The following is a 72089-nucleotide window of genomic DNA, read 5'->3' on the forward strand; positions in this document are numbered from 1 at the left end:
TGCATCTAAAAGATTAGATATGCACATCCATTTACAGCTCGATTTATGTTTCATACTTGATCGGTTTGTAAATTTTGTTTTGTTTATTTTTAAGGAATAATATTTGATGTATCAAGTCTCATGCACCATCATTGACTAATAATATGACGCACCATCATTAAATAAAATAAAAAATTATGGAGGACTTATAAATAAACACTAACAATTTTATTTAAACATAATTAAATACCAATTAATTATGTCTATTACAAATAAATATCAACAATTCTCCAGTTTAGGATTTGGGGTCTTGTGTTTATGATTTTAGTATTCATTTATAATTAATTACTATATTATATTTAAATAAATTTATTAATATTTATTTGTAAGTCCTCCACTCAATTTTGTTTTATTCAATGATGATACATCATGTTATTGTTTATTGATGATGCATGAAACTAATGCACTGATAATGCATCAAATATTATTTCTATTTTAACTGACATGTCGAAGATTTTGATCTATTTACTCAAAAAAAATTGTTCTTTATTTTAATGTTTAAATAATTCCTATTCACTTGCTTTATGAACCTATTTAAGATTTATACTTAAATCTACACAATTATTATGAATTTAATTTTATAGTTAAAAATTTAATTTAATAAAATTTAATTTAAAATTAACTTTAAATATTAAACAATTATAAAAAATATATATATCGAAAATTCCCTGGGTAAGCGGGGTGAAAATGGTAATATAATAAAAAATCATATTATAATACTAGTTTTTTTACCGGTGCGAATAGATATATTTTTAAATTATTATGATAGAAAATACAACATATATTGTATGTCCAAAATATAAAAAGATCAAATTTATGATCAGATTTATGCGTTATATATTTAATATATTATTTACCTAATGTCATATTTTTATATTCTCGAGAAAGGGTGATATAATATATAAAATATTTAATAACTAAAAATTGGTTCAGAAAGTAATAATCGAAAATATTAAAATATATGCAAATAATTTGATTAGATTATATATAATTTGAAGATATTATTTGCGAGGGATTTACCAAAAAAAGCCAAATTTTTTATAAAATTACCGAAATAGGCCGGTTTTTTAATTATTTACCGGACTGGGCCGTTTCCCCCAAAATCGCGCCACGTCGGAGCGATGTCAGGGGACGGGGCAGAAGATCGCGTCCACGTCAGCGCGACCTGCTGACGTGGACGCGACCTCCTGTCACTTAGCGCGGTATCGGGAACGCGATTTTGACCCTGATTTTTACACCTGGGTTTTATGGCTTTTAGGGTTTAGGGTGCAGGCTTTTTAGGAGTTAGGGGTCCAGGAAAATTTTTTTTCGAGTTGACGTTTCTGGTTAAATAGTGGGAAATCGCTTCTACTAGGATGCTATTTAAGAAGAAATTGTGAAATAGTGGCCTCGTGGACAAGATTTCGCTACAGTGGTCATGTGAGAAATAATTTTTTTTTTTATGTTTTCTGAGGAAATAGTATAAAATCGCTGATACCAGGATGCTATATGAGAAGAAATTGTGAAATCGCGCCCTCGTGGACGCGATTTCGCTACAATTGGTCATGTAGGAAATAATTTTTTTTTGACGTTTCTGAGCAAATAGTGTCAAATCGCGCCCTCGTGGATGCGATTTCGCTACAGTAGCAAGTTTGGGCTGAGGCTATAAATTAGGCAGAGAATTTTGTTAGAATGCATAACTCAAAGCAGAAACATTTTAGGTTAGGGTTAGGGAATTTAGAGTTTCAAAATGAGTGAACGTATTAGTGCTGTTATTTACTACGATGGTGAGGTTTGCCACACCGAGAATGGTGTTATTTTTTGTCGGAGAATACGGTGCGACTGTCATTTAGCCAAAACATAGATTTGACAGAACTCCGTAAAAGAATTAGGCGTAAAATCTTCGGAACCACGCCAATGAAAGTTCAGTCAATGACGTATCGATTTTGTTCTTCTGTTGATCCGGTGACATATGACTCGTTCGACATAAAAGGTGCTCGTAGCTTGGAGGCAATGGTGCAGACTTATCTTGCTAGCGGAGCAACTTATATTGAGTTATATGTACAATTTACGTCACCAAATGATGTACTTCCGTTTGGTGTTCGAGATGTATACACGACCCCTGGCCGACACTCGGTTAGCGTGTTACAAAATACGGAACAGCCCATGTTCGGTAGCGGTGTCGAATGCACATCCCCCCAAGACACTCTGTCGGTGGATGGGACATGTACGTCGGTGGCTTGACGGTTGATGCTGGAAATACGAGCTGGAGAACCGCATCAAGTTCTACTGGATGGCAATCTACATCCAATTGGGGGCGTTATCAAATGCCCAGAAGAAGGGATGACGTACTACCTACGACATCAACCGGTGAGGGGACGTCGTACGCTGCAGATGATTGTGGGTTAGAAGGTGAGTCCGATGTGGATCCACCTCGAGAGCCCGGGCCAGATGGTGCAGAGGTGAGATTATTTTCTGAACCGGAGCCTATTCCAATAGAAGGTGAAGATGGTGATATGAGTGCAGATGATGAAGAAAATCCACGATTCAGAGCATATTCACCTCCAGCCCACATGCATAATTTCGATCTATCAGCAGATGATGCGTTAGAGTTTCCAGATCTACCACACCGGGTGCGCGATTGTACAAGTTCGAGAGTAGATGTTGGTGAACTTGAAGTTGGTAATCAGTTTACCAATAAGGATAGTTTTATTGGTGCTTTGAAACAGCATAGCATCAAAAACGGCGTTAATTACCACGTCATTAAATCAAAATCTGATAAGTTTGAGGCGAAGTGTGCGGTGCAAGACGGCACATGTTCATGGAAAATCGTCGCCTCGTTAAGGAAGAGGACAGGGTTGTGGGAGATCAAAAAGTACAAAGGTCCACATACATGTACTGCAGGTACAGTATTGAATGTGTATGAATAATTTTTGGATTTTTCAATGTTGCATTACTTAATGTACTCCCTCCCTATGCAGGTGTTTCAGAAGATCATCCGAAAATGGATTCAGCTATGTTGGCTAGCTTGATACTGCCCACGATAAAAGCAGATCCTCGGACTTCAGTACCGGTGATAATTGCCAATATCCGTAGCCAAATGGGGTACACGCCCTCTTACCGCAAGGCTTGGATAGCTAAGCAAAAGGCATTGGAGAAGATGCATAGTGGGTGGGACGCATCTTATAATGAAATATGGCAATGGTGTCAGGTGCTAGAGAGATACGTCCCAGGTGCCATCACAGACCTTCAAACGGAACATGCGTACTACAACGGCCGATTGCTACGTGGATGCCAAGTGTTCAAACGCCTATTTTGGACCTTTAAGCAATGTCGAGACGCATTTCCGTACTGCAAGCCGTTGGTACAAATTGACGATCCCTTCATGTTTGGTAGGTACACTCATCGGTTACTGGTTGCAGTGGCACAGGACAGTGGTGGGAGAATTCTTCCAATTGCATATGCAATAACACCGGGGGAGTCGTCTGATGACTGGGATTTCTTTTTCTCTAGGTTAAGGAGGCATGTGTGCCCCCAACCTGATATCTGTGTTATTTCAGATCGGGGCGCCGGTATACTAGCTGCATTTGATCGAGAGGGAAGCTTGTGGCAGCGTACGGACCATAGATATTGCCTGAGACACATTGCTTCGAACTATTACAGGCAATATCCATATAAGACGGAACGACGACAAGTGACCAACATGGGTATTTACTGTATAACTGTATTATTTCGTTTGTCAAATTGAATTAGTTTTATTCGTAGAAGGGGTATAAAATATTCGCTATGTTCTTATATTGGTAGGGTATGAAATGAATAAAGATCGTTTCTACGAGATGTTGGCAATCTTGCAATCCCAAAACAGAGAAGGGGCGGACTACCTTTGCAACATACGTTTCGAACAGTGGGCACAAGCATACGACGGAGGCCTATGATATGGCCATATGACGTCGAACCTGGCAGAATGCATAAATTCTGTTCTTAAAGGAACGCGCCATCTACCGATAACAACGGTTGTGCGAGAGACATATTTCCATTTGGCGGTGCTATTTCCAAAGCGAGCAGCTTCTTATGCAGGCCAGATGCAGGGTGGGCATGTATGGTGCAGTAAGGTAGTTCAAGAAATGAACAAGGTGAAGGCGAGGGCAAATATCATGCACGCTGTGTGTCACGATCGAGACAATTTATGGTTTCGCGTGACGGAGTTCAACAGACCGCACCAAGGCGTTGTTGGCGGCCAATATCGTGTACACTTGTGAAACAGGACCTGTGACTATGGGAAGTTCGATGCACTTCGTTATCCATGCGCTCATGTTATTGCAACCTGTCAGAATCTCCGTCTGGATCCACTGAGTTATGTGGACGAAGTGTACAAATTAGAAAACATGTACAACGTATGGAGACACGTTTTCTCACCGGTCCCAGATGAACGTAAGTGGCCGCCCGTATCTCTTGCTCCTTTTAAGCTGTTACCGGATAGAGAATTGCGTCGCAAGCCGAAGGGTCGACCTTTCTCCACTAGAATACGGAACAATATGGATATACGAGAAACAACCAGTCAATAGAAATTGTGCGGATGGTGTAGGAACCCAGGCCATACAAGTCGATCATGCCCTAATCGCAATAGTTGAATGTAATTATAGAAGAAATTACCTTTTATTCAATTATGTATTGATAATTGTATTAAATTTTGGTTAAATCATCAAATTACTACAATTTCTTAAATGTTAGTACCAGTCAAAACATTTTACAAAATCCAACATTATGTAAAACTACAATTTAACTAGGGTTTTTAATTAAGTAGGGTTTAGGGTTTTTAATTTAATTAAATTAGGGTTTTTAATTAAGTAGGGTTAGGGTTTTTAATTTAATTAAAATAATGTTAGGGTTTTTAATTTAATTAAAATAAGGTTAGGGTTTTTAATTTAATTAAATTAGGTTAGGGTTAGAGTTTTTAATTAAGTAGGGTTTAGGGTTTTTAATTTAATTAAATTAGGGTTTTTAATTAAGTAGGGTTAGGGTTTTTAATTTAATTAAAATAAGGTTAGGGTTTTTAATTTAATTAAATTAGGGTTTTTAATTAAGTAGGGTTAGGGTTTTTAATTTAATTAAAATAAGGTTAGGGTTTTTAATTTAAGTAGGTTAGGTTAGCGTTTTTAATTTAATAAAATAAGGTTAGGGTTTTAAATTAAATTAGGTTAGGTTAGGGTTTTTAATTTAATTAAATTAGGTTAGGGTTAGGGTTTTTAATTAAGTAGGGTTTAGGGTTTTTAATTTAATTAAATTAGGGTTTTTAATTAAGTAGGGTTAGGGTTTTTAATCAAATAATGTCAAAATAACTCGGAAAAGATTCTATTTGTATTACATCGTCATAAACTTCTAATTCATTACATCAAATGATTAATTTTAATACGGTAATCAATATCTATGACCAGGGATTCAGTTCCACATGGCGGCCGTCGACGGTTACGCGCTGGATTCCTCATTTCTTTAGCTTCCAGCGGCGGTTGTTGTTCCTCCGGTGGGGATTCTGGTTCTTCCGGTTCGGCATCTGGTTGTCGGACTTGGGACGATGATCCACCTTCAAAGAATAGTGTATGTGGAGGTGTTTGCATCATGAACGGCGACGGAGTTTGAAAGTCATGCGTTGCTGGCGATTGGTAAAAAGGAGAGCTCCCCGACGGCCCCCCTTGCGACCCCTCCTGCGCCGATGGCCTAGTTATCGGTGGTCCGCTCGGCATTACAGGAAATGGAGCCGATCCGGGCATTTGGCTCCAACCTGCCATAGGATTCGGAAAAGGATACATGTACGGGTTAGGGTATATATAAGGGCTAAGAAATATACCTGGCATCATAGGGAAAGGTGAATGCGTGGGTATCATCTGTTGAATTGCTGCGCCAGGTGACTGCGTTGGTGCTCTCGTTGGGGACGGTGATTGCATGGTCGCTGATGATGAACCGGGTGAATGTCTGGGCCTCGTTGAGGGGCTGCCCTCGTAGTTTTGTCCCCTTGGATTTTGAGGCCCGCGCCTTTCCCTTCCGACACGTATTTACCGCCGCCTCTCCTCCGGCGTAAGTAAATACGGCTTCCCATGGGCCCTAAACCATGGCATGTATTCTGGAACGCACGCTAACTCGGGAACGATGATTGGTTCCCGAGTAGGTAGATATTCATTCTGATTTTCCCACATTTCTGTGTACACTGACCAGTACAACGGCCAATCCGTACCTAATAGCCGAAGGTCGATTTTGTGGTGCTCGTCAAACTCCTCAGGGTCTGCAGGGATCGGTTGTCTACATCCAAACTATCGTAGGACTCTGTCTGTCTGGTGGGGCTCTACGGTTGCATAGTTGATCAACACCACTTTCACGTGCCAAGCGTTCGGATTTTGTAAAAACTCTTCTGGGATTACTGCCTGGACTGCCGGATCCTCGTATGGTGTCCATTGAAACTACATGAACATGATAGAAATATTACATATATACATAATACTAAATACTAAATATCAATCCACTAGCGAATGTATGGAAATATCTATTTGCAATAATACTTACTTCTGCTTCCGAGCGTTGCTCCAATAGAAGCCGTATATCTTCAAGTTCAGTCAGTATTCCACGATAACTTGCCGGATGGTTCCACCTAATTAAATAAAATTTTAACATTCTTTTATTCTTACAAAATCTACATATCAATTTCAAAATGTAATATAAAATTTACCTCGTTACGAGTGAGAATGTATATGGGTGGTTCACTCGAGGACGTAGAAATGGAAAGCGAAACCGTGCCCATGATTGCAGTAGTGACAGGTAACCTCCGATTTTTGCTCTCCTCGGTTTGGTCGCCCCGCACATCTCCCGATATAATGTTGCCAAGACGGCAGACCCCCAACTAAATTCACCGGCTGCTCTAAAATCAACGAGTTTTAGCAGCCACCTTAGATGTACACGGCTCCGTGATGTGTCGGCCATTAGATAGCCTCCAATTATTTGAAGAATGTATGATCGAGCATATCGGATTCTTTCAATCTCGGTTGAATTTTCATTCAGACCGGGGAAGGTGGCACGTAACCAGCGCATCTCCACCTTACCTCCATCCATTTTATCCGGAACGGCACCCAAAAGCTCGTAGCACACCGCCTCCCAATTGCTAGATTGGGCAGACCCGGTCGCTGGGTGCCCATCCACCGGCAATCCCAAATGCAGATGGACATCTTCTAGAGTGATAGTGCACTCTCCACATGGAAGATGAAATGTGTGCGTCTCAGGTCTCCACCTCTCGATCAACGCACTGATCAGTTTCGACTCCAACTTGCATCCCCGGCCTACCGTCGCCACGTGCCAAAATCCCGCTTCCCGCAGGTAGTTCTCTACTAACGGTGATGAAGCATGCATATTCCGAATATTGCATTCCAATACCCGATCTTCAGCCTTTTATAACAAAAAATATATTAATAAATATCTAAAAATACATAAATAAAAATATCTTAAAAAAATTTAAAATTTAAATTTAATACTTACCATGTTCATTTGCTCCATCGATATGTGATTCCTATCAAGACGAATCAATGATCCGGCCATTATTGAAAATATTAAAAATTTTAAAATTATTTTAAAAAAATAAAAAATTTTAAAATTTTCTTAAAAAAATGAAATTTAATGGAAAAAGAAATTTAATATGGATTTGGAGATTTTTTGAAGGAAATTGAGAGGATTTTGGAAGGAATTTGAGAGTTTGAGAGAATTTTGGAAGGAAATTGATAGAAATTTTGAAGGGAATTGAGAGAAATTTTGAAAGGAATTGAGATAATTTTTGAAAGAAATTGATATTGAATTTGTTTGTGAAAATAAAAGGGGTGGGGGGTTTATATAGTAAAAAAAATTGACCGTTTGGGGGGGACAACGGTCAATTTTTTGACCGTTGGGCACTGTTCACGCGCGCGTCCACATCGCGCTGACGTGGACGCGATCTTCTGCCCCGTCCCCTGACATCGCTCCGATGTGGCGCGATTTTGGGGGAAACGGCCCAGTCCAGTAAATAATTAAAAAATCGGCCTATTTCGGTAATTTTATAAAAAATTTGGCTTTTTTTAGTAAATCCCTCATTATTTGCTGTATAACACAATTATATAAAGATATTAGTTTAAATACTGTTTTAAGATAAACAAAATGACATTTATACTACTATATATGAAGGGCCTTCCTTTTTTGACACCTGGCTTGTTTTTTATTATTATTATTTTTTACATTCTTAACAATGGTTAATTTTCAATTTCGTTCCCTCTATTTTTTAATTATATAAAAATATTGAAATTTCAATTTTAGTCCCTATATTGGAATTTGTTTTATATAATTTAGTATTTCAACGTTTATAATGTCATTAGTTAGTCTAAATATTTTAGTCTAATTAAAATGCTTCCTAAATTTAAAGAATTGTTAACATCATTAAATTTTTTTGTTAAACTCTAGTCCATTGTAATGTCATTTTTTGTGACATGATTATCGAGTGAGTACATTTAAAAAAGATTAGAATGTCACACCAACAAATTTAACAGAAGAATTTTAATGGTGTTAACAATTGAATTTTAATGGTGTTAACAACTGAACCTAAATTTTTATATTCAAAAAATAGAGGAACCAGATTCTTAAAAAAAAAATCAAGGATTAAATTTCAAATATACGGAGAGTACAAAAACTTGGAACATATATGTAACATCTAAAATTTAACTATTTAGTCCAAAAATAATTAACCCAATATGAAGCGTGAGTCGAAAACCATACTAAATATACATTAAAAGTATATTTATTTAAAACTATTAAATATATTTATATTTAAAAGTAATTTATAAATATAGAAGCATTTTAGTTAATTTTGTTATGAGGTTTACATTATGAGAGTGAAAGTATAATTTTTAAAGAATATTTATTTGTTAAGTGGAAAGATATGATTTTGTTGTTAAAGAAATATTAAATAAAAATAATGTAGATATGTTCAATATGTAAATTAAAATATTGAACTAAACTTGTTTATATATGAAATATGTTTGTTAATTTAATATAAATATATTTCATATTTAATTAAATTAATACTTATAATTGATACATGTTGTTTTATCTTTTATATTATAATTTAGTTATAACTTTCTATATTACTTTCAATTTTTTTATTTATAAAATATAATTAATTTTAATTATTACTTACATCAAATCTGTTATATATATTATTTATTTTTATTTTATAAAAAAAATAAATGCATTTATTCACCTACAACGTAGGGGAGAAAGAAATCTAAAACCAAACATCAGATGAGGAATAAAAGCATTTTAAAATAGGAGATTTGATATTTATGGAAAATTGACCCACTGCTGACATGATCTAACAAAACAATCATGGCAGTAGTGGACAAAGGTTAGACACATTTGATGCAAAATTCCCATACAATCTCACCTTATATTCCTTGTTTATAGACTGTACTTCAATCCTAACGTGCCTTGCCTGCCAATGTTGCTTGCTTCCTGTTTTAGGTTTCCAGGTTTCCCTAAACAGCCTTTGGGTATCTACAGTACCTAAACGCCAAGTTATATAACCCCTTTCTTTTTGTTATTCATGAGTTGACAAGTAAAAAAGGACGTGTTCAATTATTCATTTTGTAATTAAATAACTGCAAATTTATAATGAAAAGGAATTACTTTGTGACCCCATGCTTTCATTCAAATTTTATTTTATGTAATTCGTTTTTACTTAATTCCTCAATAATTTATTTGATATAAGTTATACAAAGATATAAACAATATTGTTGACTAGTATGATAAAACATAGAATTGGTTTAAATCTAATTATTTAATTGAAGTTTAGATGAAATTAAAGTGATGGCTATGTATGAAAAAACTTTCAACTCCTACAATGTCATCAACAACAGAAAGCCGACAATGATTGAAATCCAATTCATAAAGATAACCAAAAGAAACCCCAGCAAGGTAGCATTGCAGCAGATAATAATAATAATAATAATAATAAATAATAATATATGATTCCATCCTACGGAACTTCATAAAAACCATATACTGTAAGGTATTGCCATCATTTTCAACTTCTCTTCATGTCCTTATCTTCCTATCCCCTACCCCCAATTCCCATTATATATATGTGCATGCATAAATGCCAAATTAACTAATCAAATTCTATGCTATGGGTTGCAATTGCAAAAAGATTGATGTAGTAGACGGGACGAGAAGTAGAAGCTTTCGCTACGAAGATTACAATAATCGAAGAGCGTTTTTGAGGAGCTATCCTCTTCAATGGGGTGAAGACGAAGATGAACAAGAAAGAGTGACGGCAACCAAAGAAAGCAGTACCGAGAAAAAGCCTATAAAGAAGTTCATGCAATCTGTATATCATTGGAGTGGGGAAAAGGTTGTGGTTTTGAGGAGATTCAAGGATAAGCTAGCTGTTTATGTTGTTGCCTGTCTTCCAATCCGCTTTAAGTCACCTCTATTGCCCTAATTTCTGTTTGATTCTTCTAAATTTCTCTTCTTATCTTTATTCTAAATTCCAGGTTTTGATATCATGCACATCATAGGCATATGTATGGTATAGGTATCCTCTAAACCCTGGGTTTAACTCAATTAGTTCGTATACCCATTCTGAAAGTTCAAATCTCACCATTTGCAATCATTAAATGAACTGAAATCGCAAAATCAGCAACACAAGGAGTTTCAGTAAACAACTGGGAGATGATGAAAAGGAAGACAAGAAGGTTTAACTATATAAACGAAAAGAATCAAATTAGGCAATTGGAGTAGTCCATTCACCATAAATTGTAGGCACACCGCAGGTAATGTTAGATGACAATGCAAAATGCTAACTGAAAAATCATCAATAAAGAACAATCAGCCAAAGAATGCTAGGGTGCTTTTGAAATAAGTTTTTTACATAGTTCTTCCAACATTGGTAAAACTCTTTTCATCATCCAAACACTTTTAAACATGTTAAATTTCAACAAGAACATTAGCTCACACGGCAAAGATTGGATCCCTCCTCCGAACAGTAGAGGGTGTGCTCCTTGTTCAGAAAAATATTATTGAGACACCCATTGTGAAGCATCCTACAGCCACCCAGGGACTTAACCGTTCACCTGATTCAAGAAATATACTAGTTAGTCCCACAAATTGTAATGCATTGCTAATGAAAGGGTAACATCGAATGAGTTTTGGATTTTTTTTTCACAACCTACATTCCAAAATGGTTCAACTAAAGTTCCACATCATTGGGATCCACTCTAATTCAATCCCAAATACATGCCTAATTTTCTACAAGAAATAACCTTTCAAATGAAAAGGAGTCCAGGACACAAACAACTAAAAGAACCTTTTAATGAAGCAATAATACCAGTTTGCAAATGTAGAGTATATATTTATTTATGGCAAGAATTATGAGCTACAAATGAAATATTTGGCGCACATAAATATTTAAATTAACATGCCCATCTGCATATATATGGTCTTGAACTTAAACGGCAGGTTGCAAATGCAACTCCACTACACAAATAGCTCAAGAGACAACTTATCTCATTATGGATTTCCGACAAACAAAAACTGATATTGTATAACAATCATAGTTCATTCACAACCAATTAAAGCAGTAAACTCACAAGTCAAAGGCATTTAAGTTGGTATAAACAACAAACGGAACAATTCAGGTGCTTCTTCATGCCAATTATTGCAAAACTGGATAGAGCATCAATACAAATAATTGTTCTTATGTGAAAATAACTGCCGAAACCCCATGACTGCTGTTCAACTTTATCGTTATTGTCATCCCTTTCCCTCCCAGTCAAAATATCATTACCATCCTATTCTAATTCACGACTTTATGAGATTTTAATTCTAAAACAAAGCACAAGTTCTCTATACAATATGATTATTTAAAAATGATATAGCTAAATTTTTGTCTTTCACTTTTAGTCTCATTTCCAGAATCATTTTGGAATCATAGATAATTATCATCCTGCATTTTTGAGCCAATCACTATCATATTTATTATCAACTAATTTAAAGGCTTCATACACGATAAACATTATATGTCCAAATAAGATTCAGAACAGGGGGACACTACATGACTATTCCAAATTCTCAATGCAACCAGAAAGAAGTAAACCAAGCAGAAAAGAAGACCCACCTATTCTGGCTGCCTTCCAAAAGAAACCACGGAACCTGTCAAACAAGCATATTACACCAAATTAGCTCCAATTCTCAACACTTCCTACCAATGACTTCTGATTCCAAAGTAGAAGCTATAAATACTAGAAACAAAAATGTTAATATAACCAATTTAGATACCAAAGAGAAGAGACAAAGAGGGCCAAGATTAACTGGAGTTATGCTACTTTAATTAATCTAAGCTCTTCATAGAGAAAGAAATCAAGAAGTTGAAGTTATCTAAGAAGATGCACATGATCAGAAAAAAGAGAAAAAAGCCAAAAAAATTTCTTGTTACGATTGAGAACTCTACTTCAAACTTCACCAATGCTAAACTTACAACTATATCATTGTGACTATATTTGTTGCCTTGCTAGTTGCCACCCAAAACAGTCCATTTAATTTGCAAAATTGCATCAAACAAAATCAAGACATAAGACAATAAATTTGATTGCTCAAAGATGAAAGAAGGCAAAAATCAAAACCAGCCTAGTTAGAAATCATCTGTTTTCCTTCTCTTTCTCTTTTAATTTCTTTTTTGCAATGGATGGAATATACAATAGAGGAAATCTAGCTCCACAAACATTTGGTTACAACATCAACTGCCCCAACATCCCCCATCTCAATACTTTTCAGTTCAACGTAGCTATTCCAAATTACAAATCTAACTCATCTATACGAACACCGCAAAACTAACTGCATGACTTAATCACATACAACTTGATTATAGTAGCAATCGCCCCAACATCCCCCATCTCAAAAGTTTCCAGCTCAAAGGCAGTTATTCCAAATTACAAAGCTAAAACAACTACAAAAGCACTACAAAACTAACTGCATGACTTGCAGACATTTAACAATTATGCCAAGGCACACAATCTAGCATTCAATTGCCAAAATCAGTTCTGATTGAAATGAAAATACAAGCTTAAATCAACTACAAATATAGTAATGAGAACTGTTCAACACTAAACCAATAAAACAAATAGAAGAAAGTTAGAAAGAGAGCGAGAGGATATACCCAGTTCTCTGTTCAAGGATAGCTGGAAATTGCATCTTCAAGTAAGTGCAGGTGCAGATTCCCAATAGCACTACCGTTAAGAATGAACGGAAATTGAAGAGTGCCGACTGAAAGCGCACATCAGAAAATTAATTTTAACTTTTTACAGATTTCGGAAAATTAAAAGAAGAAAGCGATTTCAGCAAATTCGGAAAAATAGAAAGTTAGGGTTTTTCTTACCATGGTTTTGGGATATTTCTTTGATTGATTGATTATCCACTTCAAATGCCCAGTAGCAAAAAGAAGGTAAAATTAAAAAAAGAAAAAAAAGGGCTTTGGATCAAAAATCAAAATGCAATTTTTATTGAAAGGCAATGAGGTACCAATTTTCCAGCTAGTGAGGATTCGGGAGTTTTTTTGGAATTATAAATTGGGGCAGCGAGTAAAAAGAAAAAAAAGGTCATTAACGAATCACGCTGCGCCACGTCAAAATTCCACATCATGTCCACATAAGTAATCCTTGTTGGAAAATAGTTTCTATGTAATTATATAATAATTTTAATCCATTTTATACCTATTTTTACCCTCAAGTAAGAATCCTAAGTTTCTTCATCATCTTCTGCTCCTTGGTTTTAGTTGAAGGGGGTCGCAATGCTTTAACTGTGTCAGCTCGAGCATGGCTGCTTTGCTTTGAATCGTTTTTGCTCAGTGATTTTAGCAGTCTTCCTTCAACTGAGAGAACTAAATGACATGCAATTAGTGTTGGACAATGGCAGTCTTCCCTCAATTTTAGGGCTCTTACTTGAGGGTAAAAATAGGTAAAATAAAATGGATTAAAAATATTATATAATTACATGGAAACTATTTTCCAACAAGGATTACTTATGTGGGCATGATGTGGAGTGCTGCTACATCAGATCTCATTAGTGAATTAATGGTTGGGTAATTAAAATATTTAATCATGATAAAAATAATAACTTTTATTTGGGTGACCGAAATGAAAATACCTAAATAATTCAGTAACCAATTAAAAAATTTACCCAAAAAAATAAACTATAGGCCAACATATTATAAAACTAGAGGGAGAAAAGGTTACACTTTTTTCTTTTTACTAAACAAGCTTTATACATACCTATATTTAAAGGCCTGGCAACATCATAATATACCATAAGTTGTTGTAATTGCACATTAAAATTTTAAATAATTTATTTCTCATAAATTCTTGAGAGTTTGGGTAGACTTTTATGTACACTTGATTTGGATTAAAATTTTATTAGAAAAAACATGTGAGATGAAAACTTAAAGAATGAAAAAAGGTACACAATCTTCTATTATAAGTTGTCTCGTTAAAAACTTTTATTAAAAAAGTTTAATAAGACAAAACCTTAGTTAAATGAAAAGAATACAACTCTCCCTAATGACAACATCACTTAATATCTTTGAGCCGACTCATTCCAATTTTATATGTTTCAACCTTTCAAATGTTGCAATTGGTAATGATTTGATAAATAGATTTGTTAAAGTATCATTAAAACAATTTTGTTGAACTTTCGTATCACATTTCTTCTCAAGGTCATTAGTTAAATTTGTTTCATTCCCTTTAACTGAGTTGTACATGTTACATTATCTTCGTATAAGATAACAGACATCTTTTCCTATAGAGGTGAATTGCATATTTTCTGAATATGTTGGGTCAATAGTTTTAACCAAACACACTCTCAACTTGCATCATGCTTAGTAATTTGTTTCCGCATGATTTGAAAAGGTGGCAACAAGTAATGTTTATTTTGTTAAATGTCATGATATGGTTGCACCTCCAAGTGTAAGTAAATATCTTGTTTGTGATTGACCTCCATGTGGATCTAATAACTATCCAACATCTACATAGCCAATTAATTGAGATTTTGAATCATTCAAGTAAAATAACCTCATACCAATTGTTCCTCTGAGATATCTAAATACAAGTTTAATTACATTCCAATGTTTGTGTGTTGGAGAAGAGTTAAATATTGCTAACAAACTTACATTAAATATTATATCAAGTCGTGTGTTGTTTGCAAGATACGTTAATACCTCAATGACACTAAGATGTGATATTTCATAGAGTTAGAAGACAAAACCAAATTGAGGACAATATTGACCTATTGAGGGGTCCACTAGCTCCCAACAAACGACATTTCGAAGACTTCTCCTGAAAGAATTAGCCTCCCTCAACAAAAATTCACTAGCTCAAGAGGTAACATAGCTGCTCACAAGTGTCTTATATGTTGTAGGGTATGAGCTCAAATCTTACCAAGTGCAATTATTCTCATTTCCTCAGTTGGTGGTTGTGTGTCACACATTGTTCATCCTGACAAGGCACTACCACTTTGTTGAACTTGCTGCCTCTTCAAACAGTCTTAGGCACTTGAGATCTCGTCAGAGTCAGGAGATAAAACATCAATCAAGAACAATATCGGATGTGTAGAGGGGTTCGCCAACTTCGAACGGACGATACTTCAAAAACTTATCCCAAAAGAGATATAAATCCTTCAACTAAAGAAAATATATTATTTAAATTATTTCAGTATTATATTGCAAATTTGTGCTTCTCAATTTTTTTTCCTTCAAGGAAATGAATTTTGCAAAATAAAATGGGTAAAATACACATATATAAATTTATGCTTTAGAAAAATTCATTTCTCCTTAAAAAAATCATTTTAATCCAAAATTGGTTCATAGTTCTTATTATAAAAATTTCTCATAAATTTGCTCAAAATTGATGACGTGGACTCGTTTAGTGTGTGCTTGATTAGGTGGAAAATGGAGAGATAAAAAGGATGGTGTAAAAAAGTGGAAAGAAAATAAATTTTGAATATGTTTGATAGTGAAAAATAGTAAAAGAAAATAAAAGAAACGAATATTTTTCATCATAATGCATAAAAATCAATTCTTACAAGTTAGAAATATGAGGGTAGAGAAAATGAGAAAGGGGTGTTATTTTCTTTCCCTTCTATTTTTCAACTCTACCAAGCAATGGACAAAAAAAAATAATAGACACTTGGCATCTCGAGAGAACACCAGAAAGATACCTATAAATAGTTTCCCACCTCTTGTCCACCATATCGTCATTAGCTGCTCAACTTCCCATATAAGTCACCTCCCATTGGACCATCCACCACCAGCAGGAACGTCCCTTACATTAGGCCACCCGCTTTTTAGTGTGAATGAGTGTTCTTGGTTGGGTGGAAAAGTGAAAAGAAAATAGAATTTGGGTGTGCTTGGTTGGGAAGGAAAGTAAAAGGAAAGAAAATATGAGAAATGATCATTTTTCATCCTAATGCATAAAAATCAATCCATCCAAATTGGGATGACAAGAGAAGAGAAAATGAGAAAGATATGTGTGTTAGTTCAAAATTATGCATTTTCAAATGCTTTATTTTATTTCCTTACATTTTTCAACTATACCAAACAATTGATGGAAATAAAAAGTAAGATTGCTTTTGGTTTTAAGAAATAGAAGTCATTTTCATTTCTATTTTCTTGAAAAATAGAAAATATTGAAGAAAACATGTTTGGTTGAATTTTTAAAAAAATGACTTTTCAAAAATAAAAAAGAAAATATGTGAAAATTAGAAAACAATAAAAAGTTGTTTTCATTGTTTTCACTAAAAATGTTTTGTAAGAGTGAAAATGATGAAAATAAGGGTTTTTAAATTGAGATGAATTGAATATGGTTAAAAATATTTTCTTTATTTACCAAACACTTTTTTCAATTTTTAAATGAAAACTATTTTTTGAAAATGAAAATGTATTAGAAAATATTTCTAGAAACCAAATGGAGCCTAATATTCTTCTAGTTTTTCTATCTCTCCCCCCAAGAACACTTATAGAAAAGAAAAATTTTGTTTTTCATCCTTCTAGTTTTCTACCCTTTCAATTTTTCATCCTTCCAAATTTGTTTCCACTCTATCAAGAAAAACCCTAGTGTGAACACTCCTTTTAGAGGCCATTGGGGTCTACTTGAGCATAATAACCTTGTAGTGCCTCAAAAGGAATAACAGAATAAGCCCTACCACGTGTGTTACCCACACACTCCATAATGACAACCCAATTGGTAATAACCTACAACGTCATCATTATTAGACAAAAAGACTCTTCTTCACACTCACTCACGACACTCAGCCTTTTCAACCTCCTTATTCTCTTCCCTACTTACATCGTTTCTTCTACTATTTGCCTGTTTAGGTGAATCGGCCTCTTTTGCTTCACTATCTCCTCTCTTGTTAATACCCTTCACCAATACTTAATACTCCTATTTTCTTTCCTTTCATTTTTCTCCCTTACCACATACAGGGCAATTTACCAAAAAAAGCCGTTTTTTTTCAAAATTTACCGAAATGGGCCGATTTTTTGATTATTTATCGGAATGGGCCATTTTTCGTGAAATCGCGTCCACGTCAGCGCGATGTCAGGGTACGTGTCAGAACATCGCGTCCACGTCAACGCGATTTGCTTACGTGGACACAAATCGCGCCTACGAGGACGCGATTTGCTGACGTGGATGAACAGTTTATGTTTTTAAGCTTGGAAAACTTTGAAAGGCCATAACTTTTCGCTCGGTTATCCGATTGAGACGATTTTTTTTGATTTCGAATAACTTTTCGAGATCCATGCGCTGAAAAACAGCCGAAGGTGGTTTGCCACAGTTTTTGTCGAAAAAGATCCTTTTTTGCCCCTAAATTTTGATTTTTTTCAGTTTAAAATTGAATTTTGAAACATTCAAATCATTATTTTCCTTATTTATTTGAAGTAAACACCGGATCTCTTTTTACAGAATTGTCTTATATCATCTTGTTATAGGTATAAGTCAGCTCATTCCACTTTTGAGAAGTTCCCTAAAATTTTCCATTTTATTCAATTTAGTCCCTAAAACCTAAATAGTCATATTTTCAAATCTAAGCTTCGTTTTTCAATTCAAATTCAATTTCATCCTTCCATAACATTCAAATATTCTTAAATACAAAATTTCATGCTAATTTTGGAATAATTACACTTTAGTCCCTATACTCGTAACTAACAAATTATACTTTACAAATTAGTCCCTATTCATCTCTAAGCAGTTTGTCAGCGCGTAGATCTCGAAAAGTTATTCGAAATAAAAAAAATCGTCTCAATCGGATAACCGAGCCAAAAGTTATGGCCTTTCAAATTTTTTCAAGCTAAAAAACATAAACTATTCATGCCACGTCAGCAAATCGCATCCTCTAGGGCGCGATTTCCGTCCACGTCAGCAAGTCGCGCTGATGTGGACGCGATTTCGCGGAAAATGGACCATTCCGGTAAATAATTAAATAATTAGCCCATTTCGATAAATTTTGAAAAAAAAAGACTTTTATTTGTAAAATACCCCCACATACACTCAATTTCTTTTTTCTTTCTTCCACTTTTTCACACAACCAAATACACTTTTAGTGCGATATTGAATCAATTAACAAACTACAAAGCAAGTAAAGCATATATAAATAATTTTTTTGCAGCGATATGTATATTTGATACAATATTATGTTAAGTCAGTTTACTTTAACTTGTTCATGTAAATTTTAACATCAACAACCTTTCTCTCTCTTCATGACTTATATATTAGGAATAGATTTCATAATGAAAAAAGAATAGTTTGATTACAGTCATATGAATATAATGAGAGACATTTAAATTAAAACATATGGTCTCCAGAAAGCTTCAAGAAACCGATGAATATTGAGGAAAATTTGGGCCAAATTCTGAAGACTTTTAAAGGGAACGGATAGTGAATTTTTGACAACAATGCAAAACTTTACCATGGCAAAAAGAAACAGGGAGAGCCCTTTTGCAAAAAACCAGTAAATCTTTGAACTTCCTAAACCATCGACCATGTTGTTTGTCTTCTCGGACAATAATCATCTATGTTGTTAATCATGATCCAATTCTCTCAAGATTATCTGAAACAGTTTTCATCCTTGGTCGAATCTCAGGGTCCGCTTCAGTGCATGCAAGAGCAACCTGAAAAACAGCCAACACTTCTTTCTTGGCATGCACTTCTTGTAATAACATCGGATCAACCATGTCTGACAATGGCTTTTCTTCTTCAAAACCTTTCCTCACCCACCTTACAAGGTCCAGAATTTCCATGGAAGTTGATGTGGTCGGTGATAGCTCCGGAGACTTGCCCGTTAACAGCTCCAGTAATACGACTCCAAATGAATAGACATCCCATTTTTGTGTTGCTCGGTTGCCAGGGACTCGAGCCTCCGGTGCTCGATAACTGTTGGTTCGTTCCGTTTGGATTGATTTGTAAGGGAGTCCACCGATGAAGCCGCCGGATGAAGAATCGGGGTTGTTTCCAGTGATGTTAATGAGCCTGTTGAGGCCGAAATCAGAGATGTAAGATTGGAATTCGTTGTCAAGGAGAATGTTAGATGGCTTGACGTCTCCATGAACAAATTTTCTTGGACTGCATTCATGAAGATAGGCCAAGCCACGGGCTGCTCCCTTTACAATTTTCCGCCTTACTGACCATGAGAGGCTTGTTGATGGCTGACCATTTCTGCCTGTAAAAAACCCAATCTCATTAACCTACTAATGTTACGGAAAATATCCACTCAAATTGAGACTCTAAACAAGTTGATATCAACAATAATGCAATATCTACCACTTTTAATCCATTTACATTTTAATTTAATTTTAATTTAAAACTGTCACATGTCACAAAATGATTGGTTAAAAAATTCTTTTAACGATATTATTTTGAGTAACAGAATATAGTTGAAGTATTACTTCTGACCCAAATTTTTTTTTAAAATGATATCATTTAACTATTATTTTATGATTTAAGCCTTAAATTTTGGCATATGTATACACAATTTTGTAAAAGGGTTTTAAATATTTAGATGATTGTATTTATATGTATACATAATAGTTTAAAAATTGAAGATGAAAGTGAAGTCACAAGAAGATCCTAGCAGGTCCCATCAATGTGGTTTTTACTTAACAAAACCGGGGGGGGGGGGACCTTCATTGGGAAGAAAGCTAGCTACCCTTTTATGCTTGAGATAAAAGAGAGTAGAAAATCAAAATGGAAATAGGATCAAAAGCACACTTTTTATTTATATATTTATTTTACTAAAAGTCTGTCTCTGTTTAAAGTGAAGAAGAAAGATAACTATAGAGGAAGATGCCCAGACCAAAGCCACTTTAACTAAAGTCTTAGATTTGAAGTAATATTTTTCTTCTTTTTTGTTACCAAGGTTGTTGTTTTGATCTACAAAGGCTGAAACTATATATTAAAATGGGGACAATCTAAAAGCATGCAAGGGAAGGCTGCACAGCATTTTATGTTTTGATTAAACCCCTAACATAATCCACACTAAAGATCCAGTGAGTCATCTTCTTTGAGTTGTGACACATCATCATCTTGTGATTGAAACTTGAAATGCTGAAAGCCTCAAAGTTAATGTCAATGCTCCTTTTTTATTATTTTATCATATGATGATGATGATGCATCGCCAATGGTGAGGGACCTACCTTTTTGGTAGTATTCATTTAAAACCATTCAACCAACCCAACTCTATAAGCAACCCCACAACATTAATTACTAATTCTTTCATATAGAGACCGTTGCTAGAACGTTCGTGGCTCTTTAATATTGTGTGTAAATATGATTCTTTTAATTACATAAAATTTAGGGGGAAAATTGATGAGATTAAATTCAAAACCAGTATAACTATTAGTGGAGTAATAAGTTTAAGGATAAAAATGAGGTATAGGGTAACAAGAAATGAATGAAGTGTTGACAAAAGTTTCGGCACTGCAATAACAACGGAAAGGGACTGCACTGCCAAGGCCTAACGAGTCCTCGTGGGTGCGTAATTACAGGCAAAACGGGTCGGCCACTTTGGACCACTTAATTTCTCAAATCATCAACGTCGGATTATGGCTTCCAAAAACTAGTAATTAAGGCAAAACAAGAATAGGAATTCTAAGTTTTGTTTATAAACATAATAAGGACACGTTTAAAGAAAGACCAACCTAAAATATGAGATTGCAGTAGGGTCATAATCGAGTCTAGTCAAGCTACAAAAGTCTGAGATTTTATTATAAATTAAGTTCACCAAACTGTTCGAACTAGTCATAATATGATTATATCTAGAATAATGCTTGCTAGAATCGAGAGTTTAATGCTTGCTAGAATAACCCAAGCAGGAAAACAAGAAACTAACCTCTGATGGCGTTAGCCAAATTGCCATTGGAGATGAAATCACTAATGAGAAGCTTTTCATCAGGGGCCCAATAGTAAGCTCTCAGCTTCACCACATTTGGATGCTTCACTTTCCCAATTGCTTGAACTTCAGCCACAAACTCCTTGTACCTTTGCTCTCCACCTTCGCCGCCCAATCTCCGAACAGCCACCGGGATCCCATTTCCCAGCACCACTTTGTACACTATCCCAAGCCCACTCTTACCCAACACATAAGCCGACGCTCTAAGCAACTCGTCCAACTCAAAACTGAACCCTTTATCAATGGCAACTAGCTCGCCTTCCCCTTTCCCCGATTTCTCCCCTTTTTCATTGTCTTCCAATTCCGAGTCATTGTTGCGACACTCATTGATGCATCCAAAAGGACAAACGGAACAAAATTTCCCTTTGTTGTTATCGCCAAACTTGGTTTTCCCAGTGCAACTACAACTATTTGAAGAATCTTTGTTTTTCCAGTAAATATAAACGATAATCAATCCTATCAACGCCACACCACCGGCATCAGCTGCTGAGATTAGTATGATTAAACCAGGGCTGAGCCCCTTTTTCTGGGTTTCGCCCGAATTCGGACCCGAATTTTGAGTCCCTGAAGAACTTGTACTCGAATTGTTACACGACTTTTGAAGGGGAAACCCGCATAAAAGAGGGTTGTTTAGAAATGCGGTTGGTCCTTGATTAGCAAACGATCCCGTTTCAGGTATCTTCCCGCTTAAATTGTTGTTCCTGAGATCGAAACTGACCGTCACCGGTAAGTCGCCCAAGCTTTTCGGGAGATTACCGGATAAGTGATTGTAGGATAGATTGAGAGTGCCCGACAATGAGTTTAACTCTCCGATGGTACTAGGGATCGGTCCCTTGAATTCATTCGAAGAAAGATCGAGTTGGACCAAGTTGTCTAATTCCGGCCAAATTCCGCCGGGAATTTCGCCGGAAAACTTGTTTTGAGCTAGAATCAACCGCTGCAACTGCTTGCAGTTCTTGAGATTCTCAGGCAAAGAACCCGACAGCGAATTGTAGGAGAGATCGAGGTTTTGCAGCCTCGGAAGCTTGCAGATCGAAGGAGGCAGCGAACCGGACAGATTGTTACCGTAAAGAAACAAGCTGTGAAGTGACGTGGCATTGAACAGTTGGTCCGGTATAGAACCATAGAAGAAGTTATTGTGAAGATTCAATCTTCTGAGATAGATTAAATTTCCAAGCTCGGACGGGATATAGCCTCGCAGATTCTTCGCGGAAACGGCGACTCCGACGACACGCGGGTCAGGAAATCCTGAAATGTTCTTGCAAGAAACGCCGGACCAATTACACGGCGTCTCATCGTTCTCATTCCAGTCGGCGAAGACTGAGTGGCCTGAAGGTTGGTCCACGGCAGATTTTAATGAGAGAAGAGAAAGGCCGTCAGGAGAAAGGGAAAAGGCCAGTTTCAAGTGAGGGAAGAGGAAGAGGAAGAAGAGGCCAAAGAGAACCAGCTTCTTCATGATCTATAAAAGACGAGTGTTTTTTTTGGTTTCCCTTGTTCTCGTGACAAATAAAAATGTGGGCTTTAAAGAGACTAGCCAAGAGTCTTGAGACATGAAAAAAATGATTACAATAAAAATGATTTATATTAGCAGTAAATTAAAAATGTAGGAGGAGTAAATTGTAAGAGTTTGAAAAAGAGTTTATGAATGCTCAAAAACGGAGCTGAGGAGTTGTTTGTAGTAGAAGAAAAGCAAGTTGGTGGAAATGAAAATAGAAAATAAAGAAGGATAAATTGTGTATGGGAAGAGTAAAAGTGTTTAAACTTGTTTTGTTGACCAAAAGATATCCAATTTCTTTTTGGTACTTGGGAAGATGCAATTATATTTGTAAGAAGAAAATGGGAATGTTTAGCTTGCACTTATATTAACAAAAGCGTAATAATAATTATGCAAGCAATCTTGAGTACCTAACTACCCAATTATAATTACTTTATCTTTACTTGGGATTACCTACTAATGTAATTTTTAAATCCCTCAATTCACTTTATCTTTCCTCTTTCTTTTTTTTTACTGTGAATGGTAAAAAATGTAATTTTAACTTGCTTTGTACTAAAAATTTACTATTATAAATAAGACTAATTATTTAGTATTAAAAATTCTATCGGGAATTATGTACTACGTTTAAAAATAATAAACCATGAAACTTATGGTTTGAAACCATTATTAACAATAACATATAAAATATATACGATATTAAAATGAAAAATAGTATTAAATTGTGAGCAAAATGTTTTTTTTTTGGTAAAAAAGCAAACAAAAGGAGTTACATCAAATTAAAATGTTCAAAAGCACTGTTAGCTTGATCTTTTTGTAGCACTTTTAAGACTTTATTAGGGCCATCTTCATAAACCTATAAACCTGATTCCCACTTTAAATTTAATTTAGCAAAACTATCGGTGACAAGATTATCTTCTCTAGGAATATACTTGATAAACCACTGACTTTCAGTTCTCATAATTTGTTGGACCCTCCTAAGTACAGTGATTCCCACATCCACCAACATACCATCATGCAAAGCTTGACCACTTCCAGATTATCGATTTGAATGATTGCTTTGTTGAAACCTTTGCTAAGTAGAATAAGTATGCCATCTAGAATGCCCAATAGTTCAGCCTCGAAAGCTGAGTATTTTCCCAGGCAGTGATTGTACCCCAAGATCCAACTTCCATTTTGATTACGCAGCACACCACCAACAGCAATGCTTCAACATCTATCAATTGCACCATCAATGAAAAGATGTACCCAATTGTCTATTAAGGATATTCAAATACCAGTAGGTGAGTAATTTGAGCAAAATAAATTTTAAACACGTAAATACATTACATTAAGAATCTTAAATGCATTACAATTGTTTATCGTGATGTTGTCATCAATACTTGTGGCACAAACTCAATCAACAACATTAATAATATATACAATTAATGGATGTAATAAAGTATGTAAAATATAATTAAAATGTAAATATTATTTTACAATAAAGTTTTAATTTAGCAATAAAGTTAATGTTTTATTGATGTAAATAGCACACGTTCAAATCCAATCATATGTAAATTTTATTGATTTTTTAAAAAATAAAAAGATTAAAATACTCTCGAATAATATAACTTATTTTAATTATGGAAGGTCAATTCCGTGACTTCCCTAACTAAGTTGGTGCTCAATTGACTCGTAACACCAACTCAATCAAGGGCTTAATTATAGTATACATACAATTGGTGGAAAATATTTGCTCCACAAGTAGGTTGAGATTTTTAGTCGTTGTACTTTTTTTTAGGAACTTAGTTTTTCAACTTTTTAGATTTCAAAATTTAGTTCCACTTGTTAACATTGTTGAAATTATTTTGTTAAAATCAGGTTCATTACATCGCCATTTTTTAGTTACATGGCTATCAAGTGAGTATTTTTTTCATTTTAAAATGTCATATCAATAAATTTAACAAAAAAATAGTATTAACAATTGAATCTGAATTTTAAAATTTAAAAAGCAAATATCCTAAATGCCTGAAAATAAAAATATAAGGACTAAATTTTAAATTTGTAAAAACTAAATAAACTTATGATATATTTTACCCAAATAATTATAATATAGTAGAGTAATTTACTCGTAACGTGCAAATAAATAAAATTGATAATACTGGTAATCAACAACATGTTTGTGTGGATTCCTTAATTTCACAATATGAAACCTAATAATAAAATTAGAGTAATAAAAAGAAATCCCCCTATCAAGGACATATTTAAAAGCTATTTTTATTATTAAGTTTAATTTTTTATAATTTAATTTGAATATCATTCTAAATTAAAAAAATCCAAAATTGACTTTGTACCTATCAAATTTCTTTTAAAAATTACATGTGTTTTTACCTGTTTTATGGTCTAAGTATAATCATATTTGAACTGGTGGTATTTAGATAAAACCTCTTCAATAAAATTCGAACTTGATTCAAATAACAAAAAAATAAATAAATAAATAAATTTTTCCCACTTTTTCCAACTACTTGTTGGTACCTATCAAAATTTTTTAGTTGTAAAGGAAACAAGCTTTGAGGAGCTTCATAGATTTTGCAATGTATCTGAATAATTTTTTTTTAAATAGATACATGCACTAGAGTAAGTAGTTGTGGTAAATACTTTTTTTTTCATTATATAAAATTATAAATATACAAATAGGGGAGAGATTCATTTACATTGGTATAAAATTTAAGTGGGTTAATATTTTTTCGTAAATTTTTATACGATTAATATTTTAACAAATCAACCATCATATTTCATGCTCCATTCATATAGATCATAAACGTCAAGTTTAACATAAATTAAAATTGTCTAACTATTTAATTTATGTAAAAGAAATTCGATAGTTAAATATGATAGAGATATGATCAGATCGATTAAAAAAATTACATACATGATAAGTATAAATATATTAAATTCAATGGTTGAAGTGTTAAAATATTAATCATATAAACAGTTATGAAAAAGTGTAAAATTATTTAAAATTTACACCGATATAAATGAATCCGCCCCCATATTATGTTATACATATACTATAGAGTTATATATACTGAAATTATGTTCATGAATAAGTTATAAAATACTTCTATAATATTAAATTAAAAATAATTAATAAAAGAAGTGAGGTGAAATAACATGGAACAATATGAAATAATTATCAACATGATAGACATTCATACAAAATGAAGAAATAATTTTGCTTCTACTAAAAGTATTATGAAATTTTTTGTATTAAGATTTAAATTGTATTTTATTCATCTACTATAAAAAATAGACAAATCAATCCTTGTACATTAGATCAAAAAGCAAATCGACCATTCTATTAAAATTTTTCATGCATTTCTGCTGTTAAAAATTAGTCACTGTACATCAGCATGAGGTACATGTGGCACGTCATATGCCACTATTTAGTTATTTCATCAACCACGTCAAATTTTAACAATACAAATGGATGGAATTTTTAATAAAAAAAAGAATAATTTACTCTTTAATTAAATATATAGCAACTAATTATTAATTTTTAAATAAAAAATAAATATAATTTAACTATTAATATAAATATTTTCGAAACACTCGTCTATCCGAACAAATCAGTGAGCCCATAAATGGAGAAAACATTAGTGATCGGGTGGAGAGAAGGCGATGAAAAGAGCATGGAAGGGAAATTTAGACGGGGGACCAACAAAGGCAGTAAGATACAAACCCCCATAACTTATCACCAACTTAAAGACTCTGGGTTGCTCTCAGATCAATAAAGAAGCCTCCAACTACCAATTTGTTACAGACTTCATGCCTAGTGTTTAGTATTCTTTTCTTAGTCAATTCATCAACCCAATTAAAACATTTTAAACAAAAATCTTTAATATAAGATTAAAATGATAAATATCATCAAATAAACAGTTGTTACATTGCTTGTTGTAAATTTACTAACTTACTATGTCATATCCTAAAAATAGGGTTAGAAAAAATCGGGATAAATTTTAAAATTTTATTTTAATTTTTAAAAGTATAGGGTAAGAGAATTTATAATACCTTCAAAATTATTTATGTTAAAAAAATAATAATAAGAATGAGTTTGTTGGTTCAATGGTAAGGTCTTAAGTTACTTTTAGGTCTTAAGTTCAAAACCTTTGTGCACCTTTCTATATGAATTCTTAAAACTTATTAGGGGAAAAGAGTAGTTTTATAAGTAAGAAATCTTCTCAAATCCTATAATTTTTATCTAGTGAAATTTTCAAGAAAAAATAAGTTCTTCCTTTTCTCCACCATTATCAAATCAAATTTTCAAGCAAAAGAATTCAAGGTTTTCAAAACCGTCCCTCTCCTCCCAAGTAGATCGTCAATCTCCTCGTCAATCAAATTTTGACATCGTGCTATTGCGCAGATTTCTTTATCAGCGTTTAACCCGGGCATATCCTGGTATGATCCTACAAAGATATCTTTGAACTCTATAGGTAACTTAATGATGTCTCATTTCATCTTTGCGGTCAGGTCAATTCTAATCTTTATCAAGCTCACAATTTCTGTTGATTCCTTGTGAGGTAAGATTTGACTATCCTCTTGTTCAACCATCCTCAACAAGTCCGGAGATAAGCTACAATCTTTGTCGTTTTCAAAGTCATGAGATCCCTCTAAGCACATGCCCCGCTCAAAAGGAAAATTTGGGTCCATAGCAGAGTCATTCACGTAATTGATATCTGGGGACCCATAATAAGTACCGAAGAATATACAAAAGAATGTATAAATTCATGAATAATTATTTGTACCATATGATTATGAATGAATGAATAATAAGAAAATCTAAAAGAATGAAAGAATATGGAATTGTTTATAAAGAATGAAAATATTGGCTCAATAATGATTGCAAAGATGTATTTCATTAAAATAATAACGTTCAGACATGAGCCTATTTCACAAATGAAATTTCTATCATTTTTAGGCTAAAAACAACAAAAATATTCTGAACATTGCTCTAAATAAGTTCAAAAAACTACAGGGCTTTCTTCCGCAGTCTACTTACTTAGAGTACTCCCAGATTTATAAGGGCGGATATCTAACAAGGTCCCTCCTTCAGTGGCTTTTCATCGATGTGAACATTTCCCACTCTTCTTCATGCATCACATTCGCCTTGTCATGTATATAATTGGGTAACGGATTTTCTGCACTGGAGGCCTCATTGAATTTGACAATGCCTATTTTAACGAGGCTTTCAACTATCTTTTTGAAGGCAATGCAGTTTTCTGTCGAATGCCCCATAATTTCCGCATGATAGTCGCATTGTGCATTCATATCGTACCATTTGGGATAAGGAGGTTGTAAAGGAGTCAAGTAATGAGGAGCAACAATATGCGCATCGAACAAGCTTTGATACAGCTCCTTATATGACATCAGAATTGGTGTGAACTGGAGCTTCTCAGTACTTGGTTTCACCCCAAATTCTTGCTTAAAAGGGCTCTGATGGCTGGTGGTTTCCGTTTTTGGCCTGCCCACAGTGATTGGTTTTGAGTGGCCCTTGTTATATCCATCTGCATTATCCCTTTTATTCCCCTCCTTCCTTAGGGCCTTTATAGTATCTGGGTACTCTACCCTCATCTACTTTATTCCTGCTAGATTAGCAATAGGATTAGCTAAATTGTTCCTCAAATTGGATCCTAGGCCTATCAGGCAATTCACTGGTGTCGATGTACCAGTCTGATAATATTGGGATCTGATAGTAAAGAGTGCCCCTTGTGGACGCCCATCTGGCTGGACCTGGACACCTGTCGGAGTACAATCTAAGGAATAGGCAAGATCCTCATTATCAATCCCAAAGTAGACCACCGGGTCTTTCACTTCTTTTGACTTTCCAGCTAGTAATCGGTTGAACGGGCTTATCATAGTTCTCTGCAATTCTAGCATCTAGTCTCTTATTTCCTGTTGAAATTTGGTCAGTTGCTCTTGCATCTATATTTGCATTCGCTCTAATTTTTCCAACCTTTGTTCCATTTCTCTAGTCTCTGCTTGGATACCGTAAGGGTGTTAGGTTGACTAGCTGAAATAAACTTACTCAATTAGACTCTTTTAATGGATTTATATGCATGTAATGTCATGTAATGCAAATGCATGAAATGAATGCCTAAAGAGACATTGATTCTGATTCAATTACATTTAGAAAACTTCACTAGAAGGCAAATTCCTTTACATAAAGCATATACATGTACGACCTTACCCTGATATTCCAAGAAACAACATTGATTTTTTTCTTCGTCCGCATACTTGAGATAATCTTGCCAATTCCTAATAGATGCTACTGCTAGCCCCTTTTTCTCGATTCTGGTCACGATCCACCATCTACTCGTCTTCATAAGGCTCATCAGCTTCTTTAAGGGGTTGGAATGTCGAAGGCTCTTAGACGATCACCTTGAATCCTCAGGCCACGAAGCAAGGTCACGAACTCTTTCATTGCCCTTCATGTGTTTCTCAGAATATATTCAGGCAGCCGTATTGTTTTCCACTTTATCAAGGAATTCGTATTCCATGATAAGCTTTCTAATTTAGTAATCGAACTTGAATCAATATCTCTTTCCTAAGATACAAATGCAATGCAATCATAATCAAAACAAAACAAGATGGGTTAGTACAAAATAGAAGCAAATAAGGAAAACAAAAGTACCTAATCGGGTGACTTCTAGGGATTTGGAGTGGCTCTATCTAGGTTAAGTTCCTAAGGTCTTCTACATGTAGTTTGGCTCTAAAGTTAAGGTACCTGAACCAGCAGATTCCTCGATCTTCATCCATTATAGGCTCATACAGACCGAGTTCGGTTCAGGGGAATACATTTCCCTATGGCTGCACGGAGATGAAAATCTCACGAAGACATAGGAACGGATGTATCCCGAAAGTGATCCACTATCCTGCACGGAGGTGAAAACCTCACGAAGGAGGAGTAGCTTCTCACTCCCACTTAAAAAAGGGTAAGACTAAACAGTCTTTATGCAATATGATGCCAAAGTATAAAACTCAATTTACAGTAATTATACAAACAAATGCAAAGAAAGTATCGTAAATTTTCAAATCAATTTTCAATTTTCAACAATAAGACAAAAAACATTCAATTTTACGGTCCGACTCTCTTACTGTCCCCAGCGGAGTCGCCAAGCTGTCGAAACCATTTTTTTAAAACAAAAAAGTATGTTGTTGACACAAAAAAATGAAAATAAAATTGGGAGTCGCCACCGATCTTTTATTGAGGTGTGATTGGATCACCTTGAAAATAATTTTAGGTCTGCGAATTTTAAGAAAACAGGTTTGGGAGTCGATTACGCACGAGGAAGGGTTAACACCCTCGTGACGCTCAAAATTGGTACCGAATTGATTGTTTAATGTCTTAATGTCAAAATTTTGAAAAGATTTTAAAAATACGATCCTTTTAACTTGAATAAATAAAACACTCTTATTTCAAAGAAATAAAATGTCACACCCAGTGAGTTAGGGCGCAACATTTTTAATCTTCAAAATTAAGTTTATCTTTTAACTTTTAAAACCCATGCATTTGAGAAGGATATTTGATTATTCAGGTCAAATGAGAAAATCAAAACCCAGTAAGTTAGGGTTCAATTTCACAAAATTCCTAAATATCGAACATTGCCTTTATTCATTTATTAGGAAAAATCCTCGTCTCGAGAGAACAATATGTCATATCCAATGCGTTAGGACACCACGTATCGAATTCTCGAGAATGAACTTTTTATTTATGTTTTAATTAAAAGGGATATTCGGTCTCTTAGATCCCGAGGAAGATTGGAATCCAATAAGTTAGGACAAAATCTTTTCGAGGATCGCAAATTTCGAGTGTCACGTATTTTTTGAAAAAAAAAATTTGGACAAAAATGCTCTCGATACTTGAATGATATTAAACGTAATCTTTTGAATAAATAATAACGTGCAACGCGAAATGGTAATTCGTAAATTGAAATGTACACCAATGAACAATAAGCAATTAATAAACAAAATACCGTATTTATAAGAGCAATAGTTACATGTAAATATCATATTTAAAAGCTAATGAATTAAAAATAAATAATATACAGATATATATATACACATATATATATGAAAGTATACAAAAAAATAAATACACATGCATGAAAGTTTAGAATAAATCAAAATAAAATTGAAATCAATACTATATAAATAAATTTTAAAGAAAACCAAAATACATAAAACGATATATGTATTAATTTGAAAAAATCATACATATAAAATGATAATCTTAATATAAATAATATATATATTCATATATACAAGAGGTTGAAATAAACACAGAATGTAATAAGATAGGGTTTTAAAAAATATAAGACCAATTTAAATAAGTAAATAAATAGTACATAACAATGAGTTTTAAATGACTAATATAAATTGATTTAAAACCGATAGTATAGGATAATTTTTAAAATAATTAATATAAAAAATAAAATAATGCACAAAGCAACTTAACATAATAATTTACAAAGAAAATTGAAATAATCATGTAAAAGTTTAAAGTAATATATATATGAGAAATTTTAAAAAATAAAACCAATTAAAGATAAATAGAGGGAAGAAACAAATTTTCAAATTAACTAATATGTATATGCTAAAAAAATAAGAAAAATATGAAAAGCCGTATTTAATCTAAATAATAGGATAATAAGTAGTCAAATAAATTAATAAGTAAAGTTTAAATAAAATAACAGTATAATATAAAAGTAAAAATAAAAATAATATTAGCATAAAAATATTAAACGGATTGATAAATCATAAACAAATCAACTAAAAGGACTACATTGAAATCAAAACTAAATTACAAGAAAAAAACAAAAACAAAACAAAACGGAGGGCCAGAGTATAATGCGCGAAAAACATGAGGGCCAAATGGGAAATATTCCCTTCCCTCAAAACGCAGCACTTCGTTGCGAATCAAATCGAAACAAAAATGAAATAAAAGATTAAATTTAAAAAGGAAATAAAAATAAAAAGTATTGAATTGAAATACAGCGCAAAACAGGAAGGACTCGGCGCGCAATTACCCCTCCCCCTACCAAACACGCGGATCTAGCCGCAGTTGGACCAGGTCATCGGGTAAGCTCAATACGGTGCCGTTTTGAAGCCACCGAATCAGGCCTCAAACGGCACCGTTTTGTGATTCTTATAACATCAAAGAAAAAACCCTAAATACACATTTGGCTATTTTAAAACAGATTTAAAGAAAGAGGAGTGCTCTATTCCCCTCCGCCGTTCGACGCCTCTCCATTTCAATCTCTGGAATCCCTGTCCAAGCTCTGACTGCGACGAAGCGGACGGAGATTCCATCGACGCCACTCTAAAGGTAAATCTCCCCTCTTTGTCACTCTCCTTTCAACAATCGACAAATGAAAACGAATATATAAAAAAATAAAGAAACCGGAAGTAACGCCGGAGAAAAAAAGAAAACACCTCTCGAACCTTTTTTTGATTTCTCTGAATATTTTCTCTGTATACAATATGCATGTGTTTTTTTTGTATTTAGTCCCCCTAATACAAAGGCTATCTGTTTCTCCTTATAGCTGAAATCCATGAGCCAATGAAAAATAACCCCCCGAATCCCTTTTTTTACATTTTCCTTATTTTTCCTATTTTTGCTAGTATTTGCTGTCAATCTCCTATTGTTGCTCCCTTATTTGCTGTTGTTTGTGTGTTTCTTGTTTTTTTGCTTGTTTGCTGTGTCCTTTTTCTATTTCTTGGCCTCTGCTGTTCGTTTGTGTGCAGGTACGGCTAGCTAGGAGGAGGACGCGTATGGAGGAAATGCATACATGCGTTGGCGATACATGCGCGAGGCCTAGATCTGGGCAGAGATGGGAGCGGCGGCCTTAGGGTTTTCTTACTAAAATTTTTTCAGTTTGTGGGCTGGGGTAGGTTTGGGTTTAAGTTTGAATGGGCCCTAGCAGATTAGCAATTTGGGTCTGATGTTGGGTAGTTTAGGTATTGGGTTTCTGTTAATTGGACTTTGGGTATGTAATTTTGGTTTTATTTATTTTTAGTGGGCCCGGGTCAAAATTGGGTATTACAGCTGCCCCTCTTTGCTCGTTGTCGTGTAACGGGAATAGAGCAAAGACTTTAAATGGCCAATTTTGCCCGGTCGTGCTGGACCTTGGTGCTCTAAGTAGCTACAGTCCAACCTACTACATCTTCAGAGGTGTAGGAATTGCTTCGGTCCACTCCACCGCAACGTCGGGGTGATAGGATTCGTAACTCGTAGCTTCTAAAAAGAGCAAAATTTGTTATCTTTAGTCAGCAAGACTTGATGCGATCTGCTCTACTGCAACTTCAGAGAGATAAGATCTATTACTTTAATCCGCTCCACCACAACCGGGGGGAGATAGGATTATCGACTTCAATCTGCTCCACTGCACCCTCAGGGAGATAAGATTTGCTTCTTCAGTCTGCCCCACTGTGACTTCAGGGGGATAAGACTTGTTTTCTCAGTCTGCTCCACTGCAACTTTAGGGGGATAAGATCTGCTTACTCAGTCTGCTCCGCTACAACTTCAGGGAGATAAGACCCTATGCGATCCACTATGCTGCAACTTCAGAGAGATAAGATATGTTACTTTAATCTGCTCCACTACAACTTCAGGGAGATAAGATTATCGGCTTCAATCTGCTCCACTGTAACTTCAGGGAGATAAGATTTGTTATCTTCGATCTGCCCCACTGCAACTTCAGGGGGATAAAACCTGCTCACTCAGTCTGCTCCGCTGCAACTTCAGGGAGATAAGACCTATTACTTTAATCCGCTCCACTACAATTTTAGGGAGATAGGATTATCGACTTCAATCTGCTCCACTACATCTTCAGGGAGTAAGATTTTCCCTTTTCGACCTACTCCACTACTGCTTAAGGAGACAAGATTTGTAATTTCCAACCTATTCCATTGCTGGCCAGGAAGATAAGGCTTGGTGGCATAAATCTGCTTCCCACTATCTTGGAAAGATAAGATTTTCCGTCTTCGATCTGCTCCACTACTGCTTAGGGAGACAAGACCTGTAATTTCTAACCTATTCCACTGCTGCTCAGGGAAATAGGACTTGTGGCTTAAATCTATTTCCCTACTCCTGGGGAAGATAAGATTCGCCGCTTAGATCTGTTTCCCTACTCCTGGGGAAGATAAGATCCGTAATCTTCAACCTATCCCACCATTGACCAGGGAGATAGGATTAGCGGCTTAAATCTGTTTCCCTACTTTTGGAGAAGATAAGATTCGCCGCTTAGATCTGTTTCCCTACTCTTGGGGAAGATAAGATCTGTAATCTTCAACCTATCCCACTGCTGACCAGGGAGATAGGACTAGTGGCTTAAATCTGTTTCCCTACTCCTGGGAAAGATAAGATTCACCGCTTAGATCTGTTTCCCTACTCTTGGGGAAGATAAGATCCATAATCTTCATTGATCTGTTTTCTGGGGAACACGATCTGTATAATGAACCTAATTATGCCTAATGATTAGGATGTCATGATCAAAATGAATCAAATGCTCCTAACTAGACATGTGTGAATGGTGTTTGCATGAATGCAAAATTTTATTTTTTTGAGAATGATCCCGCTTAGGTTGTCATTGCTCGAAGTTTATTAAGGCTTTGTCACTGAAGTGCTATAACACATTCCTTCTCGATTAACGTTTCCTAAAGAAACATTTAGCCAGGTTACCCCCACCGTAAACCTCGAAGTTATATCCACTGGGGTACAAAATTTGTACTATCATTCTTTCACCGTAATCCAATGGTAAAAATATGATTTTTCCTCAATCCTCTTTTATCATAATTCAAGGATATAGGATCTTAATCTTTTTAGTTCCTTACACCATTCCCAAGGTGTCGTACCAAAGACTTATGCGCAGATGAAGGCTCTCTTCTCTGAGGTAACCTCTCCCTCTTACCTGGATGATCATTGCTTGCTCATTTATGGCATCTTGTCAATCAGTGCATTTGACAACAAAATCCAAAGAGAGAATCTAAATTTAGACTCTTCCTTCTCAAATTTTCAACCTTTAAATTTGCCGTGTTCTAAACAATAGTCCTGTTTTAGGCTCCTATATTATTTAGAAACTTTTCAGAGTAATATGCAAAACTTCCTTTATGAAAATTTTTTAGTCCATTGATCATTATTCCAATGCAACATGCTTGCAAAAAAAAAGGTTATGACAATGGATAAGAATCAAGTTGGTTCTAAGCATAGCTCAAAATAAATAAATAAAGAAATTGATTGGGAATATATATCTTGGAAAAGGAAAAAAAGTATTCCAAGAACAACAAATTCAATATAAATAATATAAGAATTGGGTGCCCCAAATATCGCAATTTTAACTTCTCTGTACAAACTTTCTGAAGACCATTTTGAGTTTGACATGTGTTTAGGAGATTTATATTGCTTTGTCGATGCCCCAAGATGTCACCTATCCTTTTCTGTTGATTCAGGCATAGCAAGATCACCACATGCCCTAATATGATCAAAATTCGAGTTGCTCTGATCACCTCATGCCCCATTTAATCAATATTTGAGCCGCCCTTTGCGGGTTTTCAACTCAAATCCCCTTTAGCTTAAGGTGCCCTTTGCGGGTTTTCCCCTTAGCCTCTCCATTTTTAATTTTTAATTTTTTCATTTTTAATTTTCATTTTTTAATCTTTTTTCTATTTTTTTTACTCAAAGTTCCATTTGCAAGTTTTCACCGAAGTACTTCTTGACCGGATCTGAGTTTATAGGACTAGCAATCTAACTCAGGATCAGTGCTCTTCTGAAAAAGGTCTTATTTACAACATAGGGACATTCTCGGTTTGTCATTCATTTCCCTCTAGAATCCTTTCGTTGAGGAGGGATCTTTTTCAACATCCAGCCCTCTCGTAGAATTCTCTGAGATGACACTGTTCATTATGGGCTCGTATCATTTGTTTCTGGTACATCCAACCCTGATGAGTAGCTTTTAACCCTTTTCCTAGGTCCAATTGATCACATCGCGATTGGATCCTTCCAACTCTAATACCCGGAGAGAGGGGATTTTAATAGGTAAAACTACCTCAATCCCGTAACCCAAAGAGAACAACGTTGCTCTGATAGAAATCTTGATAGATGTTCGGCAAGCAAGGAGGGCAAATGGTAATTTCTCATGCCAGTCATTGTAAGTCTCAATCATTTTTAATTCATTGTCTTGCAATACAGTGACAAACTGAGGTGTCCGATTTCGAATTGATTACAGCTCTCAGCTATCGTGCTATCATTCAAGTTCAATGCATTTTCCAATACCATCCTCTTGGAATTCTATATCGGCATTTGATGACATTGACGTATGAAGTAGCCTCTACCCATTTGATGAAGTAATTAATGATCTCAATAGTGAAGCAATGCCCCTTAGAAACCTTCGATGATGATAACGGTTATGCCCCATTTTACTCAAAATTTGAGTTTCCCTTTTCGGGTTTTCAACTCAAAACCACATTTGGTATCAAAGCGCTCTTTGCGAGTTTTTGCCTTGGCCTCTCCTTTTCTTTTCTTTTTTCTCTTTTTCATATTTTTATTTTGACTTTGATTGATTTTTCTTTTTTGCTTTTGACTTTGATTTTTTTTTTGGATCTGAACTCTTGGGATTAGGCAAGTCCTTGTTATCCCTTTCGAAGAATCTTCTTTAATATCGGATTTCCTTTATAGAGATTTTTGGGGCGAAACTACGACTGAAAACTTTTGATCTTCATCTTCCATCAGGATAAAATCCAACAACATCTTGAAGGGATAGAAACTCGACTTCAAATGGGCAAAGCTATGCTGAGTCAACGAGAAAGGCATTGCCCCGGCAAAGATTTGCATCGTTCATACTACAAATTTTGACATCGTGCTATTGCGCAGATTTCTTTATCAGCGTTTAACCCGGGCATATCCTGGTATGATCCTACAAAGATATCTTTGAACTCTATAGGTAACTTAATGATGTCTCATTTCATCTTTGCGGTCAGGTCAATTCTAATCTTTATCAAGCTCACAATTTCTGTTGATTCCTTGTGAGGTAAGATTTGACTATCCTCTTGTTCAACCATCCTCAACAAGTCCGGAGATAAGCTACAATCTTTGTCGTTTTCAAAGTCATGAGATCCCTCTAAGCACATGCCCCGCTCAAAAGGAAAATTTGGGTCCATAGCAGAGTCATTCACGTAATTGATATCTGGGGACCCATAATAAGTACCGAAGAATATACAAAAGAATGTATAAATTCATGAATAATTATTTGTACCATATGATTATGAATGAATGAATAATAAGAAAATCTAAAAGAATGAAAGAATATGGAATTGTTTATAAAGAATGAAAATATTGGCTCAATAATGATTGCAAAGATGTATTTCATTAAAATAATAACGTTCAGACATGAGCCTATTTCACAAATGAAATTTCTATCATTTTTAGGCTAAAAACAACAAAAATATTCTGAACATTGCTCTAAATAAGTTCAAAAAACTACAGGGCTTTCTTCCGCAGTCTACTTACTTAGAGTACTCCCAGATTTATAAGGGCGGATATCTAACAAGGTCCCTCCTTCAGTGGCTTTTCATCGATGTGAACATTTCCCACTCTTCTTCATGCATCACATTCGCCTTGTCATGTATATAATTGGGTAACGGATTTTCTGCACTGGAGGCCTCATTGAATTTGACAATGCCTATTTTAACGAGGCTTTCAACTATCTTTTTGAAGGCAATGCAGTTTTCTGTCGAATGCCCCATAATTTCCGCATGATAGTCGCATTGTGCATTCATATCGTACCATTTGGGATAAGGAGGTTGTAAAGGAGTCAAGTAATGAGGAGCAACAATATGCGCATCGAACAAGCTTTGATACAGCTCCTTATATGACATCAGAATTGGTGTGAACTGGAGCTTCTCAGTACTTGGTTTCACCCCAAATTCTTGCTTAAAAGGGCTCTGATGGCTGGTGGTTTCCGTTTTTGGCCTGCCCACAGTGATTGGTTTTGAGTGGCCCTTGTTATATCCATCTGCATTATCCCTTTTATTCCCCTCCTTCCTTAGGGCCTTTATAGTATCTGGGTACTCTACCCTCATCTACTTTATTCCTGCTAGATTAGCAATAGGATTAGCTAAATTGTTCCTCAAATTGGATCCTAGGCCTATCAGGCAATTCACTGGTGTCGATGTACCAGTCTGATAATATTGGGATCTGATAGTAAAGAGTGCCCCTTGTGGACGCCCATCTGGCTGGACCTGGACACCTGTCGGAGTACAATCTAAGGAATAGGCAAGATCCTCATTATCAATCCCAAAGTAGACCACCGGGTCTTTCACTTCTTTTGACTTTCCAGCTAGTAATCGGTTGAACGGGCTTATCATAGTTCTCTGCAATTCTAGCATCTAGTCTCTTATTTCCTGTTGAAATTTGGTCAGTTGCTCTTGCATCTATATTTGCATTCGCTCTAATTTTTCCAACCTTTGTTCCATTTCTCTAGTCTCTGCTTGGATACCGTAAGGGTGTTAGGTTGACTAGCTGAAATAAACTTACTCAATTAGACTCTTTTAATGGATTTATATGCATGTAATGTCATGTAATGCAAATGCATGAAATGAATGCCTAAAGAGACATTGATTCTGATTCAATTACATTTAGAAAACTTCACTAGAAGGCAAATTCCTTTACATAAAGCATATACATGTACGACCTTACCCTGATATTCCAAGAAACAACATTGATTTTTTTCTTCGTCCGCATACTTGAGATAATCTTGCCAATTCCTAATAGATGCTACTGCTAGCCCCTTTTTCTCGATTCTGGTCACGATCCACCATCTACTCGTCTTCATAAGGCTCATCAGCTTCTTTAAGGGGTTGGAATGTCGAAGGCTCTTAGACGATCACCTTGAATCCTCAGGCCACGAAGCAAGGTCACGAACTCTTTCATTGCCCTTCATGTGTTTCTCAGAATATATTCAGGCAGCCGTATTGTTTTCCACTTTATCAAGGAATTCGTATTCCATGATAAGCTTTCTAATTTAGTAATCGAACTTGAATCAATATCTCTTTCCTAAGATACAAATGCAATGCAATCATAATCAAAACAAAACAAGATGGGTTAGTACAAAATAGAAGCAAATAAGGAAAACAAAAGTACCTAATCGGGTGACTTCTAGGGATTTGGAGTGGCTCTATCTAGGTTAAGTTCCTAAGGTCTTCTACATGTAGTTTGGCTCTAAAGTTAAGGTACCTGAACCAGCAGATTCCTCGATCTTCATCCATTATAGGCTCATACAGACCGAGTTCGGTTCAGGGGAATACATTTCCCTATGGCTGCACGGAGATGAAAATCTCACGAAGACATAGGAACGGATGTATCCCGAAAGTGATCCACTATCCTGCACGGAGGTGAAAACCTCACGAAGGAGGAGTAGCTTCTCACTCCCACTTAAAAAAGGGTAAGACTAAACAGTCTTTATGCAATATGATGCCAAAGTATAAAACTCAATTTACAGTAATTATACAAACAAATGCAAAGAAAGTATCGTAAATTTTCAAATCAATTTTCAATTTTCAACAATAAGACAAAAAACATTCAATTTTACGGTCCGACTCTCTTACTGTCCCCAGCGGAGTCGCCAAGCTGTCGAAACCATTTTTTTAAAACAAAAAAGTATGTTGTTGACACAAAAAAATGAAAATAAAATTGGGAGTCGCCACCGATCTTTTATTGAGGTGTGATTGGATCACCTTGAAAATAATTTTAGGTCTGCGAATTTTAAGAAAACAGGTTTGGGAGTCGATTACGCACGAGGAAGGGTTAACACCCTCGTGACGCTCAAAATTGGTACCGAATTGATTGTTTAATGTCTTAATGTCAAAATTTTGAAAAGATTTTAAAAATACGATCCTTTTAACTTGAATAAATAAAACACTCTTATTTCAAAGAAATAAAATGTCACACCCAGTGAGTTAGGGCGCAACATTTTTAATCTTCAAAATTAAGTTTATCTTTTAACTTTTAAAACCCATGCATTTGAGAAGGATATTTGATTATTCAGGTCAAATGAGAAAATCAAAACCCAGTAAGTTAGGGTTCAATTTCACAAAATTCCTAAATATCGAACATTGCCTTTATTCATTTATTAGGAAAAATCCTCGTCTCGAGAGAACAATATGTCATATCCAATGCGTTAGGACACCACGTATCGAATTCTCGAGAATGAGCTTTTTATTTATGTTTTAATTAAAAGGGATATTCGGTCTCTTAGATCCCGAGGAAGATTGGAATCCAATAAGTTAGGACAAAATCTTTTCGAGGATCGCAAATTTCGAGTGTCACGTATTTTTTGAAAAAAAAAATTTGGACAAAAATGCTCTCGATACTTGAATGATATTAAACGTAATCTTTTGAATAAATAATAACGTGCAACGCGAAATGGTAATTCGTAAATTGAAATGTACACCAATGAACAATAAGCAATTAATAAACAAAATACCGTATTTATAAGAGCAATAGTTACATGTAAATATCATATTTAAAAGCTAATGAATTAAAAATAAATAATATACAGATATATATATACACATATATATATGAAAGTATACAAAAAAATAAATACACATGCATGAAAGTTTAGAATAAATCAAAATAAAATTGAAATCAATACTATATAAATAAATTTTAAAGAAAACCAAAATACATAAAACGATATATGTATTAATTTGAAAAAATCATACATATAAAATGATAATCTTAATATAAATAATATATATATTCATATATACAAGAGGTTGAAATAAACACAGAATGTAATAAGATAGGGTTTTAAAAAATATAAGACCAATTTAAATAAGTAAATAAATAGTACATAACAATGAGTTTTAAATGACTAATATAAATTGATTTAAAACCGATAGTATAGGATAATTTTTAAAATAATTAATATAAAAAATAAAATAATGCACAAAGCAACTTAACATAATAATTTACAAAGAAAATTGAAATAATCATGTAAAAGTTTAAAGTAATATATATATATGAGAAATTTTAAAAAATAAAACCAATTAAAGATAAATAGAGGGAAGAAACAAATTTTCAAATTAACTAATATGTATATGCTAAAAAAATAAGAAAAATATGAAAAGCCGTATTTAATCTAAATAATAGGATAATAAGTAGTCAAATAAATTAATAAGTAAAGTTTAAATAAAATAACAGTATAATATAAAAGTAAAAATAAAAATAATATTAGCATAAAAATATTAAACGAATTGATAAATTATAAACAAATCAATTAAAAGGACTACATTGAAATCAAAACTAAATTACAAGAAAAAAACAAAAATAAAACAAAACGGAGGGCCAGAGTATAATGCGCGAATAACATGAGGGCCAAATGGGAAATATTCCCTTCCCTTAAAACGCAGCACTTCGTTGCGAATCAAATCGAAACAAAAATGAAATAAAAGATTAAATTTAAAAAGGAAATAAAAATAAAAAGTATTGAATTGAAATACAGCGCAAAACAAGAAGGACTCGGCGCGCAATTACCCCTCCCCCTACCAAACATGCGGATCTAGCCGCAGTTGGACTGGGTCATCGGGTAAGCTCAATACGGTGCCGTTTTGAAGCCACCGAATCAGGCCTCAAACGGCACCGTTTTGTGATTCTTATAACATCAAAGAAAAAACCCTAAATACACATTTGCAGATTTAAAGAAAGAGGAGTGCTCTATTCCCCTCTGCCGTTCGACGCCTCTCCATTTCAATCTCTAGAATCCCTATCCAAGCTCCGACTGCGACGAAGCGGGCGGAGATTCCATCGACGCCACTCTAAAGGTAAATCTCCCCTCTTTGTCACTCTCCTTTCAACAATCGACAAATGAAAACGAATATATAAAAAAAACAAAGAAATTGGAAGTAACGCCGGAGAAAAAAAGAAAACACCTCTCGAACCTTTTTTTGATTTCTCTGAATATTTTCTCTGTATACAATATGCGTGTGTTTTTTTTTTGTATTTAGTCCCCCTAATACAAAGGCTATCTGTTTCTCCTTATAGCTGAAATCCATGAGCTAATGAAAAATGACCCCCCGAATCCCTTTTTTTACATTTTCCTTATTTTTTCCTATTTTTGCTAGTATTTGCTGTCAATCTCTTATTGTTGCTCCCTTCTTTGCTGTTGTTTGTGTGTTGTTCGTTTTTTTTCTTGTTTGCTGTGTCCTTTTTCTGTTTCTTGGCCTCTGCTGTTCGTTTGTGTGCAGGTACGGCTAGCTGGGAGGAGGACGCGCATGGAGGAAATGCATGCATGCGTTGGCGATGCACGCGCGAGGCCTCGATCTGGGCAGAGATAGGACCTGCGGCCTTAGGGTTTTCTTACTAAAAATTTTTCAGTTTGTGGACTGGGGTAGGTTTGGGTTTAAGTTTGAATGGGCCCTAGCGGGTTAGCAATTTGGGCCTGATGTTGGGTAGTTTAGGTATTGGGTTTCTGTTAATTGGACTTTGGGTATGTAATTTTGGTTTTATTTATTTTTAGTGGGCCCGGGTCAAATTTGGGCATTACAGTGTCATTACGACACATAACAGATAGTATGCACTCAAGTTGCCAGAATATAGGCGAAAGTCGCCATACAGATCACTTCCTCCACATATACGATTCCCACCCCAATCATAAATACAGAACATACATACAGAAATACCATCCTTAACATGCTCGCATACAGATAACATATATATAACAGAATAATCAAACATGCATAACGGTGTCCTACTCAGAGCAGACTATCAAAATATTAAATCACATAATTTAGGGTTTGGTTAGCTCTTACTGACCCTACGGTAGGCCAACAGTTGATCGGAGCAACCCGTGTGACCCTAGGGAAATTTTCAAAATTATGGGCCCACATGCTCGTGTTGGCCCACACGCTTGTATAACCCACATGTCTAGATTTGCCTTGCTTGTGTGATCCACACGGCTTGGCCCAAAACCTACACTCCCAACTTGGCCTAGCCCATGTGGCCCACATGGCCACACTCACCCCCATCACACGGTCGTGTCTCGCATACAGTCAACCACACGACCAGGCACACTCCCGTATGGCGTTAACAGAATACTTTTTCGGCTTTCACTGAAACCTAATTTTCTACGTTTTAAGAACACACCTGTTTTGGTTCTAATGCGAAAACACTTCCGAACCAACCCACACTTAAAAATAGAATACCCCACACCTTTTAGCAACCAATTTACGAGTCTAACACGATTTACCCAATTGTGCAAAAACTGACTTATCGCTTTTAAAAACGACCACAACATCGAATCAAGTCGTTGAAGTGAAAACCGATACTTCACCGCTTTCACCTATGCAACAGATTATAGGAAATTGACCACCCTAACCACACTACTATGCTAATTTAAAAAGAAAGGAAGAAACCAAGACGAAACACAAACTGACCAAAACGAATGGAACCCACCGAGATTACAAATCAAAGTTTGGAACAACTAGTTGACGAACGAAGTAGGGGAAAGAACCGAAAATGAAAAACCGAAGAGAGGAGGAGGAAGAGAGAAAAGTTAACGTTAGAAACAAAGAAACTTAGAAAGAAAGAGAAAGCAATAAAAAATTGAATAAAATGAAAAATAAAATATATGACAACATATCCCCTATTTTTCACCCATTAACCCACTAACTCACAACTATCTCAAATTTTTAGCTCTACCGAAACTCTATCAAACAACCGAGCAAAAATAAACATCCACGCTCTCACAAGGAATTCAAACCAGCAGGCTTATTCTGATATAAATTAACAGACAACTTTATATAAGCTCAATTAGCAAGGATAAGGCTTGGTTCTAAAATAGCAAAATTTTAGCATAAGGGAGACTTGAACCCAAGACCTCACATACACACCCAAAACACTTAGCCATTGAGGCAGATACATATTTATATCAAATTTCACAAAAATAAACTTAAATTATTTAGGGTGTTACAGTCATCAAAATCGAATAAACCGGGATGATAGTTGAAAAAGCCATCAAAACTGACAATGGTAAGTTATTATAGTAAAAGTCATTGCCACGGATGACAAGTGAACAACCATCTTCATCGGGAAATCTAGGATTGTTAGTTATTGATATGTGTTTTAAAGTGTCGAGCAATGCTAGAGGGCAGATAGGATGGATGAGGGGAAAATTAAAATTAAAATTGTATTGCATTGCATTGCATCATGAGTATATTCTGTACATGCATGAATTTATTAAATGTTTCCTATATATGTTTAATTTTCTATTATGCCATAAATTGAATGCTTTACTATTTGTACGTTTATATATGATGGTTTAAAAATTAGACTCACACTGAGTTGTCATAAGTTCACTCCCCCTTTTTTTACCTCTTACGTAACGTAGAGAATTAGGATCGGAATGACATCGAAGGAACCTCGAATTAGCAGCTTATTTTGCTTTTATTTAAAAGTTTCATTAAAATTTTCCTTAATCGTTTTTGGGTTGTAATTATTAATTATTTCTTGCTTTTGCATATTAGGTTTGAGATTGTCTAGTTTTATTTTTGTTAAGCATGATACTCTGATAATTGCATGTAATATGGTTTAGAAAACTAATATTTTTCATAGTTATTATCCACTACTTTACAAAATACTTTAAGTTTTGATAAATATTTTTTTGAAAACCTTAACTATTTTCAAAATGCCACGATAATAATATCATAATTAAATTTCTAAGAAAGTCGGTTTAATGAATGAATGTTTTTCTAAAAACAAAAGAGTGATTTCCTCTCGTATCAACACAAGTAAAAAGGTGGCTTTACAGGATCACTACGGTGATAAAATGTAACGCCTTTGACTTAAGCGAAACTCTTAGGCCGAGTCGGGGTGTTACATGTCAATAAGCTTAATTATGTTTTCACATTTTCTAGTGTCCACAAATTTCTATTTGTATTTACAGTAAAATAAATGTTTGTAAGTGATAAAGTTGTGTTTGTTAATACTACTAAATTTTATTAGTGTTGATTTATATTAAAAATTATTTAATAAATTAGTAAATATAAATATATTATTTAATAAAAATAAACATTGATTTTTTTAAAAAAATATTATTTTAATATTATATTTTATATTATTTTGGTTTTTTTTTTACCGATATATGTTATAACAATCAACATAACACTTTCACAAACAACTAAATTATAAAATGTTTTTAGAAAAGAGAAACAAAGAGGAATGAAAAAATTATGAGTTTATTTTATATTTGAAGTATTGTATTTAGGAATAATATTTAGGAATAATTTTTAAACAGGGTTGGCAAGTGTACTGTAAAGGTATAATAAAATATTTAAAAATATTTTAAAAAAAATATATGACAATTTTTTTTAAATCTTGTGGAATAATTATTATATCAAATACTAACCCTTATATTTATATCAACCAAAATTTTATTCGTATTATATATATAGTTATTTTTATATCATATAATTACTAAATTTATGGATTAAAAAAAGAACCAGATAGAATGCCAAAGATTCATTGTTATTGATGTAGTCAAATGAAAATTTTAATTTAGCTGACTAAAAATAATAAATAATAAATAATAAATAAAAGAGAATATAAACAAGATTGGTGCAAATTTCATTTAACTTTAATGTCGTATCTTGTTATCTGTAATGGATAAAATAATTGAAGCTAAGGAAAATTGGTTAGCACACAAATTTTATTTGCATTAGAAGCCATCTCTTTCATGCAACCAACGCCACTTATATCACTCTTTCACATTCAATTTCCACATAACTATTGCATTTTATGGTTTTTTTATAATCTTAAATAAAAACTAAAAATTAAGGGATTAAACTCATATTTTATAGAATAATAAATAAATTTTTTTATCACTATACCGATAATTAACCTTTAATATAAAATATTTCTTTTATCAAAATTTTTAAATTAAAAACTGGGTTTCATTAATAAAAGCAGACAAAGAGCAAATAAGCCTCGATACAATAAAAGTAAAGGTGCCAGAGTAAATGAACAGAGAAACTGAAACGTAAAAACCACAAAGCAACAGCACACAGGAACTAGAAGCCTGAAAAAGAAAGCCAGTCTCGACGAGATTAAAATAACAACACCCAGGCCAAGCATTCCAGTACTGTCCAGGTTCTGCCCCCGCTCGCTCGACTAACTGAAGAAGAAAAACAAGAAGAATCGAGCAAGAACACCATCGTCTGATCTAGTGGAAGTCAGCACCACTTGCATTAGCCATCTCCGCTACTTCTTCAATCCAGTAGCAGTCCCTAGTAAAATACCTAAAAATTAATATGTTCAGGAATTGTTACCGTATTTAATGGAGTTATAAGCAAATTATTTATCATTACATTAATAATAGTTTTTAAGAAAATTAAAAAAAATTATTAATAAAATTCTTGAGTTGATGTTACGAGTCAACTGAGGACGAGTTAATTAAAAAAATTATAAAAATATTCTTTCATAATAAAAATAAGTTATATTATTTGAGGAAACTTTAGTTTTTATCTTTTATTTAAAAAAATAAATAAAAATATACATATGAGATTTGATATCATGCCAATTGGATTAGTAAAATAATAAGTTTACCATCCTACTAAAGCTTTATATGCTAGTTAATTTATACATTTTAATTTTACTATGTACAACTTATTAACTACATTGTATATACTAATAATGTTAGTGATTGAGTTAGTATTACAAATTGATTTGACACTAATTTAAGATTAATGACAACCATTTTTCTCTATCAATCGATAGGTTATTATTAGTAATAGAATAGAACTCAACAAAGGTTCAAAAGAATTAAATACATTTGCTATGACAGCACAATAGGACCAACAAAAAGAACACGAGAATCATCGATTGAGTTTTAACTTCACTGGCATGGACATTGTTAATGTAAGAGGATGTGGGTTCGAGTGTGCTGAAGTGCATTATCCTCCTATATTATTGGTTGGGAAGGAGCTATGGGTAGTTCTAAGCATTGTCTTAAAAAGAGCAGATATGATTAGAACTTATAATAAGATTGTTCAAAAAAAAAAACACAAGAACCAGAATCACCAAAAGGTTAAAACTCAAAACCAAAGATATTTATTATTCTTAATATGATGAATTTATGTTTTACTCACAACTTAATTTAATTTTTTTAATTTTAATATCATACATATTTCATGCGTTATTATTAATTTGTTTCAAACTAAATGTTTCATTATTTATTATATGTTATTTTCAAACACACTTCTATGTTCTACATACGTTGTTTCCATACGCATATACGTATGATAGAATTTTTAATAATAACATATAATTACTGCAGGTGCATGTTATCATCAATTAATAATAAAATGATGCATCATCATTAGTGTAAAATAAAAATAAAATATTAAAAACAAATATTATTAACTATATTTCAACATAATTAATATTAATTATAATTAAATTTTTTGGGTTTTCGGTTTCGAGTATTAGATTTTGGATTTCAAGTTTTGGATTTAAAATTTTAAGTTTGGGTTTCGAGTTTCAAATTTCAAATTTTATGTTTCATTTTTTTTGTGTTTATCTATCTTTAATTATTATTTTTATTTTTATTTTTAAACTTTTCAATATTTTTTGTTTACGCCCATAATAATGTGTAATCTTATTATTAATAGATGGTGCATTAGATCTATATACCAATTGTGTATCAAATATAACATAAATATTAATACACATGATATATATAATTAAAGTTTTAATATGCTTTTCCATAGAAAAAAGTTATATTATGTTTAATACTTATTTCATATTTATATAGGTGGATGTAATTATTAGATCCCTTTATTATAATAATAGGATCAAATTAGTCCTATTATTAAATAAAATATTTTAGTTCTTGTATTATTAAAAAAAATAAAACAAGTTTAAATTTCAACATAATTAACGTAAATGTTTAAAAAATAAACATTTACTTATAACATATTTAATATTTTGAAAGGTTTTTCGTAAATGAAATTTTTTGTTTGGAATCGAATTGCAAATGAAAAAAAATATCATTTGTTATTTTATAAATGTAAATATTAATTCTTTTTTTTAATTTTACTTTATTTGATTCTTTTTAGTAATACAAAGATAAAATTGATGTATTTAATAGTAGACAGACTAATTGATCCTACCTCTATAATAGAGAGACTTGATAGATACTTTCACCTATATATATATATACTTATATCTATTTGACAACAAAGTTTTAAATGGGTAAAAAAAATCTTTTTGGTCCCTCTTAATTTTGATAGTGAATAAATTGGCCCTTTTAAAAAAATTGAAGCAATTTAATTCTTATTAATTTTGAAAGTGAGTAACTAAGGACAAATAATTACGGTATTAACTTTTTGTTAATTGTATATAATTTTGATTGGTATAATAATAAATTTAGTCATTTATGTTTATATATTATGTGTGAATGTTTGACAAAATGTGTAGATGTTGCAGACTAAATTTGTTATAATATCAATGAAAAATATGTACAATTGACAGAAATCATTAATATTATGATTAATTGTCTTTAATTACTCGAAATTAATAAATATTAAATTATTTTAATTAAAAAAGAGACTAATTTAATATAAAAATAGAGAGAAATCTTAAATAATGTATTTAGTTATTATGTTTTTGGGTGGGTGCAATTGATTCAAAGTTTTCCAACAAAATTTCTTGCATTTGATTGATTAGTGGGAGATGTGGCGGATGATGATTTATATCTATCTCACTTTCAATCATGAAAACATGCTTAGAAGCTAACAAAAGGGTGAGAGAGAAAGAGTGAGAGTAGGTTTAATGAAGCTGGCATTTTGATTGTTTGATTATCTGTTTTTGTAATTATTCCATATGCAATAATAATAAGGTATGATTGCCTATCATATCTATATCAGCTGATTGGATTAAAAAACATAAACTCACTCTCCAATAAGAATTTTGGTATAAAAAGATGGGAAGTCTTTGCTTAGTGCCAAAGGGATGTTTCTAAGAAGCACACAGTGCAGGATTCTTTTTCTTTTTCTGTTAAAAGGTAAGGCGAGGTTCACCATCAATTTGATATGTTGGATGAGAAAATGGTGAACCGACCACCTGGGAAGGTACCCCATCATCCTCACTGTTTTTTCCCACATACAACAAACTCTCCTACACTTGAATGAGACAATTACTAGAGTAGTAACACTACACAATTTTAATTTACTTTATTTTTAAAATAAAATAATCGACTTAGTTGATATTGTGAAACGGTATATCCTTTAACATCAGATTTATCTAATTATGGTGATTCATCTTGTGAAACGATAAATACTTAAAGATCGGATCAATTCAACTCAAGTAAATCGGGTCTTTTGTTTCATAGATATTGGCTTTCTGATTTAAAAACTTATTTATCCTAAACTTTATCAGGATATTATTACTCTTATTTATTGAATTGAATCCTTTGATTTGACTGACCTTATAATATTTAATTTATTCTGAATTTTAAGATAAATTATCTAATTAATCCCACTTTCACGATCATCCAAATAAAAACCCTTACAACTTAATCACCGTTACGAGACAACTTTTGATTTTAGTCACCTAAAGGTTAGATTCAATATTGTTTACTATTGTGAACCCACCACTATTTGTCTTCTTCTTCCTTAAGCCACCCTCCAAACCCTACGGTTAAGGCGGTCATATAAATAATCGGTTATCACTTCTTCATTCCTTCTTTGCTAACAGCAGTTAGGTGCAGAGCAAAGAGAGGGAGAGATGGTTTCGCTTAAGCTCCAGAAACGACTCTCGGCAAGTGTTCTAAAGTGTGGAAAGTGAAAGGTTTGGCTCGATCCAAATGAAGTCAACAAGATCTCCATGGCCAACGCCAGTACTTTGATCGCCTTCGTAATAATCATTTTTAAGTGGAGGTATGATTTGGACTTGATTTCGCATCATTTGTTGCCAAACTGTGAAAATGAAGCAAGATGTTTAAAATTTTTCGGAATTTCATGTGACAGTTGATGTAGTTTACTTATAAGCTTTTTTTAGTGAATTATAACAGTAAAGTGTTATATAGTTTACTCACACGAGCTTTTGCATACATATGATTATGCTATTATTTATTTGTGAGAAGAAAATAATTTCAAGTAAAACATATGATGAATGCTACATCCATTGACTTGAGATTTCCTGCATGAGAAAATCAAAAGGTTAAATCGTTGTTTTCTCTTTTGATATTTCTTTAATTTCCATATTTTCCTAGCTGTACATTCTGAACAATTAGTAGCAACTTCAAGTTGATATAATCCTATTCTACGAGATTACATAGTCTATGGATTCCTTAGTTTGTTTGTAGCTTAGCACACACACAAAATATTCTTTTATTGTTTTTAGTTCATATTTGGATTGCCAATTTCAGGACAGAATATCAGGAAGCCAACATGAAGGAAGCCAAGAGAAAGGGGCGTCATTTTTCACATTCTCATGGATTAAGGAAGAAGATGATGATGAACAGTGATGGGTCAAAAATGATGACGTGATGTGCACAATCATCTGTTGGTATTACAAAAAAATTTATTTTCTAAAAATGGAGCGGTGAACTACGATAATTTATTAATCTGTTAAACTATTTTAACAAAAATTAATGAGAATTATGATTGTTTCTCATAACCAAACCAATGCTCATGAGATTCCACAGTCGTCTGCTTATGCATCATGGCTTGCTTAGATCAGCTCTTATCAATGCTTGAACGAATATATTTTGCAAAAACAAAACTTTCCGTTAGAAAATTTAAATTGAAATATAAGCGAGTTTAAATAAAAATACAAGACTCGAAAATAAGTGTCTGGATAAAAAATTAAATCTACTTAAAATATGGATTGAACTTGGGTTTTAATATTTAAGCTCGAGCCTAACCCAACTTATTTAATACTTGTATAATATATTTTTATTTTATATTTATATATTATGTAATTCATATAAAAAATATGTAATAATAGTATATTATATTATTTAAAAATTTAAAATACATATTAAATTATTTAAATTTAAAATTTTAATAAAAGGAAAACACCTAAAATATTAAATATTAATATAAAAATAATATATATGTTTTTTTTTTTAAATGCTCAGCCCTAATTCTTTAACATATATCGAATCAACCTTTCAATTGTTGAAAAATAAAAACAATTTTGAATAAGCCAAGTTATCTTGGAAACAATCTCTTATATCTCTTTACTAAAGTTTGTTCTTTATTTTCTTTAATTGACTTATGATCCCTTAGAAATTCACATTTCTCCTATTAATTAATAAGAGATTAGGTCCGTTTTTTTTATTTTTGGGGTCTTAAGCGAAATCATAAATTGGACTCTTAAAAAACATATAAACTATAATACAATAAAAGCTGAAAATATTTTGGGCCCCAAAAGATGAACTATTTTTGGTGAAAAATTAAAAGCCCTAAACATTTAATTAATTAATTTTATTTTTTTTTTCATATTAAAGGTTGAAAAAATATTTTTTTTTATGTCTCTTCTAGCCCTAGGCCCTGGGCGACTGTATTCTCAAACAACTCCAGACCTATAAGAGAGCAATTTGATTAAGCTCAATTATAAAAAAATTAATTATATTAAAAAAAGATTTAATCACACAAAAGCCACATCCCATATTTTATATACCATTTAATAAGATTTAATAAAAAATTTGCAATGTTAGTTCAATATATGAAAATTTGGGATTTGAAAACCCACTTTTCAAGCACTGAAACCAGACATCCTCCACAGGTTCAACGTTACATTACAGTGCAAACATGAGTTGGACTAACTGCCGTTCTTCAAAACACTTTTACATCGCAGAAGAAATAAAAAACATAATGTGTTTGAGGGAAAAAAAAAGCCGTGGATAACTGCTGTTCCGTGCTAGCTTGATGGTTCGGGTGTTCACTGGCTTAGGTGTGGTTTAAATTCGAGTCGTGTTAGTCGTGTTACTATTAAGTCTTTGCTCTTCTCTTATAATTCACAAAAAAAATGCTAGTATATAGCAGCTCGTGGCTTCTGCGTTTCAAAAATATATATAGTTTTTATATTTAATTTAAAAATTAACAAGTAATTTTTATTAATTATTTTAAAAGTATCTTTTATATTTATTTACTATTATATTAATTTTTAAAATATCATTTAAATTAATATATCATTTCCTGTTCTACTGTGCAAGGCATGACTGGATAGTATTTATAGTGAAGTTCAACAACATCTTCACCAGGTAGCTTCTTCCACCTATTAAGAATTTAGCTCATTAAAAGTAGGGTACACATATACATAAAGGACTCGTCTAAAGAAATATTTTTAGAGGTGACCAACACCACTACTGGCTCCATTGCGGAACGTGGCATGATAATCGGCTCTCCTGACCAACTCTGCAGCTTCTTCAATTGACATATCAGACCGATAGCTAGCACCAATATCACACAAAAATAGAAATTAATGACTATGGATGCATACAGCTAAGCACATTATACGACCAATTCAATGTTAAGCATAATCTAATGAAATGGCCATGGAACAAGTGAAAATCTTTTGATCTGCTTACAAAATAAAAAACTAGATTGAGGTTGAGTTATATTACAGTCAAAGCATGCGTCAGGACACAAAGCATGCTTATCATTAAACCGCATCTTCTCAATAGGAGCAATTGGGGGAAAAAAATTGAGCCATATAAAAAATATTTAACAGTACATCCTCCTCCGTTAGCTTGTCTGTTTCATAACCTCTATTCAATGAGCTTAATCTTAACTCAAAACGTTACATAGAGGAGAGGATTATAACTTTTCTGCCATGACATGTGCATTTATCAAAACAATGGCTATAAAGAAATAGCGAGACAACACCTATCTTGGGCCTGGTGACTAAGGACTGTTCACCCAAAGAACTTTTAAGCCTCCAAGAGAGCAAATTGTAAGTTTTTATTTGGACAGCTTCCTTTGGATCTAGTGTGTGGTATAAGTATATCTCTTTTGTGTGTGTGAGTACTAACTGTCTAATTGTATAATATTGGTAGCATATTAAAACATGTGACCGTATCCTATAATGCAAGGACTAAAAGGGCATGAGGAGGGAAAAAAGAGCCAAAACTAGATCTCGGCGAAAGATTTTAGCACTTCATACATGTAAAAAAAAAAATGGAAAAACTTGATCATCAGGTACTAAAAGTTTCCTCAACCAAACGGAAGCCAGGAAGGTGGCCTTGTGTTGTGATATTGATAATGAAGGAAAGGCTCACCACCTAAGTGCTCTTGTTTCTTTTTTATTACGAAGGTTGCCTTGTGTCATGATAGAATGCATTAATTGTAAGAACCTAAGCAATTGGAAAGTATGCCCGAGCTCACATTCACAAACTCCCTCCTCGAAAGTTTGTTTCAATAACTAGGAAAAATACCTTATGTTAGAAATATCTTTTCATCTATGAGTGCACAAATACATACATAGAGTCAATAGTCATTTAAGTTTCATCTTGAAAGGGAGGTTGTTACCACTTAGGCATTCCTAGGCCATGCTAAACCTCGAGTCCTTTTATTTACTTTTGCTTTCATTCACGTGTTTTAGGAAAAAGTAGGTCATTGTAGCTTGACTTAGGGGGTAATTAAAGGTGTTCATGGGTCGGACCGGATTGGGTTCAGGCCTGGCCCCCCTTGGCCCAAAAAATGAGTTGTTATTTTTGTCCAAGCCCCACCCATATTATATATGTTAAACCTGGGCCCGGCCCGACCCATTTTTTATTTTGAAAATATTTTATTACATAAAGTAAAATTTTAAAATATAGTATATCAAATACACTAAAAAATTAAAACAAATAATTTCCCAAAATTATTAAATTCCATTAACAAATATTAAATATTGGATGAAAACTTATTGCCATTTGTTGGATGTACACCTCATTAACATTCATAATAATTAATCATTGCTAATGTAATGATTATCATTCTAAGGGAATTGTAACGTCCCAAAAATTTGAATGTTTATTTATGCAATTTTGTTAAATTTTAGTATCTTCTTACGTGGTTTAAGGTCTTGATTATGTGTTTGGGATCAGGGATTACGAAGGAAACTTCGAGTTCATATTGGTCATGGGTTGAGAACGGGAATTGAACTCTATGAGATCTAATCTCCCGTTGTTCCTCGGTAGCTCAGCGGTAGAGCGGTCGGCTGTTAACTGACTGGTCGTAGGTTCGAATCCTACTTGAGGAGATTTGATTCATTCCGAATTAAAGAATTCAGAATGTCAGAATGAAAGGGTTCGCTTTGAATAATGTGTAAGACCCAAATTTTGCCCGGGCCCATACCAGCAAACCAACCCAAGCAAACCAAACTAATAAAACACTTCCAGTCCATTACAACAAAATTAACCCAAAATGCCCAAACCCAAATTCAAGCCCAAACCTAATAGCCCATAACAAACTTTTAGCAGTAGCAAACCCTAACCCCTACTACCCATGTGCGTCGCTCAGCCTCCCCGCACGCCTCCTGGCCGCCGCCGTTGCTCGCCAATCGACGACTTCGCGTGTCCACGCGTCTGACACCTGCAAGAGAAAAGCACACGCAACAAAAGAATACAACGAAAAAGAGCAAAAAGCAAAAAGAATAAAAAATGAAAAGTGGTAATCGGCTATAAAGGCCATAGGCCACTGCTTGTAGTGGAGGCGGATAGCAATAAAGATATCGATTTTGAATCAGAGAAGGGGATTTCGTTTTTTTTTTGTGTGCGTTTTAGATCTAGTTTTTTATATTATTTTTCTTTTTTTATTTACGAAAATAAAATAAAAGGGAAGAGAAGAAACTTACCTAGGGCCGCATGCAAGGTTCGTCGCCGGAACCGCCTTGGTCGGTGAAATCGGGACCGAAGGGAGGCCGTGGGGGTTTCTCTTCTTTCGGCCTTCGAGCCCAGAGGCTTCGGCCTTCAAATGGCCTTTAAATCGGGTAAAAGACCGAACCTTTGCGTTGCTCCGATCACCGATGACGGCGGAGTCACGGCGGCGCTACGGTGGCTTTCGGCCGGAACCCTTGGACCGGAGAAGGGGAGTTTGAGAGGATTTGAGAAACCCTCAGGGTTTTTTTTTTAATACTGGGCTGATGTTCTGTTTTTTAGTTTTAATTAGGCTATTTATATGGGTATCTATACGGCGTCGTTTTGGGCTTAAGTGACGATAGCCAAAACGACCTCGTTTCGCGTTTGACCCAAAGACCCGACCCGGTTAAGCAGAGGATCCGCGCGTTCTCAAGGCCGAATGGGTTATTTGCGCTGCGGATCCTTCAGTTTTATTGTCTGTCTTCAATGCAGTCCTTTTACCCTTTTTAGCATTTTTAATTTGACCCCATATTCTTTGCACTTGTCTCAGTTTAGTCCTGCGCAAAACGGCGCGCTTAAGGAATGGGGATATTTCCCAATCAGTCCCTCGTTCTTTAAGCGCATCCTATTTTGGTCCCTTGTGACCTTCTTTATTTATTTGCAATTAAAGCCTCGAATTTTAATTTCATTTCAACCTCATCCTCGGTTTATTTAATTTATTTATTTGTAGAAAATGTTCTTTATCGTTACTTATTTTTAAGTTTTTATATTCATTATTTATTTGAAGTTGTTTTACATTAAATTTATTTTCTTATATATATATATCATTTCTTATAACTTATGTATGAACATCTTTCAAGTTTTTTATGTACGTATATATGTATATTTTCCAAACTATTTTATTGGTTCTATTTTAAATATACTATTTATTTTTTAATTGTTTCTATTATTATTTATTTATTGTCTAATTTTTATATATATTCTATTTATTTGAAACGTTATTATTTATTTTGAAATGCCTTCACAAATCATTCATTTTGAGCCGTTATTTTCTTAAATTAAGTTATATATTGTTTTGTTTTGTTCGTTTATGTTATTGATATTTGTATTAGATATGTTGTGTGTTCATTGCCGTTGTGCGTACTATAATTTGCTTATTCGTATCCTTGTATATTTGTCATGCATGGATGTATCATTTTATTCGTAAATTGTTATGCCATGTTCCGTTATCATTCAATTTCATTTCATCACTTCGAAGTTACGCTCAATTTTGTACACCCCAATAATAAATCATTGTATTTTGCCCTAAATAAAACAAATGCATCTCGTTCGAGTATTGTACTCGCAATTATTCAAAAAGGGAAAGGTTTTAAATTAAGGCAATATTTCGCGTTTGGAAAATTCGAGAAAACGTGCCCTAACGTACTGGGTTTCGATTTCTCGTTCGACCAAATGGCCAAATACCCTTTTAAACTTTCAATAATAATGGCAATATTCAATATTTAGAAAATTCGAGAAAATCATGCCCTAACTTACTGAGCTTCGATTTTTCTCGCGTTGATTCTAAATAACTGAATATCCTTTTAAAAAATTAAAATGCATGCGGTTTAAATACAAAATAAAAGGCAAGCTTACTCTCAAAAAAATACGAGGTGTCATGTCCTAACTTACTGGATGTGACATCTTGTTAATTCGAGATAAGAAGACATTCTTTATTTTGATTTATTCGAGTCATTTTTAAAATAACACAATATAAAGAGGGATCGTATTTTTAAATTCTTTTCGAGTTTTCAATCTTCGACAATAAGACACTAATTAATCAACTAGGTACCAATTTTGGGCGTATCGAGGGTGCTAATCCTTCCTCGTGCGTAACCGACTCCCGAACCCATTTTTCTGAATTTCGTAGACCAAAATCGTTGTTTTAATAAAAATTAAATTGTTTATTAAAAACAACCACTTTTCGAGGTGACCCGATCACACCTCATCAAAAAGGATTGGTGGCGACTCCCATTTTCGTTTTTATTTTTTAAAACCCAAGTCGACCCCGTTTTGTTAAAAAAATGGTGTCAACATAATGGATCGAAAAATGATGAGCCCCACTATCATTTTAACTTGTATGATAATGATACTAACTGTGGTTGGAATAATCACATTAATAGTTGTATTGGCCGTTTTTGATCCCTCCGATCCCGTTCTTGATCCAATGTGGAGACAAGGTATGTTCGTTATACCTTGCCTCTCGAGAAGAGATGGGAAACATGCTCAATATCATTTGATTGAATAGTTGACCCAGCTCCTTGTTGTTTGAAGAAACCCTCCAAGAGTTATATTATTTATAAATCGAAAGATTTTTTATTCTTTCAAACTCTCATTTAGTTTATGCTTATTTTGATCAAAGGACAAACCTTTCTCATTTTTTTTTTCGCGAGGAGCTGGATGAGAAGAAACTCTCATGTCCAGTTCTGTAGTAGAGATGGAATTCAAGCTCTTATTTTTGCAACTTTAGCTGAGGCTTATATAGGCGAATCCATGGAGGGTCATCATTGACTAGTTTTTGTTTTTGAAATAGTCTAGCCCTTTTTTAGCTTAGCTTGGTCCAATCCAATGTATGTCCCTCTCTTGAAACTTTTGTTATTTCCTTTAATTTGGACCTTAGACTTTGAACCCTCCACTTAAGTTTATTCTGCGTTCACTTGTGACAAGAATGAGCCTATTGGTTTAATGGTTAAGCTTTTTGTTGACACCATTTTTTTTTATAAAAACGGGGTCGACTTGGATTTTGAAAAAGAAAATGAATACGAGAGTCGCCACCAATCCTTTTTGATGAGGTGTGATCGGGTCACCTTGAAAAGTGGTTGTTTTTAATAAACAATTTGATTTTATTAAAACAACGATTTTGGTCCACAAAATTCAGAAAAACAAGTTCGGGAGTCGGTTACGTACGAGGAAGGATTAGCACCCTCGTAACGCCCAAAATTGGTACCTAGTTGATTATTTAGTTTCTTTAATGTCGAAGATTAAAACTTTAAAGAATTTTAAAAAATACGATCATACAAATTTTTGAATAATGTGGGTTGGAATTTAGGATTCTCTTGTTCCGAAAGAATATCACATCCAGCACATTAGGATACGATACATTAAACTCTCTAAACCAAGATCACCTCATGGTTTCCAAAACCCGTACTTTGAAACTTTAAGAGGATATTTGGCTATTTGACTAAACGAGAAATCGAAACCCAACACATTAGGGCACGCTTTCTCGGATTTCTAAATGCAAAATATTGCCTTTATTATTTTGTAGAAAAAATCCTCATCTCGAGAAAATAAAATGTCATATCCAATGCGTTAGGACACAACGTATTGAATTCCCGATAATGAGCTTTTATTTATATTTTTTATTAAAGAGCGTTTTTGATTATTTAGATTTAACGAAAAAATTTGGAACCCAATACGTTGGGCTCAATCCTCTCGAATCTAAATATGAAATTTTTCTTATTGGAAAGTCGAAACTTATGCGTCGAGATAAATTAATCTAACTCGAAAGAGTAGTAATGAAACATGAGGTTAATATGCGTACAAAGCAATATTGAATGCGATAGTATAAAAAAAAACAATACAAGCAACAACAATGAAAATGAATGAATAAAAAGGGACAAATTAATAACGTGCAAAATAACAAGTATAAGCAAATAACATGAAAAAAATTCTTTCAAAATAATAATGAAGATGTAAATAAATAGATAAATGAAGAGAATAAAAAAAAGTAAAGAAGACATATATGTATGTGTATATTTTAAAATTACGGAAATAAAATAGGTATATAGATATAAGTAGATATGTAAATAAATTAAAAAATATATAAAAACATGAGTATGTATATATGCATACAAATGTAAATGAGTTATAAATATATATATGTATATGTTGTAAAAATGTACGTACGAATACGTGTATATAAAGATTAAAAAAATAAGTAGGTATACATATAATAATATAAAAATATTATTGATTTTTTTAAAAACATAGAAGTATATATAAATAAAAAAAATTAAAAAAATATATTATAAAATAAAATCATTAAAAATATAGACGATATTGAGTTAGTATAAAAAACATAAATCAATATATTATGAAATCAGACATGATATATGAAATAAAATAATATGTGAAAAAAAAGGGTAAATAAATACATGACTATTACAATAATAATAATAACAATAACAATAATAATAATAATAATAATAATAATAATCTAATTAGTTCAACAATAATAAAAGTCACAACGGAAAAGGATTAAATTAACAAATAAACAAAACATAGGGACGAAATCGGGAACAAAAATGAAATTACAAGGTAAAAACCGCAATAAAATTAACAAAAAGGACTAAAATCAAAATGCGCGCAAAGGTTAAGGACCAAATGGGTAATAAAACCCAAACCCAGACACGTGTCTATTGTCCAATGCGCTGGAGGGTCAGGGACGAAATCAAAAAAACAAACAAAATTTTGGGGCTAAATTAAAAGAAAACAAAAAGAACAAAAAGGAGTAAATTTAAAAGAAAATAAATTCGAAAGGACTAGGGTCGCAAATAGACCCTTGATCCAAAAACACGCGGATCATGGAGTACCAACGGGTCGGATCGGGTCAGCCTCCCCAAAACAACGCCATTTTGGCGTCTGGGGAGGCCAAGCTAAACGGTGTCGTTTTATGGGGCTATTTAAGCCCAAAATTTTTTTATTTTCTTCATTTCTTCCCCTTTCTACAAAAAAAACTGGTGGAAATCCTCTCAAGGCCCTCCCCCTCTCCAGCCTAAGGTCTGGCCAGTGGCCATTGCCCCAGCCGCCGATCACCGGTGCCGACGCCGTCGCGCACAGTGGCCGGTGAGAGGAAAAAGGTGTGCCCTTATAGATCCCGACCTCCTAAACTTGGATTCGGCCTCGAAACAACCAAAAAGAAAGGGGAAAAGGCCGTTAGGCTCCCCTACAGTCGGTTCTATCACCGGAGAAGACAACTTGTTTGCAAGCGTTGATGGAGGGGAGAAGGTGGCTCATTGCTTCTTTGGTGAAACGACAGCAGCAATGTGTCAGGCCTTGGGACGAGGCGCGGGTGGCGCGATCGAGGGTGATAGCCGATGGGTGCGGCGCACATGGGGTGTTAAGGTTAGGGTTTTATGGTTTTACTGAAAATATCTTAAGGTTTTGGGCCTGTCGGGCCCTGGGTAATGGGTTTGTAATTTAGGTTTTAATTTGGGCTGAGGGTTTGGGTGTATTGGGTTTTAGGTATTTTGGGTTTGGGTAGGTTTAGGTAGGTTTTGGGCCCCGGGCAAAATGGGCTTGTACACTTTTATATTTCCTTTGGTCTTGTGTTTGAGTCTTTACGTAAGCGACTAAGTAGTAGTTTTTTTTTCTTTGCATTTTACAATGGTTAGTTTTTATTTTTATTTAATTAAATAAATTTCTTTTTTTTTCAAAACTTCTCTCCTGCGTTTTTTTTCAAGTTCTTCTTTCCATTATTGTTCTCTTCTTCCTTTATTTTTGTCGGTCGACTTTGTGACCTTCCTTTGCATTGATGTTGTGTTAATTGTTGATTCGTACTGTTCCATGGTATATTTTAGTCATTAAAGGTGAGATTTCATCGCTTTAATTCCTTCGTTGTTCATGTTTCGTCGATTTTGGGATTTTCCTTCAACTTTCATAGTTGTGGATTTTTAATCTGTTTTGGTGTGGTTGTTTACTTCGTTGAGTTGTAAAGGAAGACCGAGAGATGCCTATCGTTCCTCCAACTATCTGGGTTTGGAGTAATTTATGTTCGATTGTTAGTAAGCGTTAGTTTCATTTTGGGAATTTTTGCGTCAAACTTTCAACATAGTTGATTGAATGCTATTTTGTGTGAATTATTTCAGTTAAGTCGTTTGATTGAGCATTTGAGTGTCGATTTTAAGTTCTGGGATCACTTCTACCGCTTCAACGTCGAATTGACAACAGGTGTGTAACAAAAACCTTAAAAACTACAATCGGTGAAAGCCAAAAGTCATGACTGTTGACACCACACGATCGTGTGCCATGCTGTGTAAGCCACACGACTGTGTGCCAGGCCATGTGATCCACACGATCGTGTGATAGGCTGTGTAAGCCACACGATCGTGTGGTAGGCTAGTGTAGCTCACTGTTTTGGAATTAGAGTCACATGGCTAGAGACACGGATGTGTGTCTAGACTGTGTGAGGAAATTTTAGGGTCTTAAGTCACACGGGAGTGAGCTTGGCCCTATTTTAGATCGTGTGACTTATTATTTTAAGTTACACGACCGGTGCTAGGTCGTGTGTGATAAGAAGCTGAGCTACATGGGTCAACCACTCAGGCTGTGTGAATCCATACGAGTGTGTGGGCCAATAACCGAAATTTTTCCCTAGGGCTGTGAACGTCGTTCAAATCTAACGTAGGCCTACCATAGGGTCTGTAAGAACTTATTTAGGCAATGAAATTCATTATCTGGTGGTTTTTTATTGAATAATCTATTATTAACACACATATATATATTGATTTGAAATCTGATAAGTGAGTGCGACAGCATTACATGAGTATGATCTGAACTTGTATCATTGTATGTGCGTATTTGATATATGTTAAATACGTATCTGTATTGGGTTGGGTTTGTGTAAAGGAGGAAGTGTGGGAATTTAATCATCTATCAATTTTAGTGGCTAAGCCACAAACATATATTTGATTCTGGCGATTTATTGAATTATGAACTAGCAGCTAGTCTGCAATATTTTTGAAACGTGTTGTATCGATACTAAGTGGTATGTAGGGCTGGATGGGTACTTGATACCCTATATGGTGTGTTGGGATGGTCGAAGATGGTGTGTAGTGGATGAGGGTAGGAATCTACATTTGTACCTAATCTATTTTGCATCTGTATCTAATCTATTCTACAACTATATTGGATATTATTTGTTTTGGACTCTATATTCGCTTTTGGAAATTGTTTAAATAAAGAGGAATTGAACACCTAATTGATATATATATAACTCTGTTTGATTGCATACTTAAATTACACACACTGAGTTAAACTCATCTAGTTTGTATGTTTGGATTTCAGGTAACCCATAGACTTGATTGGGTCGGCATGTCGAGAGCTCGGTCATTCTACTTAATTATCTTATTATATTATTAGACTTCTCATCGTTATTTCTTTCTAAGACTGTTGTTTTTAACAACAAGATTACCTAATTATTTATAATCTCTTATATGGTTTCGAATCGTTTGAACTTATTATTAAAAGTTGGATTTTCCAAAAATGGTTAATGTAGCTCTCCAGACCTGACCATAACTTCTAGGCCGGGGTTGGGGTGTTACAGGAATAATAAATTTTGCACAGAATGAAAAACAACAAAGTACAAGAATGGAAAGAATGAAAAACAACAAAGTAAAAGATGTCATCAAGGTTGTTTCATTGAAGTATTTTAAAGCTAAAGGACAGTACATGAAATTTGATAATTAGTGAAACAACTTGGTAACTAAAACCAACCATAACAAGGTTATATTCTCATGCACTTGATGTTGGAAACCTAACAAAATTAAAAGTTCTACAATATCCAAACAAAAGTTCTACAATATCTATATATCAAGCAAAATAGTAGCTGAAATTAGCACCCAACGACAGCAGCAGAACATTAAAAACAATATCAAAACAATACTGAAACAACACCCAAAATAGTACCAAAATAACTTGTAAAATATAATCAACCATTCAAAATATCTATATATAAAGCAATCAACATATTTGATTTTACAAAAAACTATAAATTCTAAGGTAAATTGTATACCTAAAAAGGAATCAAAGAATCATCGTCCTCATCATCCTCATCGTGATCGTCATTCTCATCATTGTTGCAATCAATTTCTAATATAAAATAAGAATAAATAGTTAGATAATCAAATTGATAAAATGTTATAAAATTATAACAATAAATTGAGAATAATGATTACCCGTTGAAAATCCCTTAGCTCGCATCCAATCATCAAAGCAAACAACGACTTGAATTATTTTTGGTTTAAGGGAACTCCCCAAAGATGTGATAACTTTCTTCCCTAAACTAAAAGCCAACTCGGAAGCTATATATTCTTCAGGTTTTCTTAGTTGAAGTTACTTTTGTATATTTCATTTTGAAATTTCCACAACTATTTTTGCCATTTCTTTTTTGTTTTGGTTGAGTTCTTCAATAATTTCTGCTTTTGAAGAGTATTTATACTTTGATTCATTTTACAGCTCTTGTTCCTGTTGCTATTAGGGTCATTTTTATCATCTTTTTTGAAGAAATGGCTAGAGGGATTATAATACCTAATCGGACTCAAGGTCTAGGTGGTCGTCGTTGTGGAAATGCTCTACTGAGAAAAGCAGTAAGAGAGCAGAGGATTATTGTGAAGAAGCCCAAAAGGAAGGATGATGAACTTGTTGTTAGTCTCAACTATTCGTGTAGTACAACTTATTAGAAGATGAAAAACTTGTTGATGTGTCGTGGATTGCTTGCGAAACATCATAAGTATGAATTCAACATCCCGAAGGTGTTTGGCCTTGACTCTACTAGCATGAGGCCTCGGTTCTTCCTATCATTGTTCCTACTTGAAGCAAGCTTCATTATACCCCTTCTAGAGTTTATTCGGGATGTCCTTTATGACTTTAATGCCGCGCTTGGTCAGTTGACAAGTCTTTCCTGGTCGTTATTAGTCAGTTGACTTTAATATATCTCACACAATAATTTCAACACCAATTAATGCACAATATCTAGGGACACTATTACGATCATGTGTCTGTAACCTCTTTTAATGAATGTTGTCAAAGCCAAGCCTTTGAGCTCCTAAAAGCGGCCTCACTTCTACTCATATAGGTTGATTCCATCTAGAGCGTTCCTAGAATCATAATACTCTAACATGTTTATGTTATGGGTTTATTAAGAGTATAATACTCTTATCTTTTGTAACACCCTTAACCCATATTCGTTGTCGAAACAGGTTAGAAAGCATTACCGAAATTTACAGATCAAATATAGACATTTCATAACATTTAACATTCATATCAAAACCAATCATAATCAATCATATTGTCCCTTATATGAGCCCTCAAGGCCCAAAATATACATTAGAAATAAGTCAGGACTAAACCGGGTACTCAAAATTTTTTTTTGAAAACATCAAAATTTTTATAAGGTGCAGGGGTTACACACCCACGTGGCCAGGTCGTGTGGGGATTCGAAATAGGGCATACGGTCGTATCCCAGCTCATGTTCAAATTTGGGTGCTATCTGGCTTGAGTCACACAGCCAAGCCACACGCCCGTGTGCTAGGCCGTGCGAGCATACTGACTTGTATTATTAAGGTGCAGTGGTCATACGGCCAAACCACAAGCCCGTGTGATAGGCCGTGTGAAGAATTTGAGTATACTGACATGTACAAAATTTTAAGTTACAAGGGACACACGGGTGTGTCACTTGGCCGTGTGTCACACACGGCTGAGACACACACCCATGTGGACGAAAATAGGTCATTTCAAGGCCACATTTCTCACCCATTTTAGAATCAACTTAAACGCAACATTTTAACACATCAATAAACCACAATAAAGCAATCAAAACGAGCCAAAATCATGTTTTAAACATAACATATCATCACATATACCCAAATACCCAAACTTACCTATTTAATCCATCTAACAATTCTACTAAAATTTACCACAAATTAAATACATACAAACATACATCACTTACACCAATATCACAAATGTGCCCCATTTTCAAACCAACATATATAAGTTGATTATATAAACAAAAGATATTTCATAACATTTACACAAGCCAACCTTTGATCAAATCCATACAAACCCTATACATGCCATATAAACCATATTGAATGTTTTAATAACTACCGGAATAAGCTGGATAGTGTGACTTGAGTGCTGATAAATCTACAAAGACATTAAACAACACAAGTAAGCTTAATGAAGCTTAGTAAGTTCGACGGATTAAACATAAATCTTACCGAACCTACTATAACAAATCAAACAAACAAAATTATTCATGCAATTTCCCTATCAGTCACAACTTCACTCAATGAATACACTTGTTTCAAATCAATACCAAAAATAATAATATGTCTTTCAATTTCAGTATATAAATCACCTTACAAAATCCTCCCCAAATCGGAGAACGACTTACGGATAAAAGTACATCGTTTTCAGAAGCTCAAAAGTTGAATAGAAGCTCATGAAAGCTAAACAAAAGCTCATAAGAGCTAAACAAAAACACATAAGGGTTGAACAGAAGCTCGTAAGAGCTGAACAGAAACTCATAAGAGTTGAAAAAAACTCGTAATAGCTGAACAAAAACTCGTATGAGTTAAACATAAGCTCGTAAGAGCTTAACAGAAAGTAAACACAAAAGTTCACAACAAATGCTGAACCCCAGTTTACTTGGGTAATTTTCCATCATTTTCCTCCAATGTCGTCATGCGCCACATAACAAATGTACTCAAATCCTGCGTTCCGTTCAATCTGAATAATCAATTCAAAATTATAACTTCAATAATAATTCATTTTCAATAATAGAATAAATATAATACCATTCATCAAATCTACATAATTTTTAAAGTTTAACCATACGAACTTACCTGGATTGATTTGTAATGTTTGCAGAAGTTCAGGGACTATGCCACTATTTTTTCTTTTTCACGAGTATCTATGAAATCTTGATCTAAAATATAAAATTACTCATTCATTAGCATATATTTCAGTTTCAATTCATTTCAAGATTAATACCCTTCAATTTTTTTAAATTTACACAATTATCCCAAACTTTTACAACTTTGCAATTTAATCCCTTAACTAATTACACCTTGTTTGGTTGGGTGTAATGGATTAGCCATTACACCCCGATTCGGTGGCCCCACTCAATACGTCGTTTGGTTCGCTGTATTGCCCTAATACGGGCGTAATCCGTTGCGGACGGATTCGACAGTTTGTCTACTTCAGCACCAATTTCTAATCCCTTGCAAAAGCAAAGATTAGGTAATCGGTGTCTGTTTTACCCTCTCCTTGGCGAAATCGAGCTCCAGCTGACCCTCTCTCTCTCAACATCAACAGAAGGTGCCAGCGAACCAAACTTCCAGCCGCTTCTGATTTCATCTTTGCATCTTTCTCCGACTCGACGGTCTTAGATCTCCAAACACTTTGAATCGGCAAGTGAGTAATCTCCACCTCTGAGTAACCTATTTCTTTCCTCTCCGCATGCGATTGTTTCAGTTTTTGGTAAATCGGTGTTTCGTTTCTTGCTGGTTATGGTTTTTTTTTCATTATTTGTTTGGTTGTTGATCATTACAGGTTCTTTGCTCCAGCACTTCTTTATCGCTCTCTTCCCCGATTTGCTCATTACAGGTTAGTTTCCCCAGATTGCATGTTTGTATTTATAGTTTTGAACTCAAAATCTATACAATTGTTTACAGTGGTTTTTTATGTTTGATTGACAGACTACTCTTATCATTATCGAGAGGTGTATCCTGCTTGTCTTGTATATATGTAGGAAATGGAATTTGTTGCCATGACCTGTGAGGAGAAACAGAGACCTTTACCTTATTCTCTGCCTCCCTTAAAAGTTGGGCTATTGCTACCTTAGCTTAGTGTTCATGTTTCCGGTCTAAGCTGAATGATGAGCTCTTTAGATTTTATTCTGTTCTGATTTTGAAAGCTGATGATTAGGTAGTTTGATGTATGACAGATGAGCTTCAAAGGGTAGTCATAATGTATACATTTTAAGATCTTTGAACTCAATGTTAAATCACAATACTTGAGAACTGTCTGTAAGTCGTTTTGATGGAAAACATTTGCAGATAGTACAAAGTGTTGGTGATTTTAGGTTTCTTTCAGACCCTAGATTTGGCCGATAATCTGACCATCTATTACTAGTGTCTGTCCTTAGGAACTTTTTGGGCGGTTAGCATTAGAATTTATTGTTATTCCTCAAGTTAAATGCAACTAGATAGAAAAAAGAAGACTAAAATTAATTTCCATCAATATTTAATCTATACTATCCAGATTTTTCATTTTCTTTTTAAGTCTTCGTATTAATTTATGTTTGGCAGTTAGCTTTAAAGTTACCCTAAAAAACATGGATTTTTAAGAATTAGCTTTGTTAGAATTCATTTATATATTTTCTGCTATGACGGAGATAGTTTTGTATCCTCTCTGTTACTAGTGGAACTTGTGCCTTAGGCACTTGGAGAGTTTCTAGTACTCTTTTTGGCTGCTATTGTAGAATATGCTTTGATAAATTAGAAGTTTCTTGATTTGAATATGCTATGTGTTTTAGCTATTCTTCACAATTTTGTCTAAACATATTCAGTTTATTCTTTTTTTCTTTAGTGATTTGCGAAGTTTGCGCTGGCCAAATTCAAAATACTGGTTTCTGTTTTCCTTACGAATTCATATTGCAAAGCCAATTATTTGTAGATGTAAATGAGATTAAATTTACAAAAAACAGTTATATATCATTTTTATATAATTATTGTTTGGGTGATTGATAAAGAAACGAAATTGAAGTTGCAACGATATCATTTAATAGATACTTTTTTGCTTCGTGTGTTCTAAAGTTGTATTGTTTATTTTTATTTGATAATGTGTAATTGCAACTTCAATTCTTTGATACTGTGTTCTAATTTTAATATGTTGCAGTAATGGCTCGTCTGCCTTTAATTGCACAAAGTGTGAGGCATAAAAGAATTGGTATTGTATTGACAATATGGTTGGAAATCTGTAGAATTGCGATTTGGTTCTTATTTAGAATGGGTGCCAGCCTTAGCCTACATACTTATAAACCAAGGATTAGGTCCTATACCTTAGATTTTTATGCAAAATGGGATTGTGAAAAGACTTGTATATGCTAGTGACGAGACCTGTGTTGAACAAGTTAGGATGAATAGAACTGCCTTTTTTAAACTACGTGGGATGTTAGAATCGATAGGGGGATTGAAGTCATCAAGAAACATGCTTGTTGATGAGCAAGTAGCAATGTTTTTACATATCATCTCCCATCACCTGAAAAATCGAGTTATCAAGCATCACTTTAGAAGGTCCGGGGAAACTGTTAGCAGAGCATTTCATAGTGTTTTAAATGCTGTCATACACTTACAAGATGTGTTATTTAAAAAGCCGGAGGCAATTACAGCCTATTCTTCTGACACAAGGTGGAAATGGTTTAAGGAATTGGACTGAGTTTTATATATAGCTTGTACAACATTAGTTGATTTAGATTTAAATTAGTATTCTAACTCAAGGTTTTATATCATGTGATATAGAATTGCTTAGGTGCTATTGATGGAACCCACATCAAGATTAGGGTCCTAACAGTTGATAAACCTAGATATCGAACGCGAAAAGGTGACATAACAACAAATATGTTAGGTGTTTGTACACCTGATATGCAATTTGTTTATGTTCTTCCTGGTTGGGAAGGTTCAGTTGCTGATGGACGGGTTCTTCGAGATGCCATTAGTAGAAGACATGGACTAAAAGTTCCTCATGGTAAAGTGGATAGTTAAAGAACTTTGAATTATTCATTAAGATCAAACTTTTTTGTGCTGAATTAATCATTTTAAAAAAAATTATTTCATAGGTTGTTATTATCTAGTTGATGCTGGATACACAAATTGTGAGGGATTTCTTGCACCTTTTAGAGGACAACGATATCATTTGAACGAGTGGCGTCAGGGTTATCAGCCAAGTTCTCCGTAAGAGTTTTTTAATATGAAACATGCCTCAGCACGTAATGTTATTGAAAGATGCTTTGGGTTATTAAAACTTAGATGGGGAATACTTAGGAGTCCATCATTCTATCCTGTAAGGGTGCACAATAGAATTATTATTGCATGCTGTTTGCTCCATAATTTTATTCGAACCTATATGAGTATTGATCCTATTGAAGCGGAGGTGGGAGAAGGATTGCCTAGTAATGTGGTGGATGACGATGAACCGAATATCGCAAATATTCATCCATCGGATACTTGGGCTACTTGGAGGATGGAACTAGCCAACCAAATGTTCAATGAATGGAAAGCATCTAGAAATTAGTTAGGTTTAGGGACAAAATGAGTTTGAATATATATTCTTATGTTATTTTATGTATCTAGTTTGTGAAACTTTTGTGGTGTTTGAATTGATTTTTGTATTGTACTAAACTTGTTCAATTATAATTTAATTTCTTTTCATTCAGCATGTGTTATAATTTTAGAATTGAGCTTTTGATTCATGATATTGAACTTAATTATAATTTTATAAAGTGTTCACCTTTTGATTCATGATATTAATAGTAATTAATATAATTTGTTTTTTTTTCTTAAGATAATTATGTCAGGTGTTCCAGAATCAAATGCTTCTTCTCAAGCTTCTCGAGGAACCAAAAGAAAATGGGTTCCAGAAGAAGATGCAGCATTAGTTTCCTGCATGGTGGACTTGCACAATGTTGGAACATTTAATGCTGATACCAGGTTCAAAGCCGGTTATTTAAACGAGTTAGAAAGAATGCTACAAAAGGCTTTACCAAATGCAATGTTGAAGGCGAAACCTAATATTGAATCAAGGATTAGGTTACTAAAAAGGGAGTGGTCAATCGTCTATGACATGCTTAATGGCCAAAACAATAGCGGTTTTGGTTGGGACGAGCATAGGCAGCTCGTTGTTGCTGAAGATGCGGTTTGAGACTCCTATTTAAAGGTAAGAATTATTTCAAGTCTTTACTATCTTATTTTTACCAAACTTATAACTAATATGATTTCCTCATTTTTTAGAGTCACAAAGAAGCCGCTCAATTCAGACATCGTACTTTCTCTTACTACAACTAGCTTACTGCCATATACGCAAGAGATCGAGCGACTGGGAAAGATGCTCAAACAGCTACTGATGTTCTTGAAGAAATAAATGCTGAGGCTGTACCTACTACAGATATGGATGAAGAGAGAAACTCATTCTATGACTGCGAAGCTGACGTCTCTTTGGATGACATGGATGTTTCTGCTGCGGAGCCGAGACGAGATAGAGACCAAGGGGGTTCCTCATCTTCAAACAAGAAAAAGAAGAAATCTGATGCTCGTGATAATATGTCTTCTTCATTTAATGAGGCTGCCACTTTATTGGCCGAAAACATGCGGGCCATTGGCGATCAAATTAGTAGGAGTATTGCCTCCGATGTGGTCATTCAGCAGAAGTCTGAAGAATTCCAGATCATTCAAGAGAAAGCTACAAATTTATATTCAACCTTATGGGAAACTGAAGGTTTAACCGACGATGAGCGGTATCGAGCTTTGAGTAAAATTCCAGATCATCCAACTCAAATGCTCGTTTTCTTTAGTTTACCTTTTGCTGCGCGATTGGACTGGGTCAGAAGATTTCTTTCTGACCATTAAAAATCAATGTTCAAACTTTTTGATGTTGTAAAACTATATAACATATGGATTATGATGTAGAATTTCATTTTCATCTAACTTTTTCTTAATATAAGTTAATTACGTTTATGCAAAATATAATTCTCAAGTTATATTATAATTTTAGTAAATTCATATAAGAACATTTATTATTAAGAATTATATGAAATTATATATCATTATTAAATTATATTTAATATTAATTATTTTAAATTATATAAATTCATATAAGAAAATTTATTATCAATAATTTTATGAAATTATATATCATTATTAAATTATATTTAATATTAATTATTTTAAATTATATAAATTCATATAAGAAAATTTATTATCAAGAATTTTATGAAATTATATATTATTATTAAATTATATTTAATAATAATTATTTTAAATTATACAAATTCATATAAGAAAATTTATTAGTTATAATTATTTTAAATTTTATTAAATCATATATTTTAATTAAAATATATTTAATATTAATTATTTCAAATTATATTTTATAGTATCATATATTATGATTTTAGTAAATTCATATAAGAATATTGATTATTAAGAATTTTATTAAATTATATATTTTAATTATACTATATTTAATAATAATTATGTTAAAATATGATTAAATTATTTATTATTGATATTAATAATCTTATTAAAATTTAAATAACAATAACAATAATCATTTACCCAAACAAATTTATGCTAAGGGTATCCTAGTCATTTTAGTTTTTTTCATTATGCTATTTCACATTTATTCCATTACATCTCTATTCCAATACAGCGAATCAAACGTGCTGTTAATCTATCAAATTAAATAATTTTTCTCAATTAATCATTTGTCTAAATATTCTAGGCCATCATAAAGCCTTTAATAAAATAGAAATTTACTACCAAACCCTAATATTTTAACCTTTTTACAATTTGATCTTAAAATCAATATTTAACAAAATCACTTTATAAAATCATCATACAATAAAATTAAAGCTCTAAATCCATGTTATTCATCAAAAAAATTTAATATTCATCAATGGTAACTTCCAAAATTTTCACTAAATTCAAAAACTAAGGTAAATTTTAGTTGGACTTAATTATAAAAATCTCAAAAACATAAAAATTACAAGAAAATAGTAAGAATTGAACTCACATGAAGCAAAAATATAAAAACCAGCTTAAAAAGCTCTAAGAATTGAACTCACATGAAGCAAAAATATAAAAACCAGCTTAAAAAGCTCTCCTATGGCATTTTTGGACAGAAAATTGAAGAAGAATTGCCTACAAACCTTTTAATTTTCTAATTTGTATGTTTAATTTCAAATAATTTACCATTTTGCTATTAAATCACATTATTTTATTATTTTTCTTTGTTATGCCACCTCATGCCTTCCATTTAGGCATTTACTCCTTAAGTTCTCCCTTGTTTAATAATTAAGTCATTTAATCACTTATATCTTATAATTAGCAAGTTTTGCATCTTTTTTAATTTAGTCCTTTTTAATTAATTAACTATCGAAATGTTAAAAATTTTCAACGAAACTTTAATGCTACCTTAATAAAAACATCGTAAATATTTATAAAAATATTTACGGCTCGGTTTATAGAAGCGAGGTCTTGATACCTCATTTTCTAAAACCACTTGACCTAAGATTTTACCATTCGAACCTAATAATTCATTATAAAACTTAAATTGTCAATTAAAAAATATTTTAAAAATCACATTTGACTCGTAAATACTAAATAATA

At 33.6% G+C, this 72089-nt stretch overlaps 3 protein-coding genes and 1 non-coding gene across 4 annotated transcripts; 2 read left to right on the top strand and 2 right to left on the bottom strand.

Annotated features, from left to right (window-relative positions):
• The first annotated feature begins 3300 nt into the window (after positions 1 to 3300).
• On the top strand, positions 3301 to 4690 carry LOC121214730 (uncharacterized). Its single transcript, XM_041088851.1, has 2 exons — positions 3301 to 3725; positions 3823 to 4690. Exons 1-2 carry the CDS (start codon positions 3404 to 3406, stop codon positions 3951 to 3953), a joined length of 453 nt encoding a protein of 150 aa, XP_040944785.1. The 5' UTR covers positions 3301 to 3403; the 3' UTR covers positions 3954 to 4690.
• A 6205-nt stretch (positions 4691 to 10895) lies between these two features.
• On the bottom strand, positions 10896 to 13992 carry LOC107909832 (protein kish). The gene is made up of 4 exons (XM_016837509.2): positions 13451 to 13992; positions 13232 to 13338; positions 12194 to 12228; positions 10896 to 11150 (listed from the first exon to the last, which is right to left on the bottom strand). The coding sequence occupies exons 1-4, from the start codon at positions 13451 to 13453 to the stop codon at positions 11083 to 11085; spliced, it is 213 nt and encodes a 70-aa protein (XP_016692998.2). The 5' UTR covers positions 13454 to 13992; the 3' UTR covers positions 10896 to 11082.
• Positions 13993 to 18821: 4829 nt separating this feature from the next.
• Positions 18822 to 23294, bottom strand: LOC107909831 (receptor protein kinase-like protein ZAR1). The gene is made up of 2 exons (XM_016837508.2): positions 21448 to 23294; positions 18822 to 19779 (listed from the first exon to the last, which is right to left on the bottom strand). Exons 1-2 carry the CDS (start codon positions 22961 to 22963, stop codon positions 19145 to 19147), a joined length of 2151 nt encoding a protein of 716 aa, XP_016692997.2. The 5' UTR covers positions 22964 to 23294; the 3' UTR covers positions 18822 to 19144.
• Positions 23295 to 54209: 30915 nt separating this feature from the next.
• Positions 54210 to 54281, top strand: TRNAN-GUU (transfer RNA asparagine (anticodon GUU)). Its single transcript has one exon. It is a non-coding gene; the product is annotated as a tRNA-Asn (tRNA).
• The last annotated feature ends 17808 nt before the right edge of the window (positions 54282 to 72089 follow it).

This window comes from Gossypium hirsutum, chromosome D02 (genome assembly GCF_007990345.1).
Source record: "Gossypium hirsutum isolate 1008001.06 chromosome D02, Gossypium_hirsutum_v2.1, whole genome shotgun sequence".
Taxonomy (NCBI): Eukaryota; Viridiplantae; Streptophyta; class Magnoliopsida; order Malvales; family Malvaceae; genus Gossypium; species Gossypium hirsutum.

Coding starts and splice junctions, on each gene's coding strand:
- LOC107909831 (XM_016837508.2), bottom strand. CDS start 22,963: ATGAAGAAGCTGGTTCTCTTTGGCCTCTTCTTCCTCTTCCTCTTCCCT. Junction 19,780..21,447: donor TTTGGCTAACGCCATCAGAG/GTTAGTTTCTTG, acceptor GGTTTTTTACAG/GCAGAAATGGTCAGCCATCA.
- LOC121214730 (XM_041088851.1), top strand. CDS start 3,404: ATGTTTGGTAGGTACACTCATCGGTTACTGGTTGCAGTGGCACAGGAC. Junction 3,726..3,822: donor ACGACAAGTGACCAACATGG/GTATTTACTGTA, acceptor TTATATTGGTAG/GGTATGAAATGAATAAAGAT.
- LOC107909832 (XM_016837509.2), bottom strand. Junction 12,229..13,231: donor ATCCTTGAACAGAGAACTGG/GTATATCCTCTC, acceptor CTTGTTTGACAG/GTTCCGTGGTTTCTTTTGGA. Junction 11,151..12,193: donor TTGGAAGGCAGCCAGAATAG/GTGGGTCTTCTT, acceptor TTCTTGAATCAG/GTGAACGGTTAAGTCCCTGG.